This window comes from Cynocephalus volans, chromosome X (genome assembly GCF_027409185.1).
Source record: "Cynocephalus volans isolate mCynVol1 chromosome X, mCynVol1.pri, whole genome shotgun sequence".
Classification (NCBI taxonomy): domain Eukaryota; kingdom Metazoa; phylum Chordata; class Mammalia; order Dermoptera; family Cynocephalidae; genus Cynocephalus; species Cynocephalus volans.
Window position 1 is genome coordinate 106751836 of NC_084478.1, and position 72089 is coordinate 106823924.

At 36.5% G+C, this 72089-nt stretch overlaps 1 long non-coding RNA gene across 1 annotated transcript; it reads left to right on the forward strand.

Moving 5' to 3' along the window:
• The first annotated feature begins 23623 nt into the window (after positions 1–23623).
• Positions 23624–37001, forward strand: LOC134366695 (uncharacterized). The gene is made up of 3 exons (XR_010022355.1): positions 23624–23668; positions 36608–36762; positions 36871–37001. It is a non-coding gene; the product is annotated as an uncharacterized LOC134366695 (long non-coding RNA).
• The last annotated feature ends 35088 nt before the right edge of the window (positions 37002–72089 follow it).

A 72089-nucleotide genomic window follows, 5' to 3' on the forward strand; every position in this document is an offset into this window, starting at 1 on the left:
CACATGCATGTGTGTGTCATTTACACATTTTCTTTTTTTAAAAAACAAGGTCATGATTCACAATAATACTATATTTTCTTTAAAGGATTTGTCACAAACATTTTCCACATCATTAAATGTTTCTCATCAGCATCATATTTAATGATTACTTAGTATTTCTTTAATGTGAATGTACAGTATTATTTATTTAGTGAATATTATTGGATATTTATTCTGTTGCTATATTTTAATGTTATAAATAATACTGTAATGTATTCTGGCAATAACACCTTGGTGCAAATATATTATTTCCTTAGTATAAATACATACATTTTTTAAAAAGCATACAAAATTTCATATTGACACATTTTCTTCAGGAAAGACTATAATAACTTATGTTCCCACAAATTATGGTGTCCATTTTCCTGCACTTTTAGTAATGAATATTATTATTTCTTAAAAAGCTTTGCGAATTTGAAAAATAAAAAATAGTATTTGGTTTTTTATTTAATGTAATTTTGGGCAGACAATCCCTACAATTTTTTCCCCTTAATTTATTGGTAATTTTCTTCTTTGTTGTATACTCCTTTCTTGTTCTTTGCCAATTTTTGTGGACTGTTCGTCTGTATCTTGATATCTAAGAGCTCTTGTTTTTACATTGAGGATAGCAATCTTAGTCTGGGATACATTCTACATGGACTTTTCTTAGCTTGTCATTTGCTTTTCAGTTCTGTGAATTGTGTTACACTTAACTATTGCCACTTCATGCCTTTGGGTTTCTTCATGTACATGCTCTTTAATTCTTTCTCAGTGATTAGTCACAGATAAGCAGCAGAGAAAAACTATTATTTCACCTAACATATTTGATTCTCATCTATAAATTCTTAGCCATTTTTTATGCATATGATTTATTGTGATATTATTTGTAAGACATTATATTCAAATAAATGGAATGTCCAGAACCTATCTATAGAAGCATAGTTTTCTCTTAGAAGGCATCTTTAATTTTGTCAAAGAGTTTTATATAGAGCAAGGGATCAGCCAGACAGAGTAGAAATAAGAAAACTAGAGAGCTGATAAGTAGACTCATATTGCCCTTTTCTGTAGTTTCCTGAAAACCTTATATCATATTCATGACTGGAGCTGAACCACATGCTGTGTCCCTTGTCAGACATTCTTTTCCAAAAAGGATATCTAATAACTTTATGACAGTGTGTGCAGAAGAATAATTGCAGGCCTTTTGGGGCTTCTCCACCAAGACTTTCCATATCAAGTGTCTCACTTTCAGATTATAAATCTGCCCCTGCAACTTACACTTTCAGGGTGCAACTGAACTGAGAAGCAATGAGAAGGATTGGCGGATTGCTTTCTCTCCCTGTGCAGTAATGGGGTATAAGCTCTATCCACAGGCTCCTGAAGCCTAACTAGCTTAAACCGTCAGAAATTGCACCTCTAGGATTCACATAGGCATATGAATTCATGGATCCTATGTACAAACATTACCCACATACTTCTAATGCAGCTCCTGCTGTCATATGGCTTTTAAATGCCAGACTATGTTTAAATGAAGTGTAAAATCAAGGATATTTCAAGTTAGAAAATTCAACTGTCATAGGGGAAGACAGCCTCAAAGATCCAAAGTGACTTGCCTGAGGTCTCACTGTGAGTTAGTGACTCTTCCACAATCACCATTTCTATCAGGTGGAGATGCCTAGGAGATAGAAGAAATCAATAGGTGTGGACAATCTAGGGGAGGTCATAGTGGTATGATTTAAGGGGGACCCTCCTCTTACCTTCTTCAGCTGTAAAATGCATGAAATTGCACCAGTATATTCCTCTAAGATGAGGAATAATTCAAGGTGTATCAGCCAAACCATTATATGGAATATCTGAGATTAAACTCCTGTATAGAATGAGAAATGATCCAGAAACAGGCAGGAAAAATGGAAAAATTCCAGAGAGAAACTTTTCTGACTCAGCACTACTATAAGAGACCATGTTGAAGTATACAAGATTCCTCAGACAATACTCCTCCGAAAATTTTAAATGTGCAGTGAAGCAAGTCATCTGTTGCATGTATCTATGAGTGAGTAGTAGAAAGAGAAACTTTGGATTCCAGTTCTTTTATTTCATCCTCACTTTATGTTTAATAACTGAAAGGGCCAGTGTTAACAAAATACTAATTTGAAACACTGTTTCAGTGTTAGTCAGATGTATGAGTCATCCATGAAGATCCACAAGCCTCTTTACAATATCCTCTTTCTTTTTTAATTTATTTTTTAATTGAAACATAATTGATTATACACATTTATGAGGTAGAGAGTTGACTATCAGTATTTGTGTACAATATGTGATGATCAAATCAATATTATTAGCATGTTCATTATTACAAATCATAAACATTCTAGTATCCTCTTTCTTGTATCGGTTGTAGAATGTTCAAAATGGTTGCTTTTAAAGATCATTTAATTCACCCTCATCATCTTACAGAAGAGAAAATTGAGGCCCAGAGAAAGGACATGACTTACAAAAAGACATTGCATGGCAGAACTCTGGACTTCTGGATCTCAGGCCAGTGATTTGTGTGTCTACCACCCTGCTTCTCACCAAGATTCTAATCAGCTCTAAATTGGTTACCATTTCAAACTAGACAGAGCCATCTTCTTATGTCAGGATCTTTAGAAAAGCTACATACCCAAGATTTGCTTGCTTGCTGCTACCTCCAGGATTCTTTCTCTTTCTCTCCCTCTCCATACCTCCTCTCTCTTCCTTTCCTATCTTTTCTTTTTTTCTCCCCTTTCCTTTCCTTTCTTTTCCTTTCCTTTTATTAAAGAGTGATACAGTTGGGAAATAAGAGCATAACACTAACAAGACAGTATTTGTTGAGCCAAACCAGGTGCTAGTTGTTCTCAAAGCCCAAGCTTTATTATTTTAGTGAAGGCTCCAGTTGGTGGTTGCAGTGGGAATAAGACAGCAGGTGTTTCTCTAACATCAGGTGAAACCATTTTCTAAGAATGTATGTATGATAATAGATTTTTAGGTTGAAAATCCTGTTACATGAATTATGTCTGTATTACCTGGTAGCACACAACACAAACATATACATTTTTAGGGGGATCGCCATATAAATTATTTGTTTAGGCAGCATAATTAAGATTTCTTCTAAACTGAAGGTGAATTTTCTAAGACGAACATTTTTCTAGGCCTACTTACTTTTAGTAAGCTACTTTCCAGAAGGGTACATACCAGAATTGCAGAATTGTATGCCCATTGCATCCAAATCATTAAATTTATACATTATAAAATAGGGACCTGGGGAGTCGCATGGCTTGAAGAGGAGCAGAACAAGTACCAGTATCAAGTCTTACTTGTCCATAGCTCTTTCTTCCCACTGCGTACTTGTGCTTACATGCTTGACTACCATCTCCCTTTGTTTTCCTGGAGGATGGTTTTTTCATGTTCTTCAGTTAGATTGAGAACTAGAGGTACTGGAAAGCCCAATTCACAAAGTTGTTTTCTCCCATTGCACAAATAACAAAACAGAATATCTAAAAAAGCCATCCTGCCACTCTCTTTGGAAACTCTGGTGTTAAAAATACTATTTCAATCTTGTTTCATTCAAAATATAAGTGTTAAGTTCAAAGGGAATGTATGAGATCACAAGATGGGGCTAAGACACTAAAGGGCTCTGCACTGGCTTTTCCTCAGTTCACACAGAAAGCAATACTAGTTACCCTGACTTGAATGAAAATAGCACACTAATTAATAATAAAAAAAAAATGTATTGCTTGGAACCTAGAATTGACCGTGCTCTTCATCTTATGAATGTTTGATTTGTTAGATTCTAAAGCAAAAAGGTGTTACAAAATCAGTAGTTAAGGCAAAAATCAAGTGCCTATGTTTAATAGGAGAATAAATGTCATCTTATATTTTTATAGCTCTTAATGGTTTTTAAAAGCAATTCCAAAATATTCATCATATTATTGGAGACTCATGATAACCATGTGAGATAGCACAGGTAATTTCCTTGTAGGCAATGCAAGTATTTTTTACTTTACAGATAGTGTGACTAAGGCCCAGAGACATTTAAAGCAATTTGGTAGTAAATGGCTTCAATAGGACTGGAATCTAAGGCCTCTGAGCTGTGAATTTGTATACTTTCTAATATTATTTGTATTCTTTAATTAAAATAATCCCCATTACCAATGTTTTTATGTTCCAACTGCACAGATTCCTATAGATAACCACATTAATTAGAATGGCACACAGAATTCTATAGTTCAAAACATTTGGTGTAGTTGTCCTATTAAGTGGAAGCCCCAACTTTTCATTGGAGAGTTATTATAAGTGCATGCCTTTTTACAGACCTCAGAATGCAAAGTGAACTTGAACAATTGCTGCTGTGGTCTGAATGTTGGTGTCTCCCCCAAATTCATATGTTGAAACCTAACTCCCAAGGTAATAGTATTAAAAAGTGGGGCCTTTGGGAGATGATTAGATCATGAGGGCAGAGCTCTCATGAATGGGGTCAGTGCCCCTATAAAAGGGCTTGGGGGAGCCAGTTTGCCCCTTCCACCATTGAGGAAGGACACAGCAAGAAAGAAGGTGCCATCTTTGAAGCAGAGAACAAGCCCTCATGAGACACCAAATCTGCTGGCCACTTTGATCTTGTACTTCCCAGCCTCCACAACTATGAGCAATAAATTTTTGTTATTTACAAATTACCCAATCTAATGTATTTTGTTACAGCAGCCCAAATGAGCTAAGACAATTGCTATACGTTTTCCCACGTAAGAGCCAACACATAAAGGGATTTGAATCACTAGAGTGAAGTTGGTGCTAAAAATGAACAGAGGGAAGGAGAGAGAACAGGAGAGAGAGAGAGAGAGAGAGAGAGAGAGAGAGAGAGAGTGTGTGTTTTGGTAACCTATGACATAGCAGAAATTGTCAGGGATGACTTAGTCCTATCAAGAATGCCAAGTAGAAAATAGCAGTTTGAAATCAAAAGTACACAAGCCTGCAAATCCAGCCTCCTTCTGGAATGCATACTTGAGGTTCAACAACAGCTATCTAGAGATTCTGCTGCTTATATGTTAGTGGCTTAGTTGATTAAAAAGATTAGGTGCTACTCTTGGGTTGTTAGGGGAATCAGTGAAAATGAAACATTTTTGTGCTGGGTAACAGGGAACTGAACTATAGTAAGTGCATGGTATGAAAGGGGAAGTGAGAAGCATACTTCAAGCTATTATTGTTGGAAACTATATTGGGTCCTAGAAACAAAAAGGCATTTATTTGTAAATATGGTATAGAGTATAAGATTCTAAAAGACCAAAGAGTTCACTTTGGGCTCACTCAACTAGAACAACGGCAAGGAAAAGGGAAAGTTCACCTCTTAATGGACTCTCATAGCACAATGTATTTTCCCTAATACCTCTTCATACTTTATCATGATATCCTGTTTATTTGTCTGCATTTCCAGTAGACTGCAAAATCTGTGAAGGCACAAAAGATGTCTTTTTTGCTTTCTGCTTTATCCCTAATGCCTTGTATAGTGCCTGGCATATAGTAAGATTCCAAACTTATCTGTTGACAGAATGAAGGGAGGGAGTAGTGGAAGAAAGATGGGAGGGAAGGATGGAAGGAGGAAGGGAAGAAAAGAGGGAAGAACAGACCTAGAAAAGAAATGAATTCAGCAGAGACTGGTCTTGTTATTTTTAATGCTGTATAGCTGCTTAAATTTCTACTCTTCTTTTTTTTTTCCACAATGCAAAGATGCAAAGTTTATTTTCTTAAATAAAATACTATGTTCATACCTATGCAAATAATTATTACAACCATTAAGTTTCTACTCTTCTTGATTGAAATGTAGACCAAACAGCATTAAAATATTATGCCATATGCACTTTTATGTATGTTTGTTGTGCTTCAATAAAGAGTTAAAATTTGTCATTGAAAAAACTCCTATGAAACCTCTTCAAATGTTTACAGACTCATAGTGGGCACTATTTATTGAATGAATTTTCCCTGCAGTCACCTTAAACTTCAAGTCTTTTCCCTTAATAATACTTTAATACCTGCTCCAAGAATATGCCACCAGGTTTCTATAGACCTTCCATTCTATATTCAAAAATAGTCTTAACAATCCAAAATATGAAACAAGTTCTGCTCTTTAGTCTGCCAATGACTACATTACAACCACTGTCACTCTTTAGGGAGAACTTCCAGCCTTTCCCTTGCTCTCCTTCATGTGCTTCAGAAGCCTTAAGGAGACATATATGGCAATCATGTATTTATCTTCTTCTCTTTGTCTGTATTTCTGGGTCTGTTGGTAAGGTTGTTTTCATCTATCAAATTATTTGACAACTTCTACTTTGGAACTGAGAAGCTGTGTGTATCTATCAAACATGAGGCCAAAATCAAACTTTGAAAAAAGTAGCTAGCTCCACGAAATGATAGCAGCACCCAGCAAAATTAGAGAGAAGATATGTTGGTTTCCCATCTTCTTAGCCCAAGTAACACATTGATTTGATTCCTATGGAGCTAACCTGAAGAATACCCAAAGTATTTTTTTCCTCCTTCTATGATATTGAAATTAAAATGTGCTCATTTCCAGAAGCCACTTCATATAACTTATACTTATTTATCTTACCAAATTTCACCATTATACTAACTCTTTAAATCAGATTCTTTCACTAGTCCTTATAAAGCTTCTTATCTCCTCCACGGGATTGAATAATTTATATTCTTAAAAAATCATGGGCTATAAATATACTTAAGTTCATGAGTATATTCAAACATTAAGCATTTACAAAACTATGCTACTGAACATAATATTTTAAAAGTTATGTTAAACTTTCCTTAGAAAATATCAAACATTGGCAAAAGTAGAGGGAATAGTGCCTGATTCTCAAGCCTCCAAACTGTCAATAGTCCTCTTGGTTCATCTACATCTCCACTCACTACACTCTCCTCTACTAGGGAAACACCAAAATTTTAAACAATAAAAAGTGTGTCCAACTACTTTAAAATTGTATTTGCCAGAAAAAAATTTATGCAAAACCATGGTAACAAAATATATACTGTAATATAACAAAAGTATATGTACCTATAACTGAGATTAATATTAAGGTGATTTCATTGCAGCAATATCGACATTAATATAGGCACTTATCACAATAGAATAAAATTAAGTTATATAAGTATTATATACAAATACACACTCAGGGACATATGTAATATTTACATTTTCTATAGTCCTGTTTTTAAGGCTAAACTTTTTATTTAAAGTCAACTAATTCTCGGGCCGAGCCCGTGGCGCACTCGGTAGAGTGCGGCACTGGGAGCGCGGCGACGCTCCCGCCGCGGGTTCGGATCCTATATAGGAATGACCGGTGCACTCATTGGCTGAGTACCAGTCACAAAAATGACCAAAAATAAATATATAAATAAATAAAGTCAACTGATTCTCAATGTGTTCCTTTGACATAAAAATTTTTCTGCCTTTTAAAATGGAAAAGGAAAGTCAAATATATTAAGTAGCATATCTAAGGACATGGGCATAGTCAGAAACAAAAACATAATTAGTATTAAAGAGCTTCCAAACTCAAATGCTGTAGTCAGACTACCATAACAGCCCTCTTGTCATTGCAGCTATGAAGAAATGTGCCTGGTGGTTTTCTGTTTTGATATTTTAAAGACAAGATTGTCATTATATACTCTCTCTGTATGTAAAATGAAAATGCTATTTTAGCAATATCTCATTAATTATTTGGACAAAGTAAAAAAAATGAGGAAGTTGTAAGAAAAAACAATGTTTATAGAAACCAATTCTAGAGGAAGAAAATCAATATTGTTTCACTACGCAGTTATGTTAAAATTTTTTAGCAAATTTCATTGGTATATTGTATATTTTATTTGAGCTTTATGGTAAGTAGTTTAAGAAGATTAGATAAAAGTTCACTTTTATAAAGTAAATGAAAGATTAGCTAAATTCCCAAACAGAACAAGAGCAGAAAATCGTATAGCATATTTAAAGCAAAAGAGAAGATTCTGCCTCTGCAATCTTTTATTGGAAATCACTGTGAAGATTTGCTCTTAATGGCATCAACTGCTATGGACATATGTACACTCACCTGAAATGGAAGTAAGTCTTATTGTTAAAAACATTTTTCAACGTGTTCAGAACATTATTTATGATTCATTTCCAAATTGCAAAAAAGCATTGTAGCTAAAGTATTATATAAATTCAGGTATGCCACTTTTTTACTAGGGGGTAAAATTAAATGTCTCTAAAAAAAATGGATTAGAAGTATAAAAAAGTTTTAAAAAATTTAAAAAGTTAAATTTGGATTTAAAAGCATAGTAAAGATATGCCAAGGAAATTGAACTTGCTGGTTAGTTAAAATGACTCAGCTTGAAGTAAGTGTTGTATTTAAGAAAGAAATGTAGCATCAAGACCTCAACAAAAGTATAAAGTAGATGGACTTGCTTCCTGAAACTCTTCAATGTACCCTCCCTCTCCATTGCCTTCTGTATCTTCATGCTGCTCTGGCCCCTTCTATGAGAGAAAAAAGCCACTAATGTGCTATTGATTGATGGATTAACTCTCCAGGGACATTTGCATTTTAAAAGGCCACCATAGAAAGAGTCATATTTAACCCAATGGAGGGTTGGCAAATACACTCAAGTTTAATACATATTCTTTTCAATTAAAGATTTACTGTAACTTTCTGTTTTGTGCTTTTACAGTATAGAAATCATAATTTTGGTTTCACTTAGTTTCTCAAGGCCACGCATTGTGAGCCTCTCACTTACATGAGGTTTGTAGATCAATAATTTAGGACTATCACCTTTTCGTGACATTCTTTGGAATAACTCTTACCTTCACTGGAGTGTGAGCTCCTTAAACATACAGACTCTGCTTTATTCATCTTTGCTTAGTAGTGTGTGACACAGCCAGGCAAGTAAGAAGGATTCAATAAATGCTGATGAAATGAACAAATGCATAAACAGAGACTTGTCTATGTGCCATATAGATAGACACTCAGCACGATCTCACACAATAGAGTTTAACAGAATGTACGTCACAGAAATACCTAACAAATATTAACATTTTGTATTACTCAGCGTTCTCCAGAGAGACCCAACCGACAGGATGCATATACATATATGAAAGGGTATTTATTAGGGGAATTGGCTCATGCGATTGTGAATGCTGAGGAGTCCAATGGCAGGCCGTCTGCAAACTGGATGCTGGTAGTGTGGCTCAGTCCAAGTCTGGAAATCTCAGAACCAGGGAAGGTGATGGTGTAATTTTCAGTCTGAGGCCAAAAATGTGAGAGCCCAGAGGTGCTACTGGTGTAAGTGCTAGAACCCAAAGCCTGAAGAGTCTCAAGTTCGGATGTTCACAAACAGGAGAAAAGAGCGTATCCCAGTTCCAGTGTATAGAAAGACAGATTCACCTTTTTCTATGTTTTTATTATTTCTGGGCCCCCAGCAGATAGGATGGTGCCCGCCCATATTGAGAGAGGATCTTTCTCACCTAGTCCACTCAGGCTCACATGCCAATCTTCTCTGGAAACACACTCACAGACACATCCAAAATAATGTTTTACCAGGTTTTGGTGTATTCCTTAATCTAGTCAAGCTGAAACTGAAAATTAACCATGGCACACTGTATATTAAGTATAAAGAATGCTACGATTAATCACATGTATTACTATGTACAATTGCATATGTATACATTTCTCTTCCTAACGAATATGAGCTTTAAGAACAAAAAGCATGTATTGCTCGTCTTTGTAATGCTCAAGCACAGTTCTTGGCATATAGTAGGTGTTCAATTCACTTTTCTTGATTAAATGATTGATAGGTCATATAGATAAGTAAAAAACTAGGATATAATTGGTCTATCTTCATGAACACTTCTTATTCTGTTCTGAATGACAGTTTTTCCAATTTCATGGAAAGCATGATACTGCTACTAAGGACTATTAGCTGATGTTTAAATGTATACCCAAATGACAGTAATTAGTGGTGGTGTGTCAACCATGGGTGGCAAGAACAGGGAGCAGGGGTAGGGTTGATATTTACCTCCCAGAAATCTTTTATTTCATTCTGGTTAATATTCTCACCAGTTGTGCAGATACAGTAAAATCGTGTGGGGTTGACGATGTTTTAAAATTCAAAATACAAATGAAATATACATATAAGAGGCAAAAACCATCAGCAGGTATTTTATAATCCCAAAGTTGACTATAAACAGACATGAACTAATGCAACTGCATGTGATAAAAGATGGGGTGATCCTCATATGCACTAATAGAATCTAGAACCGTTTTTCTGTATTTATTTCTATCTATTCGTCTACCCATCTCAATTTCTAATTGCTTACAACACTCCTGTAAACTATATTCTATTATTACCATCATTTTATTGGTGAGCAAACTAAGACTTACCAAGTTAAGTAACTTGTTCAAATCACGTAGCTATAAAGTTCACTTTCCACTTACACACACACACACACACACACACACACATACTCACACACACACACATGCACACACATTTTATAAAAGGCATACATGATCATTTTAAAAGTTCAAACAACAAAAATGTATAGAAAGAAGAAAAAACCTAAAACCCTGTCCTAAATCATAGTCCTGTCTCTACCACATCAACTTCCCTCAATCCCATCCCCTGGGGGGGATTTTTAATATATTTTTTTGCACATTGTTGCATGTTTTTTTTAAAATTAATAATCAAATGTATAGATACATGGATATAGAGCAACAGATATAGAAACACAGAAATAGAGTGGACAAAATTTATTTATTTTTTTTCTTTTTCACAAGAGGGAGAGTATCATATGTGGTTGTGCAACTTGGTTTATGGATATTTTTCATTATCAGTGCACACAAATTGGTTGTAGTCAATCTTATTAATTACTTACTGTTATAATCTCCATTCTACAAAATCTAGGAAGAGGGTTTAAGTACATGTATATGGACACAGAAGACTGAATAAAGAGATTTACTGACTATTCCAAAGGCATAGAGGAAACGCAGTGAAGAAGCAAAAAGCCTTCACTGTTATCTCCCATTATTCATAGCATATGCCCTCAAGAGCAGTCAGTGAGCTTCATCAATGCTCTCCTATACAAAGCCTACCCGTTACCTGAATCTCTGTGCTTTGGTTCATGCTGTTTCTCCTGTCTGGAATAATGTATTAGTCCATTTCTGTTGCTTCCAACGGAATACCTGAAACTGGGTCAATTGTAAAGAAACAATTTTTATTACTTACAGTTTCAGAGACTGGGAAGTCCAAAGTCCAGGGAACACATCTGGTGAGGGCCTTCTTCTGCAGTGATGCAGGGTATCACACGGTGAAATGGCTGAGCAAGAGAGAGAGCTAAGATTCTCAGTTGCTCTCCTTTTAAAGTCCTCAGAACCATGCCCATTGCCATCCATTGAACTATCAATGGATTAATCCATTCATGAGGGTACAGTCCTCACAATCTAATCACCTCTTAAAGACCCCACCTTTCAAATACTGTAATTGGATTTCCCACCCTCTTAACTCTGTTAGAATAGGGATTAAGTTTCAATGAGTTTGGGGGACATTCAATCCACAGCAAATGACATTCCTTGTTCTTCATCACCTATCCCAGTTGTACCTATTTTTCAAAGATGAGTTCAAGTCCCATTTCAGTCCTGGAGAATTTCCCATCCCATCTGAATTTTTTCCATTTTTTAAAATTAATTTATTTTTATTTTTATTTTTATTATTATTAGCATTTTCATCATTACAAATTTTAATCTTTCCCCATGCCCTCCAACTGACCTATCATTCCCCGAGCCCCGTCCTTCCCTCCCCCTCCTTCTCTCCTCCCCACCTCTAGTATCCTTAGCATTGTTCTCTCCTTCTGAAAGTTCAACATATTATTGTCGTCTCTTCTTTCTTACTTTTTCTTCCTTCCTTCCTTCCTTCCTTCCTTCCTTCCTTCCTTCCTTCCTTCTTTCTTTCTCTCTTTCTTTCTTTCTTTTTCTTTCTTTCTTTCCTTCTTTCTTAGCACCCAGTTGTGAGTGAGAACATGCAATATTTCTCTTTCTGTGTCTGGCTTATTTCACTTAAGATAATTTTCTCCAGATTCATCCATGTTGTTGCAAATGGTAGAATTTCATTCTTTTTCATGACTGAGAAGTATTCCATTGTGATATATACAACACTTTCCTTATCCAATCATCTGTTGATGGACATTTAGGTTGGATCTATATTTTGGCTATTGTAAATACAGCTGCAATGAACATGGGAGTGCAGGTATCCCTTCAACATGATGATTTCCATTCCTTTGAATATATATCCAGTAGTGGGATTGCTGGATCATGTGGTAGTTCTATCTGTAGCTGTTTGAGAAACCTCCATATTGTTTTCCTTAATGGCTATGCTAATTTACAGTCCCACCAACAGTGTAGAAGAGTTCCCTTTTCCCTGCATCCTTGTCAGCATTTGTTATTCTTGGTCTTTTTCACCCCAGTATAACTGGGGTGAAAAGATATTTCAATGTAGTTTTTGTTAAAGGAAATTCCAGGTTATGCTGGCTAAATCTGCGTTCCTGGTGTCTAGAACAAAGAATTGGGTGAGACACACCAGATGTGAAAAGCTAAGAGCAGTTTTATTTAGCAAAATGAGAATAAACTCTGGAGAGGATGGAACAGGTTTGGACATAGAGTGGCTCAAGAGCCCTGATGGTTGCATTCTTGGAGGGTTTAAGTCCTCTTAGCTGGATTTATGTTGTTTGGTCACTGGTTGAGCCCAGAGTGTAGTCTCTGTCCTATTAGTTAAAGTGATTGGTGGCCTAGCTGGTGGGAGCTCATTGGTTCAACTGAATGGCACCCAAGGTTGTGGGGGGGCTCCCTGTCTAGAATTGTCTTTGTCTCCTGTGGCTGCTTTTGCATATGTGCATGCCTATATCCTCAGAGAACCAGTTGTCCCACTTGCAGATAACCGGGTTTCCTCCTCCCACTCTTGTCTCTGTCTAGCTTCCTGCCTCAGTTTTGATTTGTAATTCCCTGCTGATTAGTGATCCTGAGCATTTTTACATGATGCCATTTGCATATCTTGCTTTGAAGAATGTCTATTCATCTCCTTTGCCCATTTTTAATTGGATTATTTGTTTTTTTACTGTAGAGTTGCTTGAGTTCCTTATATATTCGGGATATTAATCTCTTGTCAGATGTAGAGTTTGCAGGTATTTTATCCCACTCCATAGGTTGTCTTTCTGCTCTGTTGATTGTTTCCTTTGCTGTGCATAAGCTTTTTAGTTTAGTATAATCCCATTTGTTTATTTTTTCTTTTGTTGCTTGTGCTTTTGGGGTCTTATTCATAAAGTCTTTGTCCAGTGCCATTCTTTTCCAATGTCCCATAGTGTGGTAGGCAGCATTTTAAATATGGGCACTCAAGATTTCTGTCCCCTGGTTATTCAACCAAATATTAATCTAAGCTAAATTTCTGAAGGAGTTTTGCAGATATAATTAAAGTCACAAGTTGGCTGATCTCAAGATAATAACTTGGTGGACTGTAGAATATACTAAAAAGCATATGTACTTCACAGGGCCTGGTTTTCCAAAGCCTTGCAGTTTCAAATATTGACCTTGCAGAGGACTGGAAATTTCCCTCAGGCTATAAGTCTCTGTTGCAAGATAAGGATTGTTGCACAGCAGGTTGCTGGCTCAAAGACAGACTAGTTACTGATTGTTATGTAAAGATACTGAGAAATTGCTGTAAAGGAATGTTTGCTAAGATCAAGCTTTTGTTGATAGCTTTACTGGAATGTCATCTGGCTTGTTTCACTGAAAGTTACCAGCCTAGACTGTTAAACTATAACCCCACCTTTGTTCTCTTCCTGTAACTTCCTGGGCTGGAAAATAAATGCAGGAAGAAAACCCCAATTCTGTGTTAATTTCCCAAGGAAGGGCAGCATCTCACTAGAGGGTGCCTGGGAAGTTAACCTCTTCAGGGCCTCTCACTGCTCAGAAGAGATGGGCTTTGAGTAATCCTTTGCATCTCCGTCACCCAGGGGAAGTGGGGTGACAAATCCATGGGGGGCAAAGCAATGCAAAGCAATAGTGGACCTGACACAATCAGGTGAACCTGTTAAAAGAAAATAATTTTCTCTAGTTGGTCACAGAAAAAGTTAGAGATTCAAAGCAGAAGGGGAATTTGATGTGCCATTGCTAGCTTGAAGCTGGAGGGGACTATGTAAGAATGAATGCTGACAACCTCTAGGTGATAAGAGGAGATAATAAATTTATATTGTTTTAAGCCATGGAATTTGTGTCATTTTGTTATGCAGCAACACCATTGGCTGGTGCTTGATTCAAATCAACACTTGACTGCATTACTTTATTTAGATAATGTATGTAAAAATATTTAAATATTGATATTCTCATATCTTTTTCTACATGATCGTCATCTACTTAATGCACTTTTTAGCTCTTTTATAGCAGAGACCATGTTTTATACTGAGAAAAAATAAAAATAATTAAAACCTTTCCCACTGAGCTAGGCACATCAGTGAACCTCAATAAATAATTGACAAAGTGAACATAATATAAATGCTCAGCTCATTGGCTTTGGCTTTCATTCCCAAAATATCATGAGAGAAGCTGCTTGGATTCTTAGCTATTTGTCATGAAACTATTTTTGTAAAGAAGCAGGTGTTTAAATTCAGAAGGCCATGCATCAAGAGCTAATATTCTACAAGTGAGGAATACATGTGTTTTCCTAAAGAATTAACATGTGCTAGTTTAATATAATGCTATAATTAAGGTTCACATGGATGCTTTAGATGTTATTATTGTGCTTGTTACCGAGGCAACCATATGTACTATGTTCAAAAAGGTTGATTTTTTTCCTCTTCTAAGTGAGAGAGAGAGAAAAAAAAGCATACTTAAAAACCTATTTAGAAAGGAACAACCTGGCATTTTTTAAAGCTGGTATTTCACTTCATCTTATCAAAAGTCATTTCACAAAAAATGTCAAATCCAAAAGCACCAACTTTTTAATCAGTCCATTTATTTATTTTTCAGGGATTTCTTTGTGTGTGTATGTGTGTGTGTGTGTGTGTGTGTGTGTGTATTTGGGCTCTAGAGCTCCAGTTTTATTCCTTTACCTCATCTCCCACATCGGAGAAAACACCACATTTATCCACATTACTCAACAGAAAACAAAACAGACATTTCAATATTGTGGCATTATTGTACATGGTCATATCATAAGAATTAACTTTGTATATTCTAGTAACTATATTTACTAATTTCATTCAGACAAATAAGTCACTATTTGAAAATTCGGGCATTCTTTCATTATCGTTATAATTATCTTGAGTCATTGACAAATCATGTGCTTTATTTCTATTCTCAAGTACTTAAGGAAATAATGTATTGATGAAAAGGCAACAAGCTTTGCACAAGGAGAAATTAAGCCTGACTGATTCACAGGGAAAATATGCATGCAGACAAATGAAGTCCAGTAGATACCATCTATTTAAATTCTTAAAAAAAAACTTTGACAAGGTTTGGCATCTTCAAAGAAAAAAAAAAGTGAAACAAACAATAAACAAAACAAAAAAGCAAACTTCACCAAAGAACAAGAGAATTATCTTCCATTTAGGAAACCAATAGGCATTTCTAAAATAGAGAATTACAAACAGTGAGATTCCCCAGGGATCCAAGAAGTTAACATTTTACCAATGACCCTGAGGTGAGGCATAGTCTTCCAACTGGCAGATGTCCCTAAACTTTTCTAAGCAGTTAAAGGGTCAAGGGATGTAAAAAGACCTAGCAAGGTCATATGACTGTGCAAAGTGGCAATGTGGCTTACTGCAAAGGACTGTCCTCAGGGAAATATTATTTAAACTTTACTCAAACCCAAGAAAGGATTTGAGAGTCACACACAGAACTGTTCCCTGAAGACATCTGCCAATGTGTTGTTGAAGAAACAAAACAAAGAAAACCAAAAGAAAGCAAGCAAGAAAGAAAAAAGAATGAAAGAAAGAAAAAAGCCACGTACTTCATTAGGAGAGGAATGAATGAGATTGAAAACAGAAACCCTCCCTTTGATTAGAAATTATGGTCGCAACATCAGACAATTCTGATCAGTGAGCTAAAAAACAAGAAGCAAAGGAAGAGAAGAAACATAAAAAGGAGTTGGGAAGATTGTTTCAAAAAAAATGAAGACTGATAGGAAGTAACGTCTCAAGTGAGGACATAATTATTTTTTCCCCCAATTTTAATTTACTGAATTCAGGAATACTAGAACGAAACTGACAAAACTTGAAAAAAGCTTCTCAAAAAAAAAAAAAAAAAATACACCAAAGACCTACATTCTACAGTGAAGAATAGATTTATGGGTACCCTTATTGCCAGAGGTTTTTTACTTCATCTCTTTCTCAAGTGATGGACTTTTATTTCTAACTGCTTGTTTGACATTGCTACCCGATTCTCACATGGACACATTAAAGTCAACATCTGTAAAAACAAATCCTTTATCTTCTGCCCCCTATGCATGCTTTTCTCCTCTAGTGTTCCCTTCTCATTGAATAGTATCCCATGGTCCCTTTCAGTGCCTTCCTCTTCCTAACAACCCTCTGTAGCAAAGTGGCATAGCCACACGTTTTCAAATCCTGCCAGTTTGATCTCTGAAATGAAATATGCCCCAAATCTGAACTCACTTCTCCATCCCTGCTGCCACTGCCTTGGTTCCACTCTGAATCATATTTGTCTGAATTATGTTAAGAACTTCCTAAGCTGTTCTAATTTGTTTCTAATCTTTCATCTCCCCCTCCCCTGCACCTAATTTCAAGATTTACCTTTACAAAGCCGTGTTGGATCACGTGATTCCTTTATATAACAGTTTTCAAAGCCTTGCCACTGCACATAAGATAACTTCCAAATTCCTTACTCTGCCATTTAAGCCTCAATACAGTCTGGCACTAACTGCATCAGCCTCTTGTCTAACCACTGCTTTCCACTCCAGGCTCTCGGAGCTCTAGGCACAGCAGACTATTTGCAATTCCCAACATATCTCCATGAACTCTCATGCTCTATCTTCTGTTACAGCACTCTAACTAATCCTTCTTATAGTTATTTGTCTAAATGGTCTGCCTCCTCACAAGCTCATGAACGCCTTGAGAGCAGAGAAAATGCCTTTCGTTACATAGTTTTAAAGGGATAAAAAGAATAACTCAATAAACATTGAACGGATGAATGACTGAACAACTAAATGAACAGAGGCTATGTAGGCTGAAAATATGAATCACTTCCATAATATTTTGTTGATAAATGTGAAGTGGCAGAACCATATAGAGACCAAAGATTATATCTTACTCATTTTTAAAAATAAGACGTATTGCTAGTCCAATGCCTGGCACAAGATGTACCCTTACTATGTAGGAACTAGGTGAAAGAATTGTATCAGTTTGGGTTAGTTCATAGCAGCAATTTAAAGATACAACTTTTCTTTTTTGAGGTTTTCGGTTCATACATTTCTTTTTAGCATAGAAGAATTATTAAAACTATTTTTTATGCTTGCCTGGGCAAACTCTCTGATTTGAAGCACCATACAGACTCTAGTTGTTTTATATGCCCCTAACACATATTGCCATCAACCATAAGACTAAAAATTGCCAAACTTTCTTGAAGGGCATACATATAGAAAGCAATCCATCAAATGTTATAAACGGAAGTACCTAGTTTGGAATCATGAAAGGCACTTCAAGTTGGAAAGTAAATTTTCCGAATCTGAAAGCATTTGCAAACATAGGCAGATGTAGTGACAACACAACAACAAAGTAAGCTGAGTTTTGAAAATAAGCCATTTGATACTTAAAGGTGCTGAAGTTTCTACTAAGGAAATTGCTAATAATTCCTCCTTATCGAAATGTAACTAGGCAGTGATCACAAATTCAGACATTCTGGATTTGTGTGTTCTATAAATAAGAGGCACTCTTATGTTTTTATTGCCCAGCTCTATTTCTATGTGTCCCCTCTTCTCCGCCAATAAGTTTTAATTTCTATATTTATGCTATCTGCTAAGACACAACCCTGCAGGTCCCTCCGCCCCCACATCATGCATAATAGAGCCTTAAGACACCAGCAAATGTTTTTATAGAATCAGATTCCATTTAGGAGAGGTTCATTCTTTCTTCTTTATTTTTTAAAATTACTTATTTTATTTTTATTGCAGAAGTAAAATCTTTCCATCTGCAAGAGATTTGCCACTTTAGGAATACATATTCCCCGGGAATACTATATTCCATATAGTTCCACCTTGCTGCTGCTCTGTTTTTATTATGTAAACTCAGGGCACGTCCTCCAAAGAGGAGGTGCAGAAAAGCCACACATTTGTCAGTAGTGTCCTGGCATTTGATTTTTAGACATCCCTCAAGCTTGCAAGACAAAATGCTGTCAAATGCAGGAAGCTCAGTGCATGCAATGCAGAGTTCAAGGGCTGACTGCTGAATCCAATCCAAGTGCCAGGTTCTTTTCATACCTGGGCTTTGCTGAAGGGCTCACATCTATAGTTCATCTGTCCTTTTCAATATATGTACAGTAGCAGTTGGGTCTGTGCAATTTTCCTTCTCTAAGAAATGTATTGATTGCTCAGGAGTTATTGTCAGCATTTTAAAATAAAATATGCTTTACTTTTATCATCAGAGGGAGAAGTATATTGTAGATTGTAATTTACTGTTGCTAACTTTGGATCTGCAGATTTGTTGCTTCAGTGATTTAGTGGATTCTCAATGGATAGTTTGTTACATCTCTAATTTGAACATATATCTGCAGCATGTGTTTAATGTTATGCAGTTTTCAGCGAGGCATGAAGGTTTTGGCACTACAAAGCAGAAAAGTGAAGGGACTGTGTGGCTCCGGGGACTGGTCATGAGGTAACTGAGCTAGTTGGAAAATCAGTCCAAATTGTACCAACACAAAGGTCATAGAGAGAAAGAATAGCTGGGTAGAAATCTGAGAAAATACCAGTGGCAAAAGCAAACCTGCAAAAGACCCAACAAAATACTCCTCACCATCGGAAGAGGAATGAACTCAGTTTTCATATGTAAATTACATGTTGACAGAGAGGTGAAATGCCATTCTTTTTTTAACACTCAGCATTGCCTCTTTACTGCTGGCAATATGTGACGGGGTCTGGAGAATGTCACCTCTCTTTCTTGGATTCTAAATCAATGTGTTTTTAAATGGTGATCTGCTGGAGATGGGAGGTCTCTGTTGGGAAAGGTACTATTTCAGAATTCTAAGGAGTCCACACAGGAAAAAATTTCCTTCAAATATATCTAAATAATGGGAGATACACTGTAAGGGTAAATTAAAGAAAGGGGGATGACTAGCCTAAAAATGCGAAAGTGAGATCAAAGCAGAAATTTGTGAATGTGAACTAATAAATCTCAGAGTTTAGTGATACCCTTTGTTGTCTGATCATTTGTTTTCCTCAATTTTTTCACCCCAGGGTTTGGGATGAGCCTTTAAAATAGAGCATTTTCTTTCTTTCCTTTTGAAATTGTAATATTTGAAAATAGACTGTTTGCTGTTTATTACTCAGATAGGCTCTTTCTATTACCAACGCTGTGCAGAGAGCTAATTCCTGCTTCTCCCTCTCTTCTTCATATCATTTTCTTCATCTAACCCCCTATGTCAGGCATTCCTAGATGTCAATTCACCACAAAGTATATGTTCCCCAAATGCAAATTGTTCCAAGGCATGGTTCATTACTCAATCCGAAAAGCCATTGTAAAATGTACAAAACCTAATTTTGTTGCCACCCAGATTATTAGAAATAAATAATGAAATGTCGAGGCTAGGGGATAAATGTGCCTTTTGAAGGCAGAAACACCTGTGCTAGATAGGTTGTTACTGACACCAGGGTGAGACAATAGCAAGATACTCGCCTGTGGGGAGTTTGCACTATTTGTGTTTTCTGGTATTTTCAATAAACTGCTTCCCACGTCTAATTATTTCTAAAGAATAAAATGAATTTCTGAAATCCCTCCAGCTTTTAAAACCAAACCTGCTTTATGAAGCTATTTGTTCAAAATATCTTTTTTCAGCTGGTGTAGCCTTAAAATATTCCAATTCCAAACCACAGAAGATTCAAATAGAATTGTCAAATCTCACTTATTCTTTCTTACCAACTCCCTAATCTGCTACTCTGTATGCTCTGCAAGCACAGCTTTAGAAGCCAATAAATTAATATTTGAGATGTTTAGCAGTCTGCTCGGTTGCAGCCCTTATATCTTTGAGGACACAATATACAGTAAGATTTTATACAGGGAATAAACAGTCTTTGCAGTAGATGATTTCAAAGCTTGAGTGTTTTAGCCCTTTACTGAATGCAGTAAATTTTAGGTAGATTGTAATCCCATTCATACTTTGGCTTTTAGAATGCCGAACAACTTTCAGCGACTACAAATCATTACGTAAATGCAACATAATCATCGTTTGCACAATAAAAATCCTATCTTTTCAGTGAAAAATAAAAGTCTATTTCTCTATGTAGGTTAATCATAAATATGTATCTGCCAACTATTCTTTCACCTAATCTAGCACCCAAACTTTACTGTATTAATTCATTTGGTACTTATGACAATCATGGCTTAATACAGACTGATTGAAACAGCATATAGTCCACTCCAAATGATTCATTGGCTCCCTTAAAAGCTTTTATAGCATCATCCTGCAAGGTGTATTAAAAATAAAATGTCGATTTAGTGTAACTGTAAATCAGCCATTTAATAAGATTTGAAAATCCTACATTGAGAGTTAGTAATATCAAAATGCTTTTCCTCAACATTAAAAAGAAAAGGTTTCTAATTAAGTTTACAATGGAATGAACTGCTACAGAGAAACAGAGCATGGGAGTCACTGGGCCCAAACTCGTTTAAATGCATCTTAACCTTCTGCATTTTGCCTGCTGTTTTGTCATTGTTCTGTACTAATGTAACAGATGAGACCCTTATTCCAGACACCAAGAAAACACATTTTATTAGTTGAATTATCATCATCTCTAAACCAATTAAATAATTGATTAAAAAAAGTGTGACAAACTCAATAGCGGTATGCCTTTAAGCTCTATAAAAGATAAAAGCTCTTTATATAGAGGCTTTTTTATACCTCATAGCTCCTGCTGTAGTACTTTCCATAATCTAAAATTAAACCTTTTGTTTGGCTGCTTAATATATATTGAATCATATTTTTGGTTACTCTGCTTGAATTAAGCAACAGGGTAAAATTTACATAAATGGTGATAAAACAATGGGAATTCAGTTCTGCTTGCTAAGAAATATTATTTTTAGTTAGTGCTTTTCAGTCAATGAATGATATCCCAATGATTGTTCAGGAAATAAAAGTACTGGTATATATGCAAAATAATAATCAAATTTAAGAGGGGCTTGATGCAATATTCTGCTGGCAATTATTCATGAGGATTTATTCCCTTCTGTTGAATTTATTACTTTTATAAATGAAATTAGTTTATCCCTCGTCTATCTTGGTTAATTTTAGTTTGACTCACACTTGGAAACCTTTCTGCAAATGCTGCAAGATCCCATAATAATAGTCCAAAATATCAGGCTTTTTACATAAATGTTATTACTCTTTTTATGGCTGTCTATGCAAAGTATTCTATAATGGAAGCTTTATAGTTTCAGTTATATCTTTATATTTTATGAACATTTTCCACTTTTGTAAATTGTATAACTCGTAGGCTTCACTGTACTCCTTTACCCAGGACATAATATTTGATCAGACTGTAATCCCGAAGTTTGTGGGACACTTGAATTTGGCGTTTTATCATGGGCTGCTCTTGAGAGAAGCAATATGTTCTGTTTTTTATACAAGCACAAAACTAAATTCCTCTAACCTTCCCCATGACCTCTCATTGCACTTCATGATTGATTTGCTATTTAAAGCTACTGGATTTAGAGACCATAAGGTTATAAATGGGGACAATTCAAATCTGTGCACAGCAGAAGCACTGTTTGTTTTTTCCAGATTTCGAGAGTGACTGTAGGGGAGGCTGTGCGACTCAGTCCTTTGTAAAATCAAACTGGTCATGTGCAATCTCATTTATATGTTATGCTCATTTTGGTTCAGCATTTATTTTACATGCCTTGAAATTCTTTGTACAGGTCTGATATATAATTTAGTCTATTAAATGTATAGTTAAGGATTTGATGTGCTGCCATTTCTGAACAGTGGATAGATATACAAATACAAAGCCTAAATGTATTCCGTTAAGTCTATGCTGAGTTTTATGGCAGTTTCAGAATTTGAGATTTCAAAACTAGTATTAGAAACAAGCAAAATCAGTTTTGAGATGACACTTAATGAAGAATGACCATTAAGATTTATATGACAAATTGTTTACAACAATTTCCTCTATTTCTATCCAAATCTGGTTATGTGTGGGTTGATCCCTATGTCAAGGCCCTACCAGCTGAGTGAGCACACACTCTCTGTGTGAACCAAGGAAGGCTTTTATGAAGCAGGACAGTGTTGGACAGCTCAAGTGGGTGATCAGACATCAGGGTAAACCAACCTTGTTGGCATATCCCATGAAGTAGAATGAGAATTTAAGTATTAACCTCTAAAAACTTTTCTTATGAATGTACCATCTCGAGGCCCCAAATCACCCCCTGTATTTAACTGCTGTGGCAGACAGCATTCACATTCTAGAGTTGACAGCATGTTTCCAAGTACTCCTGCCTACTTTGGGGTGGTTATTCCTTCCTTCTTTCTGAAACAGAGTAAGGCTAGGCCTGTGAACCAAACTGACCCCATTTTCCCTGCAGAAGACACTTTATGACTTTTCCACTCCTCCATCATGAGACCCCTCAGGGTAAATGATCACCCTAGGGCCCGTCCTAACAAAATAGATTGAGAAAAGAGAGGAAACAGATATTTACTGAGTTGCAATACCCCTCTCTAAGGCTTGTTTACCTTAATTGTAAAAATTGTTGTAGATTTAACTTTAAGACCCCTTTAGAAATTCCTGACTGTGCAGAAAGCTTCAAGTTGACCTCTACAATAACCCTCCTGGGGTGACAATGATGAACACCACCACCATCGTGGACCTACTGAGCATGCACCCATAATGCAACTAGGAAGAACAGAATGGACCACCTCCAGTGACACTGGCCTGTACCCCTCAACTCCTTTCCCTATAAAAGACCCTGAACAGCTCCCCTTGGAGGGCTAGCTTTACTGTCGCTACCCCCTTATTCATAAGTCTATCTCCTCTTTTAATAAAGTGTGGCTTGCTTTACTGCTGGGTACATTGTTCATTCCTGTGACTTTGGAATCCAAGAGCCTAATTTAGTCACTGGCTAAAATTGGAAAGTTTAATGCACCAGAGAAGACTGTAGCTGCAAGAGGCAAGTGGCCACTGGGACTATATTGCTCCCATGTCTCTGCTGCTGGTAAGTCTTTCATGGAGTCCCCATCGGAAATTCTGACAAGGCAATGCTTTATTCTCTTTTACTCTCCTCCCCCCCCGCCCCCCCCCCCCCCCCGCCTTTTCTTCCTCATTAAAGTGACTGCCAGGCAACTACAGCTTAAACTTCTCTCAGCCTGTGAGAAGCATGTTCCCTCTGGCCGGCAGCGGCTTGCCCTGACCGGTAAGTAGCAGAGGCAGGAAGGCCAGTTCTACACCGTGAAGATCTTGCTTGAGCAGGTTCCCCCTGACAGGGGATTCATGACAGTGGCGGGGATTCATTCCCATACTGCACAGTGGCTGAAGTCCGGAAGCTGCTAAAATCCTCTTTACCTTTCTCTGATTTTCTGAGCCCTCTTCTGCTGTTTGGTTGGATTGTATCCACTACTATGTAGGTGCACCTTGGAGAGCTCCTGGCTATGCTTTGTTTCTCTGATTTAAATCTAGTGAGTACTTGTCTTCTTTGTTCCCACAACAGTGGGGACAACTGCTTTTATCAATTACTGTGTCAGTGGAATAGTTTGACCCCTCTCGATTGGGACTAGGCTAAACTGGACCCCACTGCTCCTCTTTTCTCTTTGTTTGCTTGGCTAGACATTTAGTTGAGTACCAGTAATCTGAATAAACCTTCCAATCCTTGCCCCAACTTTGGACTTTCAAGTCATTTGTTTAGTTGCGAGAAGGCATGCCGAGCCTAGTCTGTCAGTAACATTTCCTTCCTTCCTTCCTTCCTTCCTTCCTTCCTTCTTTCCTTCCTTCCTTCCTTCCTTCCTTCCTTCCTTCCTTCCTTCCTTCCTTCCTTCCTTCCTTCCTTCCTTCCTTCCTTCCTTCCTTCCTTCCATTTTCTCCCTTTTTCCTCTTCCCCCCTCTTCCTTCTTTTCTTCCTCCTCCTCTTTCTCTCTTCCCCTTCCTCCTCGTCCTTCTTTTTCTTCTTCCTAATGGCCAGAGCCCCTTATGATTGAATACATGAAATTTTAGCTTAAATTTAAAATTTGATTTAAACGTTTGGTATTCACAAGTTATATTTTGTACTCTGTCTCTTTCTTTTAATTCACTATTTTGAGTTATTTACAGGAAATATTTTAAGAAAATGTATGTAAATAACTATTTTAATTAAAAAAATATTACATCTACTATAAATTGTATTTCTTTTTTTTTTTAACTTTTATTTTGTCGATATACATTGTGGTTGATTATTGTTGCCCCTTACCAAAACCTCCTTCCCTCCTCCCTCTCCTCCCTCCCCCCCAACAGTGTCCTTTCTGTTTGCTTGTCATATCAACTTCAAGTAATTGTGGTTGTTATATCTTCTTCCCCCCACCCCCGGTTTTTATTTGTGTGTGTGTGTGTGTGTGTGTGTGTGAGTGTGTGTGTGAATTTATATATTAATTTTTAGCTCACACCAATAAGTGAGAACATGTGGTATTTCTCTTTCTGTGCCTGACTCGTTTCACTTAATATAATTCTCTCAAGGTCCATCCATGTTGTTGCAAATGGCAGTATTTCATTCGTTTTTATGGCTGAGTAGTATTCCATTGTGTAGATGTACCACATTTTCCATATCCACTCATCCGATGATGGACATTTGGGCTGGTTCCAACTCTTGGCTATTGTAAAGAGTGCTGCGATGAACATTGGGGAACAGGTATACCTTTGACTTGATGATTTCCATTCCTCTGGGTATATTCCCAACAGTGGGATAGCTGGGTCATATGGTAGATCTATCTGCAATTGTTTGAGGAACCTCCATACCATTTTCCATAGAGGCTGCACCATTTTGCAGTCCCACCAACAATGGATGAGAGTTCTTTTTTCTCTGCAACCTCGCCAGCATTTATCGTTCGGAGTGTTTTGGATTTTAGCCATCCTAAGTGGGGTTAGATGGTATCTCAGTGTGGTTTTAATTTGCATTTCCCAGATGCTGACTGATGTAGAGCATTTTTTCATGGGTCTGTTGGCCATTTGTATATCTTCCTTAGAGAAATGCCTACTTAGCTCTTTTGCCCATTTTTTAATTGGGTTGCCTGTTTTCTTCTTGTAAAGTTGTTTGAGTTCCTTATATATTCTGGATATGAATCCTTTGTCAGATGTATATTTTGCAAATATTTTCTCCCACTCTGTTGGTTGTCTTTTAACTCTGTTAATTGTTTCTTTTGCTGTGCAGAAGCTTTTTAGTTTGATATAATCCCATTTGTTTATTTTTCCTTTGGTTGCCCGTGCTTTTGGGGTCGTATTCATGAAGTCTGTGTCCAGTCCTATTTCCTGAAGTGTTTCTCCTATGTCTTCTTTAAGAAGTATTATTGTTTCAGGGTGTATATTTAAATCCTTAATCCATTTTGAGTTGATTTTAGTATACGGTGAGAGGTATGGATCTAGTTTCATTCTCCTGCATATGGATATCCAGTTATCCCAGCACCATTTGCTGAAGAGGCAGTCCCTTCCCCAGTGAATAGGCTTGGTGCCTTTGTCAAAGACGAGATGGCAGTAAGTGTGTGGGTTGATTTCTGTATTCTTTATTCTATTCCATTGGTCAGTGTGTCTGTTTTTATACCAGTACCATACTGTTTTGGTTATTATAGCTTTGTAGTATAGCTTAAAGTCAGGTAGTGTTATGCCTCCAGCTTTATTTTTTTTGCTCAGCATTGCTTTGGCTACGCGTGGTCTTTTATTGTTCCATATAAATGTCTGGATAGTTCTTTCCATTTCTGAGAAAAATGTCTTTGGAATTTTGATGGGGATTGCATTGAATTTGTATATCACTTTGGGTAGTATGGACATTTTCACTATGTTGATTCTTCCAATTCAAGAGCATGGGATATCTTTCCATCTTCTTGTATCCTCTCTAATTTCTCTCAGCAGTGGTTTGTAGTTCTCATTATAGAGATTTTTCACCTCCTTGGTTAACTCAATTCCTAAGTATTTTATTTTTTTGGTGGCTATTGTAAATGGGCAGGCTTTCTTGATTTCTCCTTCTGCATGTTCACTATTGGAGAAAAGAAATGCTACTGATTTTTGTGTGTTGATTTTGTATCCTGCTACTGTGCTGAAATCATTTATCAATTCCAACAGTTTTTTTGTAGAGGCTTTAGGCTGTTCGATATATAGGATCATGTCATCTGCAAACAGGGACAGTTTGACTTCATCTTTTCCACTCTGGATGCCCTTTATTTCCTTCTCTTCTCTGATTGCTCTGGCTAGTACTTCCAACACTATGTTGAATAGGAGTGGTGAGAGTGGCATCCTTGTCTAGTTCCTGTTCTTAAAGGAAAAGCTTTCAGCTTTTCCCCATTCAGGATGATATTGGCAGTGGGTTTGTCATATATGGCTTTAATTATGTTGAGATACTTTCCCCCTATACCTAACTTATAGAGGGTCTTTGTCATGAATGAGTGCTGAACTTTATCAAATGCTTTTTCAGCATCTATAGAGATGATCATATGGTCCTTGTGTTTGAGTTTATTAATATGGTGTATCACATTTATTGATTTGCGCATGTTGAACCAACCTTGCATCCCTGGGGTGAATCCCACTTGATCGTGGTGAATAATTTTACGTATGTGTTGCTGTATTCTGTTTGCTAGTATTTTAGTGAGGATTTTTGCATCTATATTCATCAAGGTTATCGGCCTGTAGTTTTCTTTTTTGGTTATATCTTTACCTGGTTTTGGTATCAGTATGATGTTTGCTTCATCGAATGAGTTTGGGAGATTTGCATCTGTTTCAATCTTTTGGAATAGTTTGCAAAGAATCTGTGTCAATTCCTCTTTGAATGTTTGGTAAAATTCTGCTGTGAGTCCACCTGGTCCTGGGCTTTTCTTTGTTGGGAGCCTTCTGATAACAGCTTCAATCTCCTTTATTGTTATTGGTCTGTTCAAATTTTCTACATCTTCGTGGTTCAGTTTTGGGAGCTTGTGTGTGTCCAGAAATCCATCCATTTCCTCCAGATTTTCAAATTTGTTGGCGTATAGTTGTTTATAGTAGTCTCCAATGATTCCTTGTATTTCAGATGAATGAGTTGTAATATCGCCTTTTTCATTTCTAATTTTTGTTATTTGAATCTTCTCTCTTCTTTTTTTTGTTAGCCATGCTAATGATTTGTCAATTTTATTTATCTTTTCAAAAAAACCTACTTTATGATTCATTGATCTTTTGTATTGGTTTTTGGTGTTTCAATTTCATTCAGTTCTGCTCTGATCTTAATGATTTCTTTCGGTCTGCTAACTTTAGGTTTTGATTGTTCTTGTTTTTCTAGTTCTTTAAGGTGAAGTGTGAGGTTGTTCACTTGCCATATTTCCATTCTTCTGGGGTGAGAATTTAATGCAATAAATTTCCCCCTAATACTGCTGTTGCAGTATCCCACAGGTTTTGGTATGATGTATCATTATTTTCATTAGTTTCAATAAATTTTTTGATTTCCTGCTTGATTTCTTCTTGGACCCATATGTCATTAAGTAGAATGCTGTTTAATTTCCATGTGTTTGTATAGTTTCCAGAGTTTCGTTTGTTATTAATTTCTAGTTTTAATCCATTGTGGTCTGAGAAAATACATGGGATAATTCCAATTTTTTTTGAATTTATTGAGACTTGATTTGTGACCTAATGTGTGATCTATCCTGGAGAGTGATCCATGTGCTGATGAGAAGAATGAATATTCTGAGGTTGTTGGGTGGAATGTTCTGTAGATATGTGCCAATTCCAATTGGTCTAGAGTCTTGTTTAGATCTTGTGTTTCTCTACTGATTCTTTGCCTAGATGATCTGTCTAATATTGACAGTGGGGTGTTCAGGTCCCCTGGTATTACGGTATTAGTGTCTATTTCCTTCTTTAGGTCTTATAGAGTTTGTTTTATAAATCTGGCTGCTCCAACATTGGGTGCATACATATTTATGATTGTTATGTCTTCTTGATGGATCAGTCCTTTTATCATTAAGTAGTGTCCCTCATTGTCTCTTTTTATGGTTTTTAGTTTAAAATCTATTTTGTCAGATATAAGAATAGCTACTCCAGCTCGTTTTTCTTTTCTGTTTGCATGGTAAACCTTTTTCCATCCTTTCACTCTTAGTCTATGTGAATCTTTATGGATGAGGTGGGTCTCTTGTAGGCAGCATATAGTTGGTTCCTTTTTTTAAATCCAGTCAGCCAGTCTGTGTCTTTTGATTGGGGAATTTAAGCCTTTTACATTAAGAGTTGTTATTGAAAGGTGTTGATTTATTCCTAGCATTTTATTGGTTTTTTGGTTGTCTTAGGTATCTTTTGTTCCTTGCTTTCTGATTTACTGTTTGGTTTCTGTGTTTGTTGGTTCCTTAGGTTGTAGATAGCATTTTTGTTCGTTTGTTTTCTCTTCATGAATGCCATTTTTATTATACTAATGTGTTTTGATTTTTCTTGGGTTTTTATGGGAGTGGTAGTTATTTTTCAGGAACCAAACCCAGTACTCCCTTGAGGATTTCTTGTAAGGGTGGTCATGTGGTAGTGAACTCCCGCAGTTTTTGTTTGTCTGAGAAATATACTATTTGCCCTTCATTTCGGAAGGATAGCCTTGCAGGGTAGAGTATTCTTGGCTGACAATCTTTGTCTTTTAGTATTTTGAATATATCATCCCATTCCTTTCTAGCATTTAGGGTTTGTGATGAAAAGTCTGATGTTAGCCTGATTGGGGCTCCCTTATAGGTGATTTGACGCTTCTCTCTTGCAGCTTTTAAGATTCTTTCTTTGTCTCTGAGTTTTGCCAATTTGACTATAACATGTCTTGGAGAAGGCCTTTTTGGGTTGAATATGTTTGGAGATTGTTGAGCTTCCTGGATCTGAAGATCTGTGATTTTTCCTATACCTGGGAAGTTTTCTGCCACTAATTTGTTGAATATGTTTTCAATGCAGTCTCCATTTTCCTCCCCTTCTGGGATACCCATGACTTGGATATTTGAGAGCTTAAGCTTGTCTGATATCTCTCTCAGATTTTCTTCATTGTCTTTGATTCTTTTTTCTTTCTTTATGTCAACTTGTGTTATTTCAGCCCATCTTCAAGTGCAGAGATTCTCTCTTCAACTTCGACAAGCCTGCTGGTTAAACTCTCCATTGTGTTTGTTATTTCACTGAATAACTTCTTCAGTTCGGCAAGTTCTGCTACATTTTTTTTCAGGACATTGATTTCCTTGTACATTTCCTCTTTCAGGTCCTGTATACTTTTCCTCGTTTCATCATGATGTCTAGCTGAGTTTTCTTGTATCTCATTCAGTTTCCGTAGAATTATCACTCAAAATTCCTTGTCAGTCATTTCAAGGGCTTCTTGTTCTATACGATCTAGAGTTTGAGATTTACTAACTTTTGGTGGTGTACTTTCTTGATTTTTTGTATTTCTGGTATCGTTTTTTTATGTTTATTCATTGTGGCAGGGGGTTTCACAGTCCACTGGTTTGAGACTTTTGACTAACTAAGATGTTGCTGTGGTTGCCAATTTGGTATGGCTACCTCTGTGACTGCTCAGTTGGCCTCTAGTGCCTTGTGTGTGTGGTTGCCTCGGGTCTTGGGCCTCTCCGGGGAGCCATCTCTCTGGTCAGCTTGGACTCTGCTGGGCTTCTGGATCACGGGGCGGTACCGTAGGGTGTGTGGTCTTTGCTGCTGAGCTTCCACTTCCCGTGCAGGACTTCTCCCTGTTCCGTGCACTCTGGCCCAGGCTGTTGGATCACGCAGTGGTGACCCCACAGGGTGTGTGGTTTCTGTCGAGTCTCCGCCTCCCTATCCGGACATCTCCCCACTCTGTGCGCACTGGGCTGTGCTGGGATGTGTCTTCTGCAGCCCTCATCTATCAACTGGGCCTTCAAGACCCTGCTCAGCACCGCCTCGCCCAGGAAGTCTACCAGTTTTTTGCTAGGCGCAGACGACCGGTTGCTCTGGGTGCCTTTGTAGCACTGTGTAGATCTTTCTCGGGACTTATCACCTTCCTCCTGGTATCACGGTTATTTTTGTACTTGTCTTATCTCCCACACCAGAGCGTGAGCTCCTCGGGGGAGGAGCCTGCAGCACACGGTTCACCTTTGAATCCCCCCGGCATGGAGTGAGTCCGGTGCCCTCCCGCAGTCAGCTCTCTGGCAGGTTCAAGCGAACTCGGGAACTCTCCGACCACACTATTCCTAACCAGAAATCAGTTAGGCGTTTTTTTGAACTGGTGGCCACAGAGATGGTATCTGCCTCCCGGTAACAGGAAGTTTACCAGGGGCCAGAGCCCAGGGTGCGGTGGAGTGACAGTCGGCCCAGCCCGTACTTCCTTGCCTTCCCGACGCTGGCCGGGGATGCCCCACGCCACCAGCTCCACCAGAGAACTGTGGAGGGAGTGGGAGGGGAGGCCGGCCCGCAGGCCCCGGGAAGCCCCACGCCGGGCCAAGCAAGTGGGAAGGCTCAGTGAGGAGCCGAGCTGGGCAAGGAGGACAGGCTTGACTGAGCCAGGATGGAGCCGCCACCACCTGAGAAAATGGAGGCAGCCCCGGGGCCGGTGAGTGGCCCGGTGGGGCAGGTGGTAGCCGGGCAGGCGTCCACCCCCCGAGCAGGGCCATGCCGGGGGTCACTCACAGGGCTGTGCCCGGTCGGGCGGCTCCCTCTCTGCCTCTGCGTTGCCACCATCCCCGTTCTCGACTGCCGTGGCCTCCGGCTGCTCACTCGGTCCTGCGGCACGGCTCGGGCGCTCCCAGGAATCTTCTTTTATGCCGGCCTGAAACCTCAAATCCTGAATAGGGCAGCTGGCCGCCTTCAGCGTGGTCCCGGCCTCCGGGATCCTGTATGCATCCACAGCAGCCCTGGCGCTGTGTTCCCTGTTTCGAGACTCGCTTTTGCAGCTAAAAAACAGTTCTTTTCCTGCTCCACACTTCTGTTTCCTGTAAATGAGGCAGCCTCTCCTGCCGAGGGCAAAGTGGCGGTCACCCCCCACGACCGGCCGCCAGCAGCAGTCCTCCCTTAAGAGACGGCAAGAGGAAGGTTCACAAGTTTCCCGGCTGCCTGAGGCCCAGTGGCCACCTTTTCCACCTCAGCTACTCCGTGCCAACCACCGCAGCCACTGCCATCTTAGGATCCTTAAATCGTATTTCTTAATAAATTATATTTAAACTTCATTCTCTCTGAATAAAAGCACTTTTTAAAATTTTTTAATTCTTTAGAGAAGGGGTCAATGAACCACAGCCTGCAGGCTAAATTCAGTTTGTTGCTATTTTTCAATGGCTTATAAGCTAAGCACTTTTTTCATATTTTTAAAGGTTGAAAAAATCATAAGAAGAATAATATTTTGTGATGTGAATTTATGTAACATTTGAATTTCAGTGTTCATAAATAAAGTTTTATTGGACTATGGCAAAGGCCATTCATTTATATATTGTCAATGGCTGCTTTCCCACTATAAGAGCAGAACTGAGTAGCTGTGACGGAGATTGGATGGCCTGCAATGCTGAAAATATGTACTATCTGGTCCCTTTGCATTAAAAGTTTGCTGACCTTTGCTTTAAATTATTATTGTCACTAGAACACATATTATGTAAAAATCTTGGTTGTAACAATATAATTGCTTACTTCCCCAAAACGAAGGTAATAAAAATAGCATTTATAGAATAAATATATGGTGATTTTTGAACTACAGATGTTTTTATTTTATTACTCATTCAAAAATTGCTGGCTCATAAACAGAACAACCAGATACGTTCAATAATAAAATTCAGCAATCTTTGATAGTTTGCCAGCTTTCAGTTATATAAAAGCCATAACTTTGTACATACATTTTTTTCCAATTTTGTTTTTATGAAGGTATATCTGTCAATGTAAGAAGATAGAACATACTTTATGTAATAGTTTGTTGATTAATAACTGTAAAATATTTAGGAAAATTTACATTGCTTCTAATTGTATTCTTAACTTGGAGTCTATAAACATTTGGAACAAGCCTGCTTTCTTTACAAAAATATTCCTCAATGTTCAGAATTTTGCCTTCAAGTAAGCACACATATGTGTGCACACACATGTGTGTATGTGTACCATGTGTACTGTATCAGGTTTAGTTTGAAAATAACCATCCTACATGTTTTGCTTTTTTTTTTAAAGAAGTCAACAAATATCAGCCATCTACTTTCATTCACTTATGGATTTGTATAGAAATTGGCAGATTTAAGTAAATCAAAATATTAATAATTATTAAAATGGATAGGAAAAGGTTGAAGAAGGTAGGAATATAAATTAGGAATGTCTTAAATTGATTGTGAGACACAATTCCTGAGAAAGTTGTATATGGGGCCAGTGGTCCCTAAAGCTAAAGGCAGTGGGTATTTAATGGGATTAATTAAGTTATACATATGAGTATATCTTAATTGACTCAAATAAGAGAAATCTTATATGTTGGTGTCATTCATGAGGTTAACCAAGAACCTGTAGTTGGTTAAACTTTGGCAGAGTACCCTTGGACAGATATGAGCAAACACTTCAGGGAAAATGAATCTAGAAAAAAAAAAATCATTTTACTCTATGATTTAGACAGGGATACATAGTTTATATCACTTTCCCCCATCATTTACCATACAACAAATGCATAAGATGATTATGTAATCTCAGATAAACAGGGTTATGCAGTTGTACTATAAATATCAGAGAAATATTTTCAGTGAAACAAATTACTTAATAGATTTTCTACTTTTAATCAGTTTTCACAGTGCTATTTTCTTACTTAAACTATGTGTTACTATGCAGGTGTGATCAGCTTATATCCACTTTCTATACTTACCTTTTGCAAAACTAGGCTTTGAGCACAAGAAACTCTAAGTTCAGCCACTACATTCCTGAACACTATTTTTATTAATAGACATTACTTTTTAGAGAAGTTTTGGGTTTACAGAAAAATTGAGTGGAAAGTGCAGAGAGTTTCTATGTATTCCTCTCATCACCATCATCATGCACAGTTTCCCTTATTATTAACACCTTGCATTGGTTTGGCACATTTTTTTTTCAATTGATAAGCCAATATTGATACGTTAATATTATTGACTAAAGTCCATAGATTGCATTAGTGTTCACTCTCTGTGTTGTACGGTCTATAGGCTTTGGCAAATGCATAATGGCATGTATCCACCGTTACAGGAGCATACAGAGCAGTTTCACTCTCTTCAAAATGCTCTCCTTAGTTAGACTGGCCATTATTAAAAAGCCCAAGAATAACAAATGCTGGCAAGGATGTGGGGAAAGGGGAACTCTTCTACACTGTTGGTGGGACTGTAAATTAATGCAGCCATTATGGAAAACAATATGGAAGTTTCTCAAACAACTACAGATAGAACTACCATATGACCCAGCAATCCTACTACTGGGTATATAACCAAAGGAATGGAAATCATCATATCAAAGGGATACTTGCACTCCCATGTTCATTGCAGCTCTATTTACAATAGCCAAAATACGGAACCAACCTAAGTGTCCATTGATGGAAGACTGGATAAAGAAAATGTTACATATATACACAATGGAATACTACTCAGCCATAAAAAAAGAATGAAATTCTGCCATTTGCAGCAACATGGATGAGTCTAGAGAAAATTATAAGTGAAATAAGCCAAACTAGGAAAGAGAAATACCACAAATTCTCAATTATAACTGGGTGCTAAGAAAAGGAGAGAAAGAGAGAGAGAGAGAGAAGAAAGAAAGAAAGAAAGCATCACAACAATACATTGAACTTTCAGAAGGAGAGAACAAACCAAAGGTTACTCTAGATGGTGGGAAGGAAAGAGGGGGTGTAGAGAGGGACAGGTCGGGTAAAGGGCATAAAGAAAAATAATAGTTTGTAATAGTGAATATGCTAATAATAATAATAATAAAAATACCCTACTGTCCACCTACTCTTGCCTTCTTCCCACTTGAACCCCTGGAAGACAGCGATCTTTTTGCTCTTTCTGTAGTTTTGCCTTTTCCAGAATGTCATATATTTGGAATCATATAGAATTGAAGCTTTTAGATTGGCTTTCACTTAACAACATGCATTGAAGATCCTTTATGTCTTTTCATGGCTTGATAGCTCATTTATTTTTATTGCTGAATGATATTCCATTGGTTAGATGAATCACAGTTTTTTTATCCACTCACTTATTGAGGGAGATTTTGATTGCTTCAAGTTGTGGCAATTGTAAATAAAACTACTATAAACATTATGTGCAAGTTTTGGTATAGACATAATTTTTCGACTCATCTGGGTAAATGCCAAAGAGTGCAGTTGCTGAACCTGTATGGTAAGAACATGGTTAGTTTTATAAGAAGCTGCCAAACTGTTCTCCAAAGCAGCTGTACCATTTTGCATTCCTACCAGCAGTAAATGAGCATTCCTGTTGATCCACATTTTCCCCAGAATTTAGTGTTTTCAGTGTTTTGGATTTTAGACATTCTAATGAGTGTACAGTGATGTGCCACATAATGTTTCAGTCAACAATGGACCTCATATACAGCAGTGGTCCCATAAGATTATGATGGCTATACCACATAGCCTAGGTGTGTGCAGTAAACTATACCATCTAGGTTTGTGTAGGTACACTCTGTGATGTTCTCACGATGACAAAATCATCACCTAACAGTGCGTTTCTCAGAATGTATCCCCATTGTTAAGCAATACATGACTGTACAGTGGTATATTGTAGTTGTTTGAATTTGCAAATTTCCTGAAGACATATGATGTTGAAGCTGTTTTCACGTGCTTGTTCGCTATCTGTACATCTTCATTGGTGAGGTGTCTGTTCATATTTTTGCGCATATTTTTATTGGGTTGTTTCCTTATTGTTGAGTTCAAAGTATTCTTTGTATATTTTGGATGTCGGTCCTTTATCAGATATGCATTTTTCAGATTTTCTCTCAGTCTGTGGTTTGTGTTTTTATTCTCTTAACAGTGTATTTCCAGGGCAGATGATTTTAATTTTAATGTACTCCAACTTATCAATATTTTCCTTCAAAATTGTGCTTTTGGTGTTGTATCTAAAAAGTCATTACCAAATCCAAGGTCACCTAGATTTTGTTCCATGGTATCTTCTAGGAATTTTAAAATTTTGAGTTTTAAATTTAGGGATATGATCCACTTTGAGTTAATTTTTGTGAAAGGGTTAAGATCCATGTCTAGATTTATTTATTTATTTATTTTTGGCATGTGGATATCCAGTTGTTCTAGCACCATTTGTTGAAGACTACCCTTTCTTTATTGAATTCTCTCTGCTCCTTTGTCAAAGATCAGTAGGCTGTGTTTGTACAGACCTGCACACAAATATAAATCAACTGTTGCTGCATTTATATATGTATAGTTATCTTTAAATTATGAATGTCCTACTATTGATATGTGCAACTTGGGAAAATCAAAATTTTTTTCCAGCATAACAAGTGTTCAACCCGGGACAGAAAAATTTCACCATTACAATTAAAGGTGAGGAACCTGGGTGGCTATCTGGCAATATATAATTGCTAGCCTTATTTGCCCAGGCAAAAATAAAGACTTTTGGAAAAATTTCCCTTTAAGCACGTGGTGTCTATCAAAAATAAAGTAATGGCTAAGAGTGGTGTGAAATGCATCATAATGAGATATGAGACTAGCTATTGAAATGTTAATACCATTAAACATTTTTTCAGAATATAAACATCTAACTTAAATCAGTAAAGCATAATTATTGTGGTAAGATAAGATAGTTCAGTTCTATATCTGATCATTATCACCTGCATAACCCCATCCTCTGACGATAAACAAGAGCTAATAAAAATGAAAAGAGGGAATTATAAGAGACCACAACTTGACTGAGATCCGCTAACTTTTTAGTAGATAATACTGAAAAGGATATAAGTAGTTTTTCTTAAGTTCTTATTATCATCATTTTTGAGTACATTTCATTTTAAATAAGGTTTTGTTCTCATGAACTTTTAACACATAGTTTTATTTTTGTGGTTGCAAAATATTCCCTTCAAAATTCAATGAGATTTTTTGGAACCCTTTCCCCCACTCCCATCCCTCACTTTTCTCACACCAATCAAAGGCACTCTGGTTAGAGCATAACAAGGGACAGTAAGCTGACATTTATCAGAAACTGTGTGTACAGTTATGCTCTTTACACCCTCTCTCCTTTCTTTGTCATTCTTACAGTTTACCTGTGAAATTTGAGTGTTGGTGAACTTAGAAATGTCATCATGTCTTTCTGGTTTAATGTCAAAAACTACACTGAATGCTAGAGCAAACCTTGTCAGACCAGTTTGCTTCCCACAAGGAAGGAGAGTAAAGCTTTCATTCAAGGCTGCAGAGTGAGTTCACTTATTCATTTTGGCTCATTCCACCCCCTTTCTGTAGATGGCAATATCACATGGCTTTGTCTCGTGTCCTGATATACATCTATTCTCTGTCGTTTACAGAAACGAAATGTATTGGTACTACTGGGAAGAAAGCCTGGCTTCACCACAGCTTAGGTGGAGCACTAGGTAAATGCCCTGTGCCTATGTCCTTATCTTCACATGGAGTATATAATGATAATGGACTGACTAATGAGGCAAACAATAAAGAAAATAGTTAACGTAAGTTTCTATTGCATGCAATTCCTCACACCTGACCTGAGGGAAAAGTGAAGAACTCATTTCAAGGGGTTAAGATTTCAGGGAAGGTGAAAGCAGTACCACATATAAAATAATCTCAGACTCCGATTTCACATACCTTGGGATCTGTTGGATATTTAGAGGGATTTAAACCTTTGTGTTGGATGTTTATCCTCATAAGGATTTCATTACCTTAAATGACTGTTCCTTTCTCTCTAAATAGTAACATGGAGGAAAGTGCTTGAAGTTAATATGAAAGCATCTTAACGCTAGAATAGAGAAGTAATTTCTTGCATATGCAAGGCCACTTAATGTTGCTGCTTCTAATGTAATAATGTTATAAGTAAAATTTGCCTATTGGAAGTCATCCTTGGAGACTTTTCCATGTAGATATCTCCCATTCTTCTGTGAAACTTCCTCCTTATGGGAGAAGAGCTTTGTTCTTTCTGAATTTGTTAACTTGGGCAGAGGTCATACTGTAACTAGACACCTGTGCAATTAATTGCTTTTGAAAACTTTTAAACCTATTCTTATGGCATAGGTGGGAAGAAAAACCCTGTTAAAGATAATTTGACATGGTCTAGGTCAGTATTGCATCCAAATTACACATTATTCTTTTGTTTTTGAACTGGAACTCACATTAGAGTTTGTTAATGACATAGTTACACTGAATTACCATAGTGAGCATGAATGTTGTTTTGGACTCTAAAAACTGGTAGCAGTTTTGATGCTTTTCTGTATTAGGTCATTCACTCATTTAATCTAACCAATAGTCACTGTGAACCTAGGCTGTGATTTTTCCAGAGTAGAGCTGTGACTTAGCAGTCGGTTCTCAGTTTAGCCAGTAGTATACCTCACCAAAGTTAAATGAGCCATGAAGTTCTTGATTCTGGCTTTGCAAGTTTGGAAAAGGGGAATTTTTCACTTTTTTTGATTCTTCAAATATTATAGAATATGTAAAATTAAAGTGATCAGAGCCTTAACATGTAAAGGTTACATGCTGTGCATGCTCAGAAGAGGGAGAGTCTGGCATTTATCCTAGGACTAAAATGAGAAAGTTAGAAAGGACCTTAGGGATCTCGGGGCCTTGAAATTGATCTCTGATTGTTCTGAGTTCACACCGTCTTCTAAACTTAAACTTATTCTTCTTTTGAACTTTTAAGGGTTAGAGTTTTAAGTTTCATCTATAAAATAAATATTGGGTTAGTCAGATTTAAAAATTATAACTCAACTTTTAGGACTTAGACCAAGTTAAGTGCAATTTGCATTATTGCATGATTAGTCAAAATATTTTCCTTTGGTGAATATATGTTTGAATAAAAATAAAAATGTGTAATCAGTCCACTTACTTTTTTTTTTTACTTTTCAAACAGTTTTTCAGACATGAGTTAGAGTAAAGTAAGACCAACTTACTCAACTACATTCCTACTAAAATGTAACTAAAATTCTGCAGTGTGCATGTCATGTTTCACATGTTCTGTAGCTAATGTCAGGACTAGATGTAGGTAATTCAGTGGCACAGATATCAACCACTTTTGGGGGGGAAGATTAACCTATAATCTAATTGATACACTTAACAAAAACTGTATTTCTAATATTTACTCTAAAATGTGTCACTCCTTAATTGTATCTGGCAACTTCTATACCTCAGGCTTAATCAGCAGTAAATTTTGAAGAGAATAGACTGTACCACATAGTTTGACAATATTCGAGCTTCATTCTTTTGCTACAAAAGTTAGACATTGCGAGTTACAAACCAATGTCCTAACAAGTTTTAAAATAATATTTATTTCAAAACATACATGTATTTCATCTTCACATGTTTCCAGAAAGTAGCATGATCTAGACGAATGAACAATGATTTTGGAGCAGGTGAACTGGGATTTGTCCTGAGCCTACTAGGTCTGTGACTTAAGCAATATGCTTAATCTCTCTGAATCTTTTTCTCATTAGGAAAAGGAAGATTTAATAATACCTACCTCTCAGGATTGCTGTTGAAGTTTAATTAAATTCATGTAAGGGCTGGCTGGTTAGCTCAGTTGATTAGAGAGCAGACATAACACTGAGGTCACTCACGGGTTCGGATCCCATTACTGGCCAGCCACCAAAAATAAAAGAAAAAATTCACATGAAGGAAGTAATAAAAAACATGGTGAAGAGTAGGCCTTCAGTGGATGCTACTTCTCTCTTCCTTATATTTCTCATTTACTGAAAGCATAAATATTTCCAGTATTTTAAATCATTAACTTTATTCTGTATAATGCCAACGAGCCTTTAGAGCATACCTGAAACCTATTGTTCTAACCTCTATTTTTAATAAAGCCTGAAAAATTATAAAATAGCATATTTTAAATCCATAATAAGCTGTTTATTAGAGCTTGATTAATGTCATACATCATTCAATTTCCTGAAAATAAGAGACCCTGTATATTTTATATTATGACCTTTTCTACTTCAGATTCTCAATTTCATAACAGGCCCTAGCATAGATAGGAATATTTGGTGTTTTGAAGCAAATAAAGTAAACTCTTTCATGTGAACTAAAGTTTCTCCTTTCTGATTGGGAACAGGGAACACATGTCACTATAGTTACCAGTAGAATTGCTATAATTTGACAGAATCTGTATTTGGCCAAAATTAGTTATGCTAAATAGCTGAAAAATATACAAAATGACCCAGGAAAGGAATGTGAAGATTAAATACCATCAAGGATTAGAAAAAATGCCACAAACCTAAGCCTTAATTAGGTAGGCCCAAAGTGAAGTTTATAAAAGGTCTGAAGCATTAACTGTGAAATAAACAATGTCATGCCATTCTATATCCAAAGGCAACTAAACATTCAACCCCAATAAAATCCAATGTGGATAGGTTTCCCTATCTCCTCTAGAACCAAGTAATTCAAATGGCAATTGAGGTGTGCCTGTGCCAATGATAAAGAGAGATAAGAGCTAAAAGCTGGGACTCCAGAGGAGTAAATCACTGAGGGGAAGGTCAAATTAGAAACCTATAGGGTGATAATACTGTGCAGGTACAGTTGTAAAATACCACTAAGAAATGGAGTAGTCACAAGCATTGTATTAGAGTTTTCCAACTTACAAAGCCTTTCCCATGTGTTATCTCATGTATCTCATGTTTGATATAATTCTGCAAGGATGACAGGAGAAGCTAGAAAGATTTAATGACTTCCCAAGGTCCTACATCTCTGACTCCATAACCCATATCCTTTTCACTATCATCTTATCTCTTGTGATGGATAAGCATGAAGTTCTGGAGTTAATCCTTCAAGATGAAAGGAATCAAGATGCTTAGAGAGCAGGATTATAGAACGAGGATACTGTAGATATGGGCCAATGTTGTATGTACCAAACAGAACAGACAAAATTTTAGGGAAATTATGTGACCAGAGTTCATAGATATGACTAGTCTGGGAAAGAGTAGTTTGGGAGAATTGGCTAGCTGTCTACATTATGCATTCTCCTCTTGTTTGTTTAATAATGGAACTTTCAAGTTTTAGCTGAACATAAGGCCAACAGGCTAACAACTGCATTTCCCAGTGTACCTTCTAGTCAGATACGGCATGTGATTAAGTTCTAACAATGGGAGTTGAGTGAAAGTGATGTGTGAGACTTCTGGGTTATGTCACTAAGAAAAGAAGCAAGCCCTCCACTTCCCTGTCTCCCCATCCAGCTAGGTAATTATGTGAACATGATGACAGCAGCAGCTGGAGCAGCCATGTAAGACATGAGCTAGCACTGCAGTATTGACAATGGCAGATTAGGGAATTAGAAGGAACCTGGGTTCCTGAACACCATGTAGCCAGCATCGGCTCTGGACTCCTCACCTTCAGACTGTTATGTGAGAAATAATGTTTTATATTTTTTAAGCCACTGTTACTTTGGCCCTTATTGCAAAAGAAAAAACTATATTCTAACTTTAAAAGTTTGGCTTGATATTAAGGGAAATTTAGTGGCAGAGGGAAAGCAGTTTACCTTTTGGGGGACCAAGGGAATACATCTGAATAAGTTTCATACTGGAATGAAGAGTGAAGTAGAAGAATGACATAAAGAAGGTTAGGAATGAAGAGAGGGGAACACAGAAGCAGTAGATGATCTAATGTGAAAATGGCGTCAAGAGTCACAGAAAGCTATAGGAGGCAAGAGGGACTTCTGTCTCAAAGGCTGCCGGAGCCACATTTAGTCACGTGTTATAGCCAGTAACAAGAAGTGTGCCTATTTTTGAAACAATGTTTCTCTGCCATTTGGTTAATTAGCTTCCAGGGATGATAACAAAGTTTGATTTCAAGTGTCATATTCCATTGAGAAACAGTGGTTGCTTGAGTTCTATGTTAAGAATAATTCTTGAGGCCACACCTGGGTGTAGAAGTGGTGAGTGGTAGCAGGTATGTATTTGGCATGTCTTAATTATAGTCTATCTGGGCAGCAGCATAACGATGAAGAAAGGGAATGAGACCAGGATGTAACACTTATGTTATCAATCAATAAGTTCTCCTGGGCATTATGGTGGATATGATTTCTAGAACTGTCCTGCTGTTGAATAGAGTTGGAAAGCAATACAGGAACATGAATTAATGAGATTCAAAAGGTCTTTCTAGAGCCAAGGGTAAGGACAATAAGCAGAGTTGGAAGAAGAGACAGTTTGGTCTGCGGGGATGAAAGGATTCTGAACTTTGCATGCCTCTCATTAACATATTCTTGACCTTTAATTTAATGCTTGAATGTTGCATTATAGGCAACTTGCCTCAAGTGTTTTTCATGAGAGAATAATTTCTGGGTAAAAGTTTGCATGAAACAATTTAACTCACCCAACTTATTTTTTTCTCATAAAGCAATATTGAGAGGTCAATATGTTAACTGTAGTAGTGGATCACTCCCTGACTTTTATAATGTTTCTAATACTTTCCAAGTGAATATTTAAGTTGTAAATTCTCAGACTTCTGCTAAAAAAGACGTCTTCTTATAGAAATAAAAGGAAGCAACAGCATTCTCCTAAAATGCTCCCATATCCTTGTTCCATCGTTTTTCTTATCTGTAATTTTATCTTATTCTGAATGAACATGCACTGTTTTACCTAAAGAAACAAAATGGAGAATTATTTTAATTTAAAAAACAAAGGTCTTTAAAATGAAAATGATGCAGTGTGAATAAGCCTGGAAGGAAATATCTTGAAATGTTAACAGTCATTCTCTTTAAAAGATGAACCTATGTGTGTTATGTTTTCTTCTTTCTACTTTTTTATGTTTTTAAAATTATATTGCATGAGTGTGCAATATACTATAAAGCATATGTACTTCACAGGGCCCTGGTTTTCCAAAGCCTTGCAGTTTCAAATAATGACCTTGCAAGGACTGGAAATTTTTCTCAGGCTATAAGTCTCTGGGGTGAGAAAAACATTTGTGGCACAGCAGGTTGCTGGCTCAAGGACAGACTAGTTACTGACTGTTATGTAAAGATACTGAGAGGTTGCTGTAAGAAGGAATGTTTGCTAAGATCGAGCTTGTGTTGATAAGATCACTTAATTGTCTACTGGAATGTCATCTGGCTTGTTTCACTGAAAGTTTCCAGCCTATACTGTTAAACTATAACCCCACCTATGTCTCTTCCTGTAACTTCCTGATCTGGAAAATAAATGCAGGAAGAGAACCCCAATTTGGTGTTAATTTCCCAAGGAAGGGTTGCCTTGCTGGAGGGTCCCAGGGAAGTTAACCACTTTGGGGCTTCTCACTGCTCAGAAGAGATGGGCTTTGAGTAATCCTTTGTGTCTCTGTCACCCAGAGAAAGTGGGGTGACAAATCTGTGGGGGGGGGCAAAGCAACACAAAGCAGCATATGAGTATGCATTACTTTGTAACAGAAGAACCATAACAACACCTTAATATAAAAGAAAAAAAATAGTCACAATTCTAATAGTCTTTTGAAAAGAACTCTGGGAAAATTCAGATGGGTAGCTGTCTAGACAACTGCGAGGTTCTAGGAAAGGTTTCAAATCTCTTTTACTAAGCACTTTGTGTATGTTGGGAAATTATTTCTCCGACCTAACCCAATTTTGACTTGCTGTAATTAAATTGCCCCTCTCTCCCTCCCTCTCTCTTCTTTTGCTTTTTCTCTTTCCTATTTTTTAAAAATGCTATTTCCCACATAGCTCTCCATTAGCAGATAAGATTTTATTGGAAAGGCTGGTATTTTGTGCTAAGTAGAGTAACCTTCTTTGTAACAGATGCTAAGTTAGGAATGATAATTTATATGAGAGGTTTATAAAAGTATAAAGAAAATCTCTGTGTGTTTAGTTAATTGAAGCTTTCCAAATTCTACCTACTTTTTGCCATATATGTGCAAGACTGACAGAGGAGCTGTATGACGTACGTCCCTTTGGGAAGAAAGGGCATGAAAAATTCAAAGAAAACCTGGGAATTTTTGCAAGTCTATCAGCAGAATGTGGGGATAGTTGATGCTCTTAACTATGGGAGAGGCAGACCTACTAAGCCCAAAATAGAGTATAATTGAAGTGCAACTCTTACCACTGTCCTAGAAAGAGGGGCAAAGAATATCAGTGCTTTCTTACATTTTAGGCCCAGGTAGTAGGAAAGAGAATGATTTAGATTATGGCATTTTCCACAATGATACAGATACTTTAACATGTTTCAGATCCTAGAAATGTCTTTAGGTGGCCAGCAGAGAATCAATCCTAGTGAAATGGACTCTACATTGGGGTGGTCTTAGCAGGCAGGAGCCAAGGATATGAAGGATTTCATAGACCATGTTAAGAAGCTATAAATAATACCAATAAGCCAAATGGCTTTTAAATTTGGTAGTTTCTTAGTCAGATCACTGTTTGTGAAGATTTATCTGACAGTTCTGTGAACAATAGATTGGAAGCAAGGAACGATACAAGCAAGAGATAATGAGAACTTGAACTAGAGCAGGAGATAAAGAAAACTTGAACTCAACCAGATGGAAAGGGGGTATGTGTGGGAATATGATTTCAGCAGTAGAATCAACAGAGCTTGAAAGTGTAGGGGAAAAAGTTTTTTTTCCTCACCCATTTGTTGGTTCATAGATGAGGACCCTTTGCCAAAAGACAGATTAAGAAGAGAAAAGCATACAAATCTATATTTCTAAGTTTTATGTGACACAAGAGCCTTTGGAAACAAAGACCCAAAGAAACAATTAAACTTGTGTAGTTTTATGCTTGGGTTTGATGAAGAGTGGACAGTTGTGAGGAAGTATGATCGGAGGACAAAGAGGTATGATCTAATGGTAATAAACCAGGGGAACTTAGCAAGGCCTGTTTGTTCATATTTTTTGTGTCATCTCTATGTTTGAAGCTCCTTTTCTCTGGGTGTAGACAGTACCTCTTGAATGAGGATCTTATGGCCTGCCTCAGGGAAGAAGGGCAGGAGAAGGTCAGAGAGTGGCCTTCCTAGGTTTTATGACCTGCTTCAGGGGAGAAGGGCAAGGTGAAAGTGAGACTAACCTTCCTGCTTCTGCTATTTTCTGAAGTGTCAAGGTGCTGTATTTTGGGGTAGTGTGTCCTGAACTCCATTGGAAATGTGATGTGTTTGGATGAACATGAGTAAAGGGATGAGAAAGTCTAACACAGCTTGCACGATCTCCATTCATGACTGTAGATTGTAAGGGAATACAAGAAGTAGATTTGGGGAAAGACAAAATATTTGGCTTTGAGTATACTGATTTTGAAGTTAGCAGAAATTGATACTACTGGTATCAAGCATAAATGATGTAAAACAGGCACTATATGTCTAGGTCAAGACACAGATTTTCAAAAACATATTAAATATTTGGCTAAAGAATATAACGAATGGATATTATTTATCTAATTTCTAAAAGTGGATTTACTCTGCTTTTATTTAGGAATGTCTAGGATAGCAAGTGCATACAAATCATATGTTGAACGAGATGGAGAAATACTTCTAGGATATGATACTACTGCAAATCTTTCCCTACAGGCATACAAGGGTTGATGATTTCTCACACAGGCAAGTGTTATATTCAGGTGAGAGCTAGCAATTGTGTCTAGTGGAAAGCAACACACTTGAGGTGCTGAAAATAATGAAGTAGCAGAAAATGAATCAAGATCCAATGACCAGGTGAGCACAAGACAGTCAGCAGGAAAATGACTGATGTGAAATGAACCTACTGATCAATCCATATTTTTCTATATTCAAGTTAAGCCCAATCCATTTAATTGTTCATTACCTGCCCACCTCAAATCATAATACTGAATTCACTTTCACCAATGATCCCAGAAACATAGCCCTGGAACTCTTACCATTACTCCCTCTCATTGAGGATACCATAAAAAGTTATTCTAATTTTCTCCTTTATTCCACCCATGTAGCAAAGCATTATCAGTTCTACTCCTTACTGTGCTTCACTCTTAAACTTAGTCAGTCATTTTATTAATAGAGAATCTTCCTTCCTGAAGACATACCTAAAATGTTCTCAGTTTTCAGGCACTGGGCAGGTAGTTTGCCTAGTTCTCCCTTCCCATAAGTTAGCTATATATTGCATGGAATTAGGACTTCCTATAAATCTCAAAAAAGTATTCATTTCCTTTCTGGATTTCCACCTTCCAATAATACATCCACCAATGGGTGAATATAATAGTAGATAGTAAATGAAATAATGTGAATGTGTATGCTTGGGAGTGTGGAAATGGATATGAAGACCTTATATGTGTGGTCAAGGTGTTGTCTCCTCTAGCAGAAGAAGGTAAGGCTTTTATCCAATATCAGGTAGGCGTGAGTATGTTCGGGTGACTGGGGAGAAGGAGTTCAAATGGGAAACTAACAACTCATGATTTGTTGTGGAAGAGAAGTGCAGCATTGGTTAAAGGGAGTGAATGTACAGAGTGCAAGAATTTACTGATAGTCCACGATGGTCAGATCCCAACAGGATACCCTCTACATAGTTTTCATATGTTCCCCAAGTAACAAGTTCACATAAAGAAGGTAGTATTTTTAGTGGTAGAGCCAGTATTCTCCATTGATTCCAATAAATAAATATGTTGTCTTGGCTTTGCATTTCCCGTGACCCATATCGTGTAAAATATACGTAAAGAACTGAAATGATCAAACTACTGAAAGCTCATTACTTTTTCATTTCTAGGACCTGATTCAAGTGACATGGCATATTGATAAAAACATATCCCTGCCTGGGGCCAGGTGTCTACCTTTTCATGATAATGAAAGATGGTTTCAAAAAGGAACTCACCATGTTAAAATGTACTTAATCTTGTCTGCAATTATTGTGTTGTGTTAATGGAAAATTTAGTATTAATGTGACAGACAATGTTAGAAAAAAAATCAATCTTCATTTGAAAGCTTCATGATGAATCAGGTGGACAGGGAGAGAGCATTACTGCACCCATCACCCGTTATTAGGAAGAATTTACAATGCACAGCCCAGCCTGGTTTTCTCATTTAATTCTTCTTGAGGTGCAGGCAAGTGTTTGTTTCCATAATGATTCAATTAACCAGTGTTAATTAACCAATAATTTTTGCCAATTTATTACTAATATAAAATGAAACCATCTTATTGAGCAATGCCAAGGCTCAGAAAATAAAGCTTTACCCGTTCTTCAAGTCATTAGCAGCTGCAAAAAAGTTTAATTGATATACTTAAAGTGCAATTTATTTTAAAGTACAAATGAGAAGTATTACACATATGAAAAAGGTTAGTGTGATACAAGGGCAAATAGAAAGTGCTTATGAGATGGAAATCTAGGGTTTGGCTTACACCATACTCAACATTGGCCTGACTGCTCCGGTATTAGAGACATTCCAGGATCCCATGAAGAATACTTGCACTGAAGTTTCTGCGAAAGGGAGTAGCTTGAGTAGAGGCATTCAATCCTTCTTTCCCGGATCCTTCTTCCACACAACTGACTTAAATAATCAAAGGAAAAGAGCTTATTGGCAGGAGTCATTGGGGGAAGTGGTAGTGGAACAGGGGGTTATGTAGAAGGGCCATTCCAGCCAAGCCCTCCTATTCACAGAAAGCTCTCTCAAATTTAGTCTTCTCATCTTGTCTCCAAACATTGCTCTACATACATATATGAGTAGTGATTGCATTTTAGATGCACTAATTTGTTTCATGTAAACATTTTGAAGCACTGCAATGCCTGTGAAAACTTGCAAAATAACATGAAAATTGGAGAGGACTCTGTATCAAGTAAGGAAATTAGAGAAAGGCACTATTTCCATGCCACAAACTTGGAAGATTTTTGCAAGATACAGAACAATGAAACAAGACTAATCAAAGAGACTGAGCAATCATTTCATAACTAGCCTAACTAAGATAGTGAAATCCTTTAAACACCACTGTAGTAGGTATCTGTCACTTGCATGGCTTCCTAGAATTCAAATCTTCTATTTGTGAGAAAGTCCTTATTGTGTGTCCTGTTGATCAGATGACAATATACTGCTACGGAGCTAAAGCAGGAAGTTCCTTCCTTCCCTTGGTCCCTGGCAGCCAAGGAGCATCTGGGAACGTGACCTAGGCTCATTTAGATGCACTCACCTGAGACTGAAGATTGAGAGAATATTACAAAGCAGCAGGGAGAGTTTAGAAACTATTCAGGGAAGAAGTGTTGGCATCAAGCGTTTGAAAAAGCAATGTTTTTGTTGTTGATGGTGGTGTGGTGACCCAGCCAGATTAGTCTTCTGGCACTACTTTGGCTGCTTAACTTTCTTTGGTTCCTGTTCATTTTTTGACCTTCTTTCTTCCATCTTTCCATCCATTCTGTAACTACTCATTATCCTTTAAACACACCACTTTTATCCTTAGATTAGCCAGTCTTTGTTTCTGTTCATGCAACCAAGAACCTAAACTGACTGAATGAAGTTTTAGCAGTGAGAGTGGGGCAGACATGAAGGTGAAGAGACGTTGGGTGCTACTCTTCTGTGGATCAATATCATTAAAAGTCAGCAACTGAAAGTGCACTAGGAATCCTAAGGGTAAGGACAACTATGTCAACAAAGCCTGGAGATGGCAGGGCTCCTCTCAGACAAGGAGGAGAGAAGGTACCAAGCACCTGGCATGGACACCATGCCCCCCAAAAAACTGGATGTGGAATGCTGGCTTTTGGTATAGCAGCACTGTAGTGGATTGAATTATGTCCCCTCAAAACTCATTGAAGCTTGAATTGTGTCCCCAAGTGTTATATATTAGAAACTTAGCCCCCACTGTGACTGTTCAGAGGGTGGGAAATCCATAAAGGTAGAGCCTTAAGGAGGTGATTGGATTGTAGGACCATGCAGTAGTGAGTGGATTAAAAATGGCGATCAAGGGCATGGTTCTGAGGGCTTTAAAAGAAGAGAGTCTTTCTTTCTCTGCTCTCTCTGCTTCCACCATCTTGCAATGTGAGACACTTGGGTCACTGTCACCACAATCAGATGGACTTTGGACTTCTCAGCCTCAGAAACTATAAGCAAATAAATTTCATTTTTCTTTATAAATCACCCAGTCTCAGGTATTTTGTTGTAAGCAACAAAAATGGACTAGAACAAGCACAAAGCAGCACATTGTAATGTTGTGGCAGCAAAAAATAATTGGAAGCAATCACAATATGCCCCAATATGAAATTTCTTTAAATAAGTTATATTGCATTCTTAATATAGAATACTAACTTGCCCTTAGAAATCATGTTGAAGATTACTGAATAGAGAAAATACTTGTAATATAATTGAAGGCCAAAAAAACAGGCTATGAAGCAATATTAGATAGTAGGATTCCAGATAGACATACCTGGACAGCAGTCAGACAGTCTTGTTGCTGTAGTTATCCATCTGAATAAATAATTCAATCAACATGAGCTTCACTTTTCTTATCTATAAATGAACATAAGGATAGTAGCTCCTTCCAAGGGTTGTTGTGATCATTAAATATATGAAAGCACCTGACATAATGTTTATTTTTAGTTCTGCATATTCAAAATATTTAACTGCTACCATTATTATCTTATGTTGGTGGTATTTGGGATAACTTTTGTTCTTTCCCTTGGCATTCTGTGTTTCCCTCATTAAGAATACATAGCTATGTGATTAGATAAGACACTGAAAAGAAGTTATTATTTTTTAAAAAAGGCAAAACAAGCAGAACTTACAGACTTCAGCTGAACACATTTAAAATGATTAAAAAGGTAGAAGATGTAACTTGAAGACTTAGAGGAGAATATTTAGAAAAATGGAAAATAGCAACAATAGAGATTAAATGGTATTTAACAGAGACAGGTGCCTGTCTGTGCTCTAAACTAGTGTGATAAAAGGAGGAAATGGACGTAATTATACCCAATTAAACCCTTCCTGTGATGGTGAAAGAAATTACAGAAAAACAAGTGGATAAGTATGTAAGACTTGGAATCAAAAGACCATCGTGCAAGTTTTGGTTCTGCCAGTCAGTAATTGCATAACCTTGATTAAAATTATTCCAATTCATTACGTCTTGATTTTTTTCGTCTATTACTTGCAGATGAGATAATAACACATAAAGATCTCAGTGCAATGTCTGGCACAAAGTATGCTCTCAGTAAATGTTACCTTCAGTTTAATAAACATTCTGTGCACTAAATGGAAAAGGATTTGGAATCTGTAGACAAAGGTTTAGTCTCAGCTCTGCCATATACACTGGGGACAAACCACTACTCTTCTGAGCTGAGTTTTGTTATTTGTAAAATAGAAATAAATACAGGTACTATTTCCCCTATTTCCTTCCCAGTGTTCGCATGTGGATCAAGTAAGATAAACAATGTGAACATTCTTTGGAAAATATAAAGCCAATTATAAATACAAGTGAGTATTATTTGTATGAATTACTGACCCATGTCATATCGGGAAAGTACCACAGCTCCTGTTCAACTTCAAGTTGTTATCAAACAGTAGGACATCTCTTTCGTAGTCATAGGACACAGTTTTTTTTTTTTTTTTTGTCGTTTTTTCGTGACCGGCACTCAGCCAGTGAGCGCACTGGTCATTTCTATATAGGATCCGAACCCGCGGCGGGAGCGTCGCCGCGCTCCCAGCGCAGCACTCTACCGAGTGCGCCACGGGCTCGGCCCTAGGACACAGTTTTTTTGAGTGGAATGTTTGAATGATATGGGTCATCTTAAGGGGACTTCTCAGTTACTTGGAATCCTATTATATCTAAATATATTTGTCTTGTTTAAAACTCCCTCATGAAAGTTGTTTAACATGACTTATGAAAAGTGATGTCAGATACGTGTTTGGTATATGAATGACAGAATGAAGACATCAGCATCCTATTGTTTTACCACTGACTAATGCTAGATTGATTTAAGGTCTTTTAGAGCCTCGTCTATTGAGCTAAGAAAAAAAAAAAAAAAACTATTAAGCAATTAACTGGTGTTTCTTGGTAGCAGAGACAGACAGTTTGAATAATTCAGTAATTCAGGTGATTTGGGAACCTTAAACTATCCAAATTAGGATTGGTTGTCTCCAACTCATTTAATACATGTTTAGTTCGCCATTTCATTTTGTCTGAAAGAACATTTATTGTTGTAAGATAAATTATTTCCTCAAATTGCATCTACAAAGCCATTCTTAAGGTTGTCAGACAGCTAGAAGAAAAATACTCTCCAGAATAATTTTCTGTTCATAATGAATAAGTAAGCTGGAAAAAAAACTTCTTTTGTACAATAACCAAAATTATTTAGAAATATGACCTAGACAATAGAAACAATCTATTTTCAATCTATTTTCAGTTAGTCTGAACGTACCACAATGCCATATGAACACTCTTAGCATGAACCTAGTCTCCAGTAATCAAAGATTATATAAAAATGGAAACATTCTGTTATTTCAGGAAAATACATTGGTCAACTGAATAATGTTGTAAAAGGTAGTTAATAGTGAGCAATTATTGAAGCAAGATTTAATTATTCTCTTTTGCAAATAAGAAAAATAGAAAATCAAGGTTAAGGAACAGATCATAGAGGTGAAGTGAACTGTGAAAATGTCTAGAATTTAACACACCTCCAAATTCAATCAATTCATTATGAGAGCAGTGAATACTTTCCCACCTTATTTTCAGACCTCAGTATATTCATGACTATGTTGGGAATGAAAGGCAATGGCTTACATGAGTGAAATTTCTGACAACGAGAGTCTCTCTTTTCTGGATATCTAAAGTTTAATGCTGTTGAATTTGGATGTTTAATCAATATCTTTTCAAATTTTGACAGGCACTTCTAGAAGTTGGAGAGCAATTCCATGACCTCTGTGAATACTTCTGCCATATATTGCAAAGAGTTTATTTTGAGCACGGAGTTTATTTTAAAATTTGCATTTCCCATGCAGTCTGTAACTGTCTGCTTGCAAAGAAATTTAGAATTCAGTCCAGGACAACTACTGCATTTGTACTGGAGGTCTCCTCCTTAGTCTTGATTGCCCTATTTGGTTGTTTATGTTCCTCAAAGGAACTAGTTGGCTTTTATCTCTGAGTTGCAGACAGAGGCTGAAAGCAGTGACTTTAGGAACAAGGATTTTGGCAAAAATGCAACTGCCTGGGGTAAAGAAACTCAGGATATTTCAACACACACAGTGTTTTGACAATGGCTCAAATTGTCACAGCACACTGATTAGGAAACATTGCCAAGATCACAGTCTTTCAATAAATTCATGGTAAAACTGGCTTGTCAAACTCCAGTTAGTAGGAATAGGTAAATTGCTTCAGGGCTTTTTCTTTTGAAGGGATGAATGGTAATTATCATGTGAATATCTCTTCCTCAGATTTTACAGTTTTATAGCCAAGGATGATAAATAGCAACAATTAGCACCTCAATGGCTCTCACATGTTCAAAATACTTCAGCAGACACTAACTAGAACCTGGGGATTCAGAATCTGCAGTCACGGGGATTACTAAGACTTGACTAATACTACAAAGGTTTGTTTCTTGTGATCTGTCCAATAGCTTTTCTTGAATATTTAGCAGCCTGCTCGCTTCCTAGGACAGATTGCCATTAATGGCATTGATTAGTGTTGTAACTGGTTTTCTTAGGTTGACAGCCAAAATTGACTCCAAGATGCCTACTGACCTATTTCTCTGACATGATTTTTTTGACAGAATAGCCAACATTCTGGCAATATCAGTGAGACCCAAAATGGAAGGAGGGAAAAGAATTTCAAAACTGGAGTTGGTTAAAGATGCCCTCTTATCTGCACACCTGCATTTTCTGAAATTCTCACCTTCACCCATCCTATTGTTCTTTGTTGCAAATAAGCTGTCTTTTTAAAGTAGAGCCTCTGCATAGTACCTACAGAAGAAGACACATTTAAAGATGGAAATGAAGCTAAGATGCACTTTCTATAACTGAAGCAACTACAATTTGAAATTAGTTGCAATTCCATCAAACAAAATATTTAATCAATGCAGTCTAGATGCTTGGAAAGCACACCTATTTCCTTTCCTCTTCACATAGTGTTACAGAACTGTGACCATTTTTACGAGCCATCATTTAAGATATCACCTCTAAATTATTTTCCAATATTCCAGACATGTTTGATCCTTAAACATTTTCTGTAGTTTCATGACTCAACTGATTCAAGTTTAACACTCTATTGCAATTCATTTATGCAACTAATTATTTATACTGAACTTTTCCTTCAAAACTTATGACCACTTTGGAACATGTTTGAAGGCTGTTTTATTACTACAACAATAGTAACAATACTACAAGATACCCATGCTAAGATAGTATCATGGGAACACGATGAAAAATGTTGTCCTAGAAACCTGAGTCTACATGATGAGATCAATAATTCAATTAAACTTTTTTGATACAGTTGAAATAAAGTATCTGGCCTGGAACAAGCCACCCAAAACAAATGCAGAAACACAAAATACTGGCACTATTAGTGACTGATGTAAAATAGATCAATAAACTTGACACAATAGCATGTAGCTAAGAGGGATAATGTGAAGGTCAAATGAAACAGCATTTTGATGGGAACAAAGTTAATAAAGTTTAACTTGTTTCCTTCTTAATCTTGTTTATCCAACACCCCTCTGCAAATAATGTCTCTTTTACTTCTCTGGATTCTAATGTGTTGGAGGTGTAGGAAATGTAGAAAATTGTAGGAAATTGTAAGGGAATTGTAATTGTAGGAAATGTAGAAAATTGTAGGAAATTGTAAGGGAATTGTACAAAAATATAACTTTAATGTATGCAGTTTTGTACCAAATGCTTAAGTAAAGCAGCTTCTAAGGGGCCATACAAAGGTCAGGCCCGAGCACACTAAACATTCCAAGGAAGGGAATGTCCCCCACCCTGTTCCAGGAACTGACTAGTTCCTTATCAAAAGGCCACCTGGCCAGACGCCAGAGAAGATAAATGATTGAGAAATGCGCTGTTCCTTATCGGCGTACCAGCCTGCTAAAGCCCACCTGTAAATCTAGAGGTGCCACAAATCTATCAGGGTACCAGCCTGCTAAAGTCTACCCATAAATCTAAAGGCACCACAGATAACCAACAACTCATCCTGTCACAAAGATCTGTTCAGAAAAACTGTATAAAAGGTGCTTCTACTGTAAACTCGGGGTCACTTCTGTCCAGGAGACAAGGTGACCCCAGCATGCTGGAATAAAGTCCCTCTTGCTTGATTGCATCGGTCTCAGACTCATAGTCTTTGTGAAGTGAGCCGTCTCAGTCTGTGGGATTTGTGCATGGTGCACGGATCTTACAGAGGGAGGGTGGGAAAGAAAAGAAAATTAGTGTGGTGCATTTTAAAAATAGATTATTTTTTGTTTTGTCATATATTGGTTAAGGATAAAGTTATTTCAAAGAAATGACAATATTCAAAAAGAATAACAATAAATGAATTTTGGTTGAGTGCTAGATAATCACCTTACATGGAAAACTTTATTATTCTTAAACTAACATGCTGAGATAAACACTAATACCATACCCATTTTACAGAGGTGAAAAATTGAGACTCAGGGTTTATGTGATATGTCCAGGGTCATACAACCTGAATTTGAACCCAGTTCTCTCTCATTCCACAGCATATAGTCATAACTGCCTTGTATACTGTCTCTCAATGAAAAAGAAATGTGTTCACTGAGTAAGAAAAATTAGGTTGCAATTTTGCTAAAATTGATAATTCTTTGATAAAGTAGTAAAATGCCTCAAAGATTGATGTGTAGACCAGAACTGGGGTTATTTCAGCCCCGAGAAGAGAGAGAAGGCTTATATGCAAAAGCTAATAGCTACCTTTAGATATGTGTTAGTCTGTCACAAGAGAAAGGGAGAATTATTTTGGGTATTTGCTTTAGTAGGTGGCTTCAGACCTATTAGAACCAAAGGATGGAAGTTATAATGATGCAGATATTAGCTGAATGCAGGAAAACAGAGCTAAACAAGACACAAAATATTCCAACAGACAAGGCTGCCTTAAAATGTCAAAGTTCAAGGACAGAGAATAAAGGAAACCAAAATATTTCTCCCCAGGAGAGACAACAAGACTGTATTAGAAATGTTAGAAGTGATTTAGGTCACCTTTACTTCCAGCTGAAGGGAGATCTAAAAATCCTTCCAACTTCTGGCTTTTATGATCTCCTGTTTTAATGACAGAATCCTGAGCTTTGTGCCATTGGTTCCTTGGACAAAAAGTTAACAATAAAATAACAGTATTCCTGTTTTTAAGTAGAAGCATATTATTATAAAAAAACTAGACCATCAAACTTTGGAAGATAATTTATATCATGATTTCATAACAGTTTATATAAAGTACTGTTTGTGTTATACCCTAACTTATGAAGGTGTCTTAAAGGTTTCCTTAATCACAAATTTCCTCCGTGATGTGGTTGTACTAGTATGGATCAGAGACACATTTAATAAGGAATGTAGCTTTCAGTGAAAAGAGTGAATGTTTAAAACCCATTTCTCACATGAAAAAAAAATGCTCAACATCAGTCAGCAATCAGGAAATGCAAATCAAAACCACACTGAGATACCATCTCACCCCAGTTAGGATGGCTAATATCCAAGACACTGTGAACGATAAATGCTGGCAAGGTTGCGGAGGAAAAGGAACTCTCATACATTGTTGGTGGGACTGCAAAATGGTGCAGCCTCTATGGAAAATGGTATGGAGGTTCCTCAAACAATTGCAGATAGATCTACCATATGACCCAGCTATCCCACTGCTGGGAATATACCCAGAGGAATGGAAATCATCAAGTCGAAGGTATACCTGTTCCCCAATGTTCATCGCAGCACTCTTTACAATAGCCAAGAGTTGGAACCAGCCCAAGTGCCCATCATCAGATGAGTGGATACGGAAAATGTGGTACATCTACACAATGGAATACTACTCAGCTATAAAAAAGAATGAAATACTGCCATTTGCAACAACGTGGATGGACCTTGAGAGAATTATATTAAGTGAAACAAGTCAGGCACAGAAAGAGAAATATCACATGCTCTCACTTTTTTGTGGGAGCTAAAAATAAACAAATAAATACACAAATAAACTGGGCGGGGGGAGGGAAGAAGACGCAACAATCACAATTCCTTGAAGTTGTTATGACCAACAAACAGATGTGAGGTTGTTGGGAGGGAGGGGGGAGAGGGAGCGGGGAGGAAGGTTTTGGTAATGGGCCACAAGAACCAACCACATTGTATATTGATAAAAAAAAAATTCTTTCTTTTTGGTACATTCTTACTTTTTCTCCCAATTTTCTCTTCCTTAATTTCTTCTGTCCCAAGTGTTTGCTGCTGTAGGATAGGTCTAGGGTTGTCTTCTGCCTAGAAGTCTCAACTTGTTCCCTCTTCCTTAGCCTAACCAGACTAGAAGTGAAGTCTAAGGAAAAGAAACACAGAATGAGATGTTTATGCCAGGGGTGCTTGAGGCTTTTCTCTCTAAAACTTTTTCTTTATTTACTCTCACATTTCCAATGTGTTTTCATTCTTTAAAATTGAAACATAATTGATTGTACATATTTGTGGGGTACAGAGTTGAATATTAATACCTGTGTACAATGTGTGATGATCAAATCATGATAAATAGCGTATTCATTATTATAAAACATAATCATTCTTTGTGTCCATTAACCAATTTCTTGCTTAGCTCTCAGAATGCTAAGATCAGAGATGCCAAGATTAGGCACTACTATTTATTTAAATTAAAACTAGAGTGGAAACAATTGATCCTTTAATTAATAGTAATGTATTAATTTCAGTAGTTTTGATCAATGAACCACAGTGACGGAAGATGTTGACAATGGGAGAAATTGAGTGTGGGATATATGAGGACTCTGTACTATCTTTGCGATTTTCCTGTAAATCTAAAATTATTCCAAAATAAAAATTTTATTTAAAAAATGGATACTATTAAAACTCATATATAGTCTAGCTCAATTTATCAGGGTAGACAATCATGTAGAAATTTGAAATCTGAGTCTTGGCTAGGACCAATGCACATTTTCTTGTACTTGCCTTAAAGACAATGATGTGATATTAAGTGGGGAATTCTGGGTATTAAATAATTCAGTATTGTATCCAACTCTTTTTCCCTCAGGGACCCCCCCTTGGACCAAGGTGGTTGGGGCAGAAGGAGCAAGAGTGAGGGATAAAGACTGGGATGTACTTATTTTTACATTTGCATCTTCCAGAAACCAATATGTCAAGAGTGCTTAATCTGACTGCCTTCATGATGGTTTGGAAAGAAATTAGAAATACTAGAATGTGCTGGGCGTTCAAAGCATTCATCAGTAACTTGGACCTTCTAGCCTTAGCCATCAGTTTCACTGGATATCTCAGCTGACCCTAAAATTTTTTGATTAAAAACAAAATGGGGCAGCTTTAGAAAACCTGCTAGACTTGTACATACTCATCTATACAGTGTCATTCTCATTATCACTCTCTATGAAAAGGTTTGGCTGCTCTTCTTGAAATACACCAGCATTACGATGAAAGCAAAACATTCTGCTATTAGGCTTGTATTGAAGACTCAACTACTAAAAATGTATCTTTTGTTAAAAGGAAACAACTCACCTATTCAGCCTAGAGATATACTTCACAAAGGAGGTCAAGAAAATCCACATGTTGCTGAAGTGCTTTCAGGGATGACTTTCCCTCTGGCTCTCCTGCAAATGTTCAACTTCTCTCACAGGTAAATGCCTCCCAGACATGCCAAACTCGTCTTTAAAGAGGACTGAAGAGAGCTTGACTAAAATGCAAAGAAAAAGGTAGGAAAGTGGAGGCTACTTTAGTAGGAATGAAATCAGAAGAGAACTTACTTAATTTGCCAGCAGACAGGTTCAAGAGGAGTGTGCCATTGGGAAACAAGTTTTTGAGCTGTATTATGTTGTATTGCTCAGAAGGACTCCCAGCTACTCGAAAAGATTAAAGGGATCGAGCCCTGCAAATGTGTCTCTGCTTTGTCTCTACTTTGCCGGGGAAGCCCTGGCAGAATGTAATCCACAGGAGTCTTTACAGTGTTCCACAATCAACCCTGTTTCTTGAGCAGATAGGTAATTTTTTATGCTTCAGCCGAATGATTGATAACTTGCCTGTGGAGTAAAGGGAGGGTGAGCAGACATAGAGTTTACGCTGCATCAATACTGTAGATGGTTTGTGTAGATGTATAAAGAAAGCAAAATTGAGAGTGTGCAATTTACCAATAAAAAAATTAATTAATAGACATTTTGAAGTTGGTTTCAAGAAGGGAGAGTGGACATAAGATGCTCATAAAATTCTTATCTAAATATATTATGGGATTTGTTAGCAAGTTACCTTGTAAATGAAATAAAAAAAAAAAAATGCAAAGCTAGGCATTTGGACCTTAGTAGAGAGCATCAAGCAAAGAGCATTCAAAAACTTCTGGTTCTGAAAAGTGAATGCATCAAGATCTGTAATGTAAATTTTATGCAACATATAAAACTTGTGGTTATTCAGGGATGCCTGAGCAAATCCTTAAACAAACACCAAACCCTTCACCTAAGAAATTCTATTATTAGGTGTCCACCCTGCAGAAATATTATAAATACTCCTAAAAGATGCATGTGTAAGGACGATCACTGCCACATTGGAATAGCAAAAGTATAGAAACCATCTCAATGTCCATCAGCAAAGAAATGTTTGAATATATTGTGGGCATCCATACTATGGTATACATCTAACTATTTAAAAAAATAAAGTACTGACAAGGAAAGATTGCTAATATCTTGTATAATGATGAAAGCAAGTGACAGTACAATATGTTTATTATGGTGTTATTTATGTAATAAGACACGCTAAATCATATGTTTGTATACCTACATAATATCAGGTAACATCTATTGAGCACTTCTGAGGGGTATATTAGCTTACAGCATAGCTGTTAAGAGTGTGCACTCTGGAGCCAGACTTCCTTGGCTTCATGAGTCAATCCTGCCATTTGCTAGTGGTGTCACCTTGAGCAAGTTACTTCACCCTTTTGTGCCTGTTTCTTCATTTGAAAAATGGATATAATTGTTGGGATGGCTAAGTAGGTTAACACATGAAAAATGCTCAGCACATAGTAAGTACTAGATAAATATTAGCTATTATTTCTTTTATGAGCTGCACACTGTTTTAAGTGCCAAGTGCCTTACATGTGTTTATCTTCATAGCTACTTCTTGGAATAGATAGTATCATCCGCATTTTGCGGAGGAGGATATTGAAAGAGAAAGATGAACCAACTTGTTTGACGCCACATATAGCTGAGAAACTTTGGAGATTATATTTGAACCCAAGTATCTGGTTCTGATAGCTGTGCTCTTAACCACTGCTCTATACAGCTACTCTTTAAACTCACACTCTCTCACACACATACATATGCACACACAGACACACAAGGGTCTAGAAAAATATCTGGAGGTGGTTAACTTTGGATGGGCAGTGAAGTAATGCTAAAAACAGACTATTTTTTACTCAATATACTCCCATAGTCTTATGAGGGCTATTCAGTTTTTACCTCTGCAACTTAAATAGTAAATAAATCATAGCCAATCAAAGCATCATAGTCAATAAATATAATGTATTCACTGTAGTTGATTCTACATAGTTGATACAAATTTAAAACCTTCTGTTTATCAAATGACACCATGAATCTGTGGCAAAGAAGTAAACTTATTAAATAAATAAATATCCATTGCCTTCATTTAGGGACAGCAAGACACAGAATGGTAGAAGACATTTGCAATACATAAAACTGACAGACTAGTACCCCAAATATATAAAGAACTCCTACAAATCAATAGAAATGAGATAAAAATAATAGAACTTCAGCAAAATATTTGAAATAAAATTTTACAAAGAAAAAACACAAATGGCTAACAAGCACATGAAAATGCTTTTGAACTCAATGCTCATGGCAATGCAGATTAAAACCACAATGAGAAGCACATTGAGAATATCAGTGACTAAAGTTCTTTGTTTTCTATAGTCCTTGTTAGCAAGCACAACAGTTACTGTCTTTCAAAATTATTTTTTTGGAAAGCAAAGTAAGTGGTAATGTTTTAAAATCGGGGCTGCACGCAGCTGCTCTGTAGGCTCAGTGAGTCATTACCTATTTGATGACTGCATGCCAATGATCTGGGGTATTTCCAACCTACTTAACTGAAGGAGGGAGCACTGAGCAGTCCCTAAACGAAGGCAATAGATATTTATTTATTTAATAAGTTTATTTATTTGCCATAGATTCAGTTAATAGCTTTCACTTGCCTGCCATAAGTTTTTATTGAAGACCCTAAAAATGTATTGAATGACATTTTTTTATGTGAGCATCAGTGCATCATAATTCAAGTAAATCGTACGCAGAATTGTTCATCATTTCTTAGGTAAAAAGTAGATCATCATTACTCCAAAGTAATAATTTACACCCCAGTTAAAAGACACTAAGATCCAGATAGTGTTGGTCAGCTTATGACTTCTGTTTGGCCATTAAGTTGTACTTCAAAGTCTCCTCTTTCCTATTGACAGAGTGTGTGAGAAGAATCTTCCTTCACGCTTGCATAACCTTTGCCATCAAAGCACTTTACCAGCTTTTATTCTATCACTTCATCTATTTCTGACGTTTGCCATGTCTTTCTCTCTAGTAAGAGTGTAGCTTATAACTAATGTTCCTGAAATCCCACGAGTACAAAATGCCTGATAATAAAAAGGAAATTCTGATATTTCATAACTCCCTGACACCATAACTGCCAGAAAGCTAAAGCTAGAAGAAATGTTGGATGCTGAGACCTTTTCAGGCTGAAGATTTTAGTGTAAAGAGTCACAGGTGACAATCAGGAGACATTAGTTCTGTCTCAACTCCCACTCTTGCTAGCTGTGACATCTTGGACGGGTCACTAATGCTCTCTGATCTTCCATTTTTTAATTAGTAAAATAGAAATAGTATCAAGAGGCTTGAAGTATACTTGTGTGTTATTGTTAACTATTGTCATGCTACCTTGCAATGGAACACTAAAACTTACTCCTTCTATCTAACTGTCACTTTGTACACATTGACCAACCTCTCTCCGTCCTCCTGTCCTCCTTACCCTTCCCAGCCTCTGGTAACCACTACTCTATTTCAATATAGCTAGAAAAGAGGATTTTGAATGTTCTTACCACAAAGAAATGATATACGCCTGAGGTGACAGATATGCTAAATACCCTATTTTGATGATTACTATTTTGATTAATACTATATTAATTATTATTACATTGTATACATGTATCAAAACATTATACCATACCCCATAAATACATACAATTATTATGTGTCAATTAAAGAAAAGAAGCTTGATGCTGACAAAATTTTCAAGATGAGGAAGCACAGACTGAACTGGAATGGACTCAAAATCATGAGAAGGACTAAAAATGTTTAAAATTATTTTTAAAATTTAATGTTAGTTAAAGTTTGTTGAAGTAAATATTTTGGTTAGCTAGGAAGGAGAATACAGGAAACTGCACTACAAAAAGTTCTATAGAAGAAAAAGGGATAATTTTAGAGCTTTCTGAAGAGAAACAGGCATTCGACTCTGTACCACAAGGTTAGATTCTAGGGAATCTCAATTCTGTCTCTGCAACTAGGAAGCTTTGTGGCTTTGAGCAAGTCACTCAGCTTCTAAATGGAAGGGTCATTCTAGATGATTATTAAACTCCCTTCCAGAGTTACTCAAAATCTCAAATATTTTAATTTAAAATATTATGATATTGCCTCCAATTGGAACATAGTCTCTTTGGTAAACACGTGTGTGGAGAGAGCACCAACATTTATGGAGCAGGGCCTATTTTCTAGGGCCCTGTGGCTTCAGGTTTAGCCTAACCTTTTAAAATTACATATAGAAATGTTAACCTTGCAAAAGACAGGAAACTTTCTTCAGGCTAGGGTCTCTGATGTGGATGGAGAGTTGTGGCACAGCAAGGTTGCTGGCTCAAGGACAGACAAGTTACTGATTGATATGTAAAGATACTGGGAAATTGCTGTAGGGAAAACAGTGTTTGCTAAATTCAAGCTTTTGTTGGTGAATCAACTTAATCTCTTGCAAATTGCATTATGGAATGTCACCTTGCTTGTTTCACTGAATGGTACCAGCCTCTACTGTTAAACCATAATTAGCCATAACCACACCTATGTTCTTTTCCTGTAACTTCCTGGTCTGGAGAATAAATGTGGGGTGAGAACCCTAATTCGTGATTAATTTCCCAAAAGGAAGGAATGCCTCTCTCTTGAGGGTTCTGGGAAATTAACCCCTTTAGGGTCTCTCACTGCTCAGAAGAGATGGGCTTTGAGTAATCCTTTTTGCAGCTCCTTCACCCAGGGAAAGAGAAGTGACAAATCCATGGGAGGCAAAGCAACAAAATGGTGCCCCATGTGAGGCATTCTTGCTCCATGGATCGGAGACCAACCTGCCAAGCCTTGGAAAGGAAAGGAAAAGGACGTCCACTACTCATCCCAACAAAAGGGAGTTCCTGGGAAGGGAGAATCACTCCAGTAAAGGGGGGTCACAGGCTGTTCTCGGTTAGAGGTCCACACCTGCGGCCAGTCAAAGTTAGGTCTTTTCAAGCCCAAAGGTATTTTTCTCTTCTTTTTACTTTTAAAATATGGATAATTCATTAACTAAAGGGAAGACTGAACTTACATTACAACTTCAATGTCTCCTTAAAGCAGCTAGCTGTAAAGTAACTGAACAGCAGCTTGTAAAACTCTTAGTGGATATTAAACAGCAACGTCCTTGATATCTCAAGAATGGAGCCTTAACATAAGAATTAGGGAACAAATTGGTCACTGGTTAATTATGCAATGGGTCTCGTCTAGGCTTCCCACCTAACAACTTGGAATCTATGTCAAGTGTCTTTGAGACCTATTAAAGACCTTAACAAAAACAAAGACATGTTTATGTCACCAAAAAAGGATAAAACTTAATCTTTGCCAGTGACTGAGAGAACTTTAAATTGGACAATCTAAAGTAAAAGAAGTTAATATTTCTTTGCAGTGTTGGTATTGTTTGAGCATGTTTTTCTTTCTTAACTACACAATGCTTCTCTTCTCTCTTTAAAGCAGTGGTTCTTTTCTTGGCTCTGAAGCTTTGTGAGAAACACAGCCATGGCACACCAACCATACTTCCTTTCGGGTATGCTGTTTTTCTCTAAAAGCCCCAAGAGTCAAATGGCTTCATCTCTGATTGTAGCCTATTTGAGAAACCAAAACTAGACTAAAATCTACCTGTTTAACTATATGGTCTCAAACTTTCTGGTATCCAGCTGGCTATCTTGAACAGACTTCTAAATTCTCTTCTAGTCTCATCTATGTATTTCTTCACAAAATCCTATGGTAGCATTTTATGCTATTTTCTTAAAAAGAAGAAAATCTTCTCTGCATCTTCTTGAAAAGGCTTGCATACTTTGCTTTACAATATAAATTTGTTACCTTGCTTTCTCTAAAACAGGGCGAGGCTTCACCAATAAGCCTTGGCATTCTTTAAAAACACAATCTAAATCGTACTGTACTCTCATGCTAGTTAGTTTTTTTATTACATTTTGAACAAAACCTATAAGATCCTTATTTGTTCATGTTGTTTATGTCTGCATATATGCGTGTGTAAACTGTGTTATGCCTATATGTTCATGTCTGTATGTGTCTTTGTATTGTCTGCATGGTATCAAATTGGCTTATAATTAATGCTTGCTCATTAAATAAATAAGTATACTTTTCAAGTTCACGTGATTTAAATTTTCTAAAGTTCTGACAAAATAAAGATATTTTCAAAATGTGATTTAAACCTTTTACCTAAATTTGTCTCTAGGTCAATATGTCTCCTTGTTAGCTCAGCTCTGCCTCCTGGCCATGCTGAGAGAAACAATATCTTTTAGACATTATCTTTGTGAATACTGCCCTCTGTCTTAAGCTCCACATGGTCCTAAGTGCCATGTGGATACTTGGCACCCAGGATGGCTAGTAAAAAAAGGACCCATGTCCAATATCTCATAGGCCCTAGTGAATATTAACCGATAAGGGTATAGATTTAATACACTAAGTTTTTGACTGGGAAACCATAAATATTTATTTGGTAAAAATAGCTGAGACTCAAAGTGGGATTTGTGTAATCTGCTCTGACAAATGGATGCCTATTTATGAACCTGAATGTATAAAAATGTTCTTATCAGCATGGATTGCTGCCTTGGATTATTGATCAAACAAGATTACTAGAGGTCTTTTCACTCAACTGCTCTTAAGCCAGAATTGTAAAAGACTTTCTTTATCCTTTAGATAACTGGTTTAAAAAACTTATTTCATGATAATTTCTTGTGCTCTCTGCCTTTGAAACCCTTTGTCACTGTGGTTTTATTTTTGTAGTAATTTATGATCTTATTCAACTAAATGTTTTATGCCTTTGTTATTTGACAAAGTTTGCAAAACTAAATTCTAAAAGCTCAATCTTTTGGTTTAAACTAACTTTGAGGAGTTCCAAGGCCCCTGGAGCTTCTCAAAGGATATATAAAAAATGTATCAAAACTAATTGGCTTATTTGATAAATTAGACTATATAGGAAAACATTGTCCATACTGAGATGTTATGGATATGTGTTCCAAAATCTTGTAAGATTCTTAAATATCTGTGTCTTGATATAAATGCTACTGATCATAATCTTGGTTTAATTATAATTTTAAAATGTTATATCTTCAAATATTTCATGAAAAAACTCTGATAGGTACAGTTTTCCAACAAACTTTGAGTTCATAGCTTCCAACTGAAGTTCCAAAATTCTTTATTTTATTATTATTATTATTATTATTATTATTATTATTATTATTTTGTGACCTGTAAGGGGATCGTAACCCTTGGCTTTGTGTCGCCTGCACTGCGCGCAGCCAGTGAGTGCACCAGCCACCCCTGTATAGGAGCCGAACCCGCGGCCTCAGTGCTCCCAGCGCCGCTGCGCTCCCAGCACCTGGGTTGGCCCTGAAGTTCCAAAATTCTAATGAAGAAACTGATGGGTTTGTGAAATTGTTCACAAAGGTCAAAACAACAAAGGTTTATTGGTAAACTAATTAAAAAGTATTATGGGTTTTTACAATTTCCTTATTTCAAAATGCTGCTGGTTCTCTTAATGCTTTGTTTTTCAAATTTAAAAAAAAAACCTTTCTCTCTCTTAAGCTATCTATAACTGACAACAGTTTGGTAAAATGTCATTTAAAACAAAAATAAAAGCATTTGTTTTCTCTCTATTTGATTCCCCCCCAAATTTAATAACTTTAAGGGTCTTTATGATTATTATGACAATGTGGCTATTTTTATAAGTTCAACAAAAATTAGTTCTCTCTCTTTATAACAGGATATAATTTAGAACTTTGATTATAAGATAGCATGTCTCTTCTAAGTTCTGACCCCTCTCCATGTTGCTGTAATTTGGCCTAACTTCTGTTCCATCTAGCTGCTTCATCTTTCCCCCCATGTGGGACAGGACACAACATCCTGGGAATGAGGCTTCCCAGAGCAGTGAGATCTATGCAAAGAAAAGTAAGACCTTTTCAATCAAAATATTGATTATCTATGCTTTTATGAGAAATGCCTTGATCATAAAGGGGGAAATAACATATTTTCTACAAAAGCAGTTCTCTAAATTTTCTCAGCCTTAAAGAGGGTTTTTGTAACTTGGATGAGACATCCTGCTCTTAAACAAGAGATTTATAATTGATCAAGGGCCGGCCCCGTGGCTAACTCGGGAGAGTGCGGTGCTGGGAGTGCAGCGGCGCTGGGAGCACCAAGGCCGTGGGTTTGGATCCTATATAAGGATGGCCGGTGCGCTCACTGGCTGAGTGCAGTGCAGGCGACACCAAGCCAAGGGTTGCAATCCCCTTACTGGTCACAAAAAAAAAAAAAAAAAAAAAAATTACAAAAGACTAGATGCTTTGGAAACAGTAATGTCCTGGACAGGTGAACATCAACAATCTCTTTGGACTCAAAATCAACTATTATATGGAACGGAACCCCCCTCTGGAGTTCCAACAACTGGTAATTACACCTCAATTCACAGCACCTGGGATGATGCCAATGCAACTGCCCTAAGAGAAAATGGCATCATCTGTTCTCACCTGAAGTAAATTAAAAGGACTTGCCATGCTAAATGATACCGACTTTGCTTTAAATGCTTTTGTCTTAACTGTGAAAACCTGATCTATAGCTTTTACTTTTTCTTTTAATTAAATAAATAAAACGGGGGAGATGTAGAGAGCACTAACATTTATGGAGCAAATGTATTTCACAGGGCCTATTTTCCAGGGCCCCATGGCTTCAGGTTTAGCCTATCCTTTTAAAATTACATATAGAAATGTTAACCTTGCAAAAGACAGGAAACTTTCTTCAGGCTAGGGTCTCTGATGTGGATGGAGAGTTGTGGCACAGCAAGGTTGCTGGCTCAAGGACAGACAAGTTACTGATTGATATGTAAAGATACTGGGAAATTGCTGTAGGGAAAACAGTGTTTGCTAAATTCAAGCTTTTGTTGGTGAATCGACTTAATCTCCTGCAAATTGCATTATGGAATGTCACCTTGCTTGTTTCACTGAATGGTACCAGCCTCTACTGTTAAACCATAATTAGCCATAACCACACCTATGTTCTTTTCCTGTAACTTCCTGGTCTGGAGAATAAATGCAGGGCAAGATCCCCAATTCGTGGTTAATTTCCCAAAAAGAAGGAATGCCTCTCTCTTGAGGGTTCTGGGAAATTAAACCCTTTGGGGTCTCTCACTGCTCAGAAGAGATGGGTTTTGAGTAATTCTTTTTATGGCTCCATCACGTAGGGGCAGAGAGGTGAGAAATCCATGGGAGGCAAAGCAACACGTGGAATTTTTTAAGGAGATAGTGCCTAGTAATAGTTATGGCTTGAAGATCTATGTATGAATTTCACATGAATGCTCTAAGTCATTTGGACTTAAAGCAGCAAATAGCTAATCTTGACTGAAGTCACTGTATTGTTTTAGGAGCCAATAAAACAGTTTAATAAATGCACATGCTTGTACCATGCAAGTGAGAGATGGAGAAAATTAGTAGAAAGGTTTATTTGGAGACTTTATTTGAAATCGATTACCCTATGGGTGAAGTAAAGGGCTGAGAAATTGACAATGAAAGAAATTACCTTTTGGTCACAGGCTACCAGCTTGAATTAGCTGAGATGAATGGTGACTTAAGGCTATTACCATCTGTTAACTGCTTTGTGGCCTATGAACAATGAGTTAGTAGTCTCATTCCAAACCCAGATGGTTGAAAGTTCATCTTGCAAACAATGCTGATATGGTTGGCACAAAACGAGACTATTTTTTGCAAGCAATCCCAAGGATCAAGTGTCCACACATCAACCTTTTGGTTTTCTCCTGGAAGACTTTCCCACAGACCCAGGCAAAAAAACCATAAGGAGACCTGATCCAGTGCTTCTCATGTTTAGGGCTCACAATTAGGACTCCATTGTGTTTCTACAAGTGTTCGCACATCAATGGTATTTTTTCTGATTAAAACGATATTTCTGAAGAATGCCAAAATTGAATGAAGTAGAAGTCAAGAGAAATAGCAATAACACAAAAAGGATGTCTACAGTAGAAGGATTTTATTAGCTGATCAGATCCAATGCATATCCTGATAACTGCAAAGAAAAACATCTTACATAAGCAAAAAAATAATTCCTTTAATTTTGCAAAATACTAACTTTTTTCTAAATTATGTTATATTTTAAATGACCCAGATAAGTTGGTTGTTTAAATAAAATCAAGGTTCATTCCACTTGTAATGGTAATAACTTTGAAAGGTGAATAATTAACTCCTAATGTTTCTTTTAATGGTTCATATTTTTAGGCATAGTTTTCATAAAATGAGGCACATAGGCAATCAAAATCAAAGTATAAAAAATGTTTAATGTGTATCAATTTGCATTTGTTTTATGTAAATTCTCAATTATCTTCACTGAGCCCTGTTGTTGTTCGATTACTTTAGGGTTCCTATAGTAACTTTTCAATGTGGTGATTAGAGGGGCAGAGACCAGAGCCAAGAAACAGCAGAGAAGAAAATAATGGAGGAGCAATATTTTCTGTTTAAAAATTGTAAAAAAGGCTTTCCATCATATCAGCTAACAAATGCATCCCCACTTTCCAGATTGATGGAAAGACAAATAAAGGTACATTAAGAAGATTGCCAGTTGGTCAACAGATTCTCAATAAAGATCCACGTAGGAAGAAAAAAGAAAAGAATCAAATTTCTTTCTTTCTCTTGTGCATTTGATAAAGGATCCTGCAACATCAAGGTTAATCATAAGATGAAGAAGATAATATAATTGCCATATACATTTTAAACTAGATTTATTTTCAAATTGAAACTCCTACCAAATTCTGAATATTGGTTTATATTGACCTATGGGACAAAAATATAAAATAAAGGTAAAGAAAATTGTGGTAGTTAATTTACAGAATATTCCTTTATAGACTAATTCTGTTTCTTATATTAAAGTTCTCCTGTTCTTATTCTTATTCTTATTCTTGATGCCTTATTCTTCAGTTTTCAGAGACATGCATGATAAACATTTTCAAGTGATTTACCTTTCTATAAGTAGTATTAATGAAGCAATATATTATATAATTTGGTTTTCACTGAATGTTCTTATACAATGTAATTTCCATTTGAAGTAAGCACATAGGTTTTTAAAAAAAAACATAAAAGCTTTAAACTTTTAAACTGCATCAAAAACAAATATGATAGAGCTACATGAAGTGACAAAAAAAAATCTCTACAATGGAACATTAATCAGATAGAATACATGAAGAGGCACACCATTCTTGGATGAGTAGACTCAATACTTTATTGTTGCTAATTCTCTCCAGGTTGATTTTAATATTTAAAACAATTCTAATCAAATTTAATCTCTTTCTAGAATTTTACAGTTATTGCATTTAAATATTTATAAGAATCATATGTACAATTTTATTTTTTAAATTTTAACATTTATGTGTGCATATTTGTGGGGTACAATATTTTGTTTCAATACAGCATATACGGCACAATGATTCACTTAGGGTAGATTGCATAGTTTTGTGCCCATTAGTCTACCATTTCTTTCTCCACCTTCCTCACCTCCCAGCCTCTAGTAACCATTATTCTACTCTCTACTTCTCTTTAAAAGAGATGGGATCATAACGTATAACATTTACGCTTCTTTAGAATAGTAGTCCTTTTTCAATAAACTTAAAACATCATTTTGCCGTATATTAAATTTTCTGGCCAGTGAGATCTATTTCTGTGTCCCATTGATGTTTTTGTCTATTTCTATACCAATACAGCATTTATTTCACTAGACTAGCTTTATACAGCATTCTGATAACTCAGAGAAAGTCTTCTCGCACATTTCTTCATTTTCATGCTGTTTTTCTGATTACTTTTCAGTATTTATTCTTACAAATAAAGTTTAAGATCCTTTATCTACTTACAGAAGAACCTACTAAGATTTTAATCAGAATTATATTTAATTTATATATTACATTTTTGAGAATTGATATTTTAAATCTTTCAATCCAAAACAATTATATTTCTTTTTTTAATTTTTAATTTTATTACCATGTTTTACATTTCTAATAATTCCTCCTTTAAAAAATAAGGAGGAATCCCAATCACTTGATTTATGCAATATTTTCTTGAAACTTCCTGGAGGTAATAACTAAATGAATTTAAAGTTATTTTCTGTTCTTTGAAACATCTCGGCTTCCTCCGGGGTCAGCATTTTCTGTACGTATCATGGTCTTTCTTTTTTTAATTGCAGGCTTTCCTCAAATATCTAAAAATTACCATTTTCCAATCATATTTTTAAAAAGTTAAAAAAATTATTGAATTTCTTTCAAATTTATGTTTTTCTATGTCCTTGAGATAATATTCACATAAACATAAAATTAATAATTTTAACCATTTTAAAGTACACAATTCAGTGGTTTATGTATTCACAATGTTGTGCAAATATCACCACTATCTAATTCTGGAACATTTCATCATCCCCCTCCCCAAATGCCATTCTTTTCTATTCTTGCCTCCCACTATTCCTGACAACCACTAATCTACTCTCTATCTCTATGGATTTGCTTTTTCTGGACATTTCATATAAATGGAATCCTATATTATGTGACCTTTTGTGTCTGGCTTTTTTTACTTAGGATAATAATTTCAAGATTTATCGATGTTGTAGCATGTGCCAGTAATTTATTCCTTTTTATAGCTGAATAGTAATCCATTGTATGATATACTACATTTTGTTTATCCATTCATTAGCTGATGAAGTTTGGGTTGTTTCATATTTTAGCTATTTTGAATAATAGCTGTATGGAAATTTTTATAGAAGTTTTTCTTGTAAACATGTATTTTCAGTTGTCTTGGATATATCCTTAGGAGTGAAATTTCTGGGTCATATGTTAACACTATGTTTAACTTTTTGAGGAATTACCATAAGGTTTTCTACAGCGACTGCCCCATTAGCAAGGTATTAGGGTTACAATGTCTCCACTAACTTGCAAGCATTTGTTTACTTTTTTTTTATTACTATTATTATAGACATTCTGGTAGGTGTGAAATGGTATCTCATTGTGGTTTTGATTCACATCTCCCTAATTAATAATGTTGAGCATCTTTCCATGTGCTTATTGGTGATTTGCATGTCTTATTTGGATCAATATTTACTTAAATCCTTTGCTTATTTTTTAATTGAGTAATTTATTTTTATATTGTTGAGTTCATTATTGATGTAATCTGGATACTAGATCATTGTTAGATATGTGATTTGCAAATATTCTCTCCCATTCTTTGGGTTGTTTTTTCATTTTCTTGATAGTATCTTTTGATGAACAACAGGTTTTAATTTTGATGAAGCCCAGCCTGTCTATTTTTAATTTTGTTGTTTGTGTTTTTAGTACAGTACCCAAGAAACCACTGACTAACCCGAGGAAATAGAGACTTACTCCTAAAATTTTTTCAAAGAATTTTATAATTTTAGTTCTGACATTTAGGTATTTGAATTGGTTTTAGTTTATTATTTATTTATTTATTTATTTATTTGTATATGATATGAGGCAGGGGTCCACCTTCATTGTTAAGCATGTGGATACCCAGTTGCCACAACACCATTTACTGAAAATGCTATTATTTTCCCATTGAATGATTTTGGCACCTTGTCGAAAATTAATTGCCCATAGATGTATGGGTTGTATTCTTAAATTGTATTCCTTTTGTCTATATGTCTATTCTTACTCAAATACTGCATTGTCTTGATTACAGTAGTTTTACAAAAGTATTGTAATTTGGAAGTGTGAATTATCCAATTTTGTTTTCTTTTTTAATATTCTGGCAATTCTGAATTTCTTGTATTTTTAACAATATTGTATATTTAACCTAGAAACCACATTACTTAAATTATTGTAGTTAAGTAATACAAAGCAGATCAGAAAGTTCAAAAGCAAATTTATACATAACCAAATTTAGTATGATATAGGTAACATTTCAAAGTAGTCAACAAAGATGATATTATTTCTTGGAAAAATTGACAAGCCATTCACAAATTTGAAGCTCAATACATATGTCACTCCTAGGTTTAGAAAGCAAATCCCATATGAATTAAAGATTAAATGTAAACAATAACCCATACAAGTATAAGAAGAAAGTATAGGAGAACATGCTTATAGCTTTGAAGTAGGGAAGGTTTTTCCAAGCAAGAGACAAGATTCAGAATCAATAAGCAAAAATGATTATTTGAATGCATTATAATTTGAATCTTCAGTACATAAATAAATGAGTAAATATAAAATAAAATCATATACTTAGAAAACTTACTTGCAAGATCTAAGATATACAATTGCTGGCATGAACATACAAAACACTTTTATAAATCACTAAGTAAAATAGAACACTTCAATAGAATAAAGTATTAAATATATACACAGGCAATTCATAAAACCAGAAATACAAATGTTCAGCAAACTTATTTTCAGAATGTGTAACTTCAATAATACTCAAATAAACACATAATAATGCAAAAATAAGATTATTTTTGACCAATCATTTTGGTAAAGGCAAAAAAGTGAATTATAATAATACACTTTTAAGTGAATTGTAAATTGATGTAACCCTTTCTGTAGGTCAATTTGTCAAAATGCATTAAAATTTAAAAATACATAATTCAAGTAAATTATCATTCTATATTGTAATATGAGCCTTCTACACAAATAAGCACTACCACAATTTTAAGAAGATTAGAGATTTTAAAATATATTTATATAATGTTGGAGAACCATCATCATGGTAGAGTGAAAAGAAGGCTTTGGAATCCAGTCAAGTATAAACTAGAATACTGGCCCTGACAGTTATGAGCTATGTGACCTTGTCAAATCACTCTAAAGTTTAATTTCTTTAGCTGTAACACAAAAAATACCTAACTTGCATACCTTAGAGAATTTGATTAGGTAATGACTATAGCATACTATACTGGGTTGAAGAGTGTCTCCCCAAATTAAAATTT